General features: G+C 41.7%; 1 protein-coding gene across 2 annotated transcripts; it reads right to left on the bottom strand.

Moving 5' to 3' along the window:
• Positions 1–12,506: 12,506 nt before the first annotated feature.
• Positions 12,507–55,052, bottom strand: LOC101447702 (lysosomal acid lipase/cholesteryl ester hydrolase). 2 transcript variants are annotated; one of them, XM_058298824.2, is made up of 10 exons: positions 54,861–55,052; positions 53,142–53,253; positions 51,878–51,995; positions 27,064–27,262; positions 25,313–25,422; positions 22,975–23,111; positions 20,048–20,194; positions 19,417–19,488; positions 13,937–14,008; positions 12,507–13,086 (listed from the first exon to the last, which is right to left on the bottom strand). In XM_058298824.2, the coding sequence occupies exons 2-10, from the start codon at positions 53,250–53,252 to the stop codon at positions 12,844–12,846; spliced, it is 1,209 nt and encodes a 402-aa protein (XP_058154807.1). In that variant the 5' UTR covers position 53,253; positions 54,861–55,052; the 3' UTR covers positions 12,507–12,843. The 2 variants fall into 2 exon arrangements, with proteins under 2 accessions (XP_058154807.1, XP_071071886.1); XM_071215785.1 differs by lacking the exon at positions 53,142–53,253 and having other exon boundaries at positions 54,861–55,051.
• Positions 55,053–72,089: the final 17,037 nt, after the last annotated feature.

Raw genomic sequence — 72,089 nt, 5'->3', positions numbered from 1 at the left:
TGTGTCTCTCCTTATGCCAATACCATGCTGTTTTCACTACTGTAGCTTTGTAGTATGTTTTGAAGTCAGGTAGTGTGATTCCTCCAATTTCGATTTTCTTTTTCAGTATGTCTTTGGCTATTCGGGGTCTCTTTCCTTTCCAAATAAATTTCATAGTTAGTTTTTCTAGTTCCTTAAAAAGGCTGTGTTGATTTTTATTGGGATTGCATTGAATGTGTAGATCAGTTTTGGTAGGACAGACATCTTGATAATATTCAGTCTTCCTATCCATGAACAAGGACTATTCTTCCATTTATTTAGGTCTTCTTTAATTTCCTTGAACAGTCTTATATAGTTTTCGGTGTATAAGTTTTTTACTTCTTTAGTTAAATTTATTCCTAAGTATTTGATTTTTTTATTTTCTATTGTGAATGGTATTTGTTTCTTGATTTCCTCCTGATCTTGCTCATTATTGGTGTACAGAAATGCTACTGATTTTTGCGCATTGATCTTATAACCTGCAACTTTACTAAACTCATTTATGAGTTCTAGAAGCTTTGTTGTAGATCTCTCAGGGTTTTCTATGTATAGGATCATGTCATCTGCAAATAATGAAATTTTGACTTCTTCCTTTCCAATCTGAATGCCTTTTATATCTGGTTCTTGCCTCAGTGCTCGAGCAAGTACTTCTAAGACAATGTTAAATAGGAGCAGAGACAATGGGCATCCTTGTCTTGTTCCTGAGTTTAGAGGGAAGGATTTTAGGATTTCTCCATTGTAAACAATGTTGGCTGTAGGTTTTTCGTATATACTCTTTATCATGTTCAGAAAATTTCCTTGTATTCCAATCTTTTGGAGTGTTTTTATCAAGAAAGGGTGCTGTATTTTGTCAAATGCTTTTTCTGCATCTATAGATATAATCATGTGATTTTTTTCCATCAGTCTGTTTATATGGTGTATTACGTTGATTGATTTTCTTATATTGAACCATCCTTGCATACTTGGAATAAATCCCACTTGGTCGTGGTGTATAATTCGTTTAATGTGTTGTTGAATACGATTAGCAAGTATTTTGTTAAGTATTTTTGCATCTAGGTTCATTAGAGAAATTGGTCTGTAATTTTCCTTTTTTGTGGTGTCTTTGTTTGGCTTTGGTACTAGGGTAATGTTGGAGTCATAGAAGGAGTTTGGCAATGTTCCATCTGTTTCGATTTTTTGGAATAGTTTCAGCAGGATTGGTGTTAGTTCTTTCCGGAATGTTTTGTAGAATTCACCTGTGAAGCCGTCTGGCCCTGGGCTCTTCTTAGTTGGGAGATTTTTAATGACTGATTCTATCTCTCTGCTTGTGATTGGTTTGTTAAGATCATCAATTTCTTCTTTCATCAATATGGGCTGCTTATGTGTTTCTAGGAATTTGTCCATTTCCTCTAAATTGTCATTTTTGTTGGAATATAGTTTTTCAAAGTATCCTCTTATGATAGTCTTTATTTCTGTGGGGTCAGTGGTGATATCGCCTTTCTCATTTCTTATTTTGTGTATTTGCATCTTCTCTCTCTTTCTCTTTGTTAGTCTCACTAAAGGTTTGTCAATTTTGTTGATCTTCTCAAAAAACCAGCTCTTGGTCTTGTTTATCTTTTCAAGTACTTTCTTATTTTCTATTTCATTTAGTTCTGCTCTTATCTTTGTTATTTCCTTCCTTCTTCTTCCTGTTGGGTCACTTTGTTGTTGTTTTTCTAATTCCTTCAAATGTGCAGTTAATTCTTCAATTTTTGCTCTTTCTTCTTTTTTGATATATGAATTTATGGCTATAAATTTCCCTCTCAGTACTGCTTTTGCTGTATCCCATAAATTTTGGTATGTTGTGTTATCGTTATCATTTGTTTCAAGGTAGTCATTGATTTCTTTTGAGATTTCCTCTTTGACCCACTGTTTTTCTAAGAGTGTGCTGTTTAATTTCCAAATCGTGGTGTGAAACCTGGTCCTCTGTCCCTTGCAAATTTCCAGCTTGACTCCACTCTGGTCAGAGATATTGTTTTGTATGATTTCAATCTTTCTGAATTCATTCAGCCTTTCTTTGTGGCCTAGCATATGGTCTATCTTGGAGAATGATCCATGTGCGCTTGAGAAGAATGTATATCCTGCTGTGTTTGGGTGTAATGATCTATATATGTCTATTAGTTCCAGCTCCTCTAATATACTGTTCAAATGTTTTGTTTCTTTAGTGATTCTCTTTTGAGATGTTCTGTCCAAGGTAGATAGTGGTGTATTAAAATCCCCCACTATGATTGTAGATGCATCTATTGTTTCACTTAGTTTTTCCAGCATTTGTCTCACGTACTTAGAGGCACCCTTGTTAGGAGCATAAATATTTATGATTGTTCGATCTTCTTGACAAATTTTCCCTTTCACTAAAATGTAGTATCCTTCTCTGTTTCTCACAATTGTTTCACATTTAAAGTCTATTTTGTCTGATATTAATATAGCTACTCCTGCTTTTTTTGGTTATTGTTTGCTTGTATGATTGTTTTCCAGCCATTCACTTTCAATCTCCATGTGTCTCTGGGTCTAAGATGTGTCTCTTGTAGACAGCATACAGATGGGTCATATTTCCTTGTCCAATGTCCAGTCTGAATCTTTTGATAGGTGAGTTTAATCTGTTGACATTCATTGTTATTACTTTCAAGGAATTATTTGTGTTAGCCATATTTTTATTGGATTTGTGTTTGTCATATTTTGTTTGTATTTTTTTCCCTTCTAGTTTGTCTTTTTTTGTTGCTCTTATACTCTCCTCCAACTCTGCCTGTCCTGTTTTTTCCTTTCTTCCTGCAGAACTCCCTTTAGAACTTCTTGAAGGGGAGGTTTCTTGTTGATATACTCTTTCAGTTTCTGTTTATCTGCGAAAATTTTGAACTCTCCATCATGTTTGAATGTTAGGTTAGCTGGATATAGTATTCTTGGTTGGAAATTTTTTTCCTTTAGTACCTTGACTATATCATACCACTGCCTCCTTGCCTCCATGGTTTCAGATGAGAAATCAGCACTTAATCTTATGGAGCTTCCCTTGTATGTGATGGTTTTCTTTTCTCTTGCTGCTTTTAGGATTTTCTCTTTGTGTTGAGCATTGGATAATTTGATGAGTATATGTCTTGGGGTGGGCCTGTTGGGATTTATGACCAGTGGAGTGTGCTGTGCTTCTTGGATATGTACGTCTGTCTCTTTCAGTAGATTTGGGAAGTTTTCAGCCATTATTTCCTGCAACACTCCTTCTGACCCCTTTCCCTTCTCTTCTCCTTCTGGAATACCTATAATACGTATATTTGAGCATTTTGCATTGTCATTCAGGTCCCTAAATCCTAGCTGGATTTTTTCTATCTTTTTATCCACCCCTTCTACTATCTGTTTGATTTCTGATGTACTGTCTTCCACATCACTAATTCTCTGCTCTGCCTCTTCTAGTCTGTTGATATTTGCTGCAAGTGTATTTTTGATTTCTTGAACTGTGGTGTTCATTCCCATCATGTCTGTTATGTTTTTGCGTATGTCTGCAATTTCCCCTCCCAGTGTTGTCTTCATGTTGTTAACCTCTTTCATTACTTCATCAAATTTGTTGGTGATAAATGTTCTGAGATCTTTCATTGCTTGTGCGAAGTTCTGCTCCCCTTCCTGATTTTTAGTTTGTTGATTGGATTCAGCCATGTTTTCCTGATTACTGATTTGGTTTGTCGATTTTTGTTGCTTTCTGGTCATCCTTTTATCTTGACGGTTGTACTCAATTCCTTAGCTTCTTTGTCTAGTCTTGGAGATTAGTTAGCTGTTATTTTTGTGTAAGTGTTATATCTTCTTTTTGTCACTTTGTTCTTCTTATTCTAATTTCTTGTTGCTGGTTAAGTTCACTTTAAAGGAAAGTATTAGTGCCAGGGAAAGGCAATTTTTTAAGCAAGGAAAAAGTGTAGAATAGTATTGGTGATATATGTTAACAAAGCAAGAATATGAGATCTGGGAGGATGGAGGTTAGATTCATATAGATTGTGTAGAGTTATAGCTGTAGGTAGAGTACCTTTTATGAGGTAGATGACTGAATATGGGAGGAATATGGTATGAGCTACAAAGCTATTGTTTTCGTGAGAGAGGGAAAAAGAAAAGAAAGGTAATAGTTTCAAGAGTGGATACCAGACAGAAAACAGAACAAAGGTATTAGAAATTAAGAGTTAGACACTTTGTGGATCAAAGAATGGGAGGTGGGGGGTGGAATATAGGAGAGACAGTAGATGATAGTGGATATCAAGATGCAGGGGAAGGGGGATAGTGTAGGTAGCCTAAATCAGTTCACACAGAAATGAGGCAGTGGAGGATAGGAAAACCCAGCAAATGTGAGGTGTTCCCTGTAGCACCTATTGTATACTTGAATCAAAATAAAATAAGTGGAAAATGAGGGACAAGAGGGAGAGAGAAAACCGAAAAAGAAAAAGTAATTATAATAAAGAAAAAAAGAGAGATGAGAAGAAAGGAAGAAAGAAAAAGAGGGTGGGCAAACGGTGGGGAACAGGTAGGGGGAAGAGAAATACAGGTATACACAAACCACAATTGCAACACTATCTAAAACAACAACGAAAAAAAAAAACCCTAAATAACTGTATAAAAAAAGTACTTTGGGGGACACGCTAGGAGAAAAGACTAGGGATAATGCAATATTAGCAATCAGGGCATCAAAAAGAGTAAAAAATAAGATAAAGTGAAAATAAAAACAAAGCAATATGAACCAATAAAGATGAAACGCAAACGTTAAGGTCCAGGGCACTCAAGGACCCCAGGTAGACCCCAGGGCGTGATGGATTCAGGGGTGGAAAGTCTGAGACACTGAAGACTCAAGAGGTGTGAGTCTGGGGTGTGGACCACTGGAATCCAGAGGACCCAGACCTGGCAACCTCAAATCTGGTCAACAGGAAGCTTAGGAGCCCCGCAGTGCAACACAGCCCTCAGGGATCCCCGTAGCTGGGTGCCAGCCCCGTGGAGGAAGCCAGGTCCGCAAACTCTATATTTAATGTCTGATCCCTGCAATTCACCTACTCCTCAGGGTTTCAGCCTTTGGACAGCTCCCTCCCTGTGCTCCCACACAATGGCCACTTGAGGGCAGCTCTACACCACAGCCAGTTCAATGACCCAGATCCCAAGCCCCGCCGGGTGGGCTGGGCTTCAGCTGGAAACGCTGAAAACAGACTCCAAGACCGGAAGTCCCAAACTTCGCAAAATATTCCCCAATCGGCTTCCAGACGTGTCCCCCTCCCTCACTGCACCCTACAACAATCTCCCAATTGTGTCCCCTTATTGCCAAAAATCCAATTCCGTTGCAGATCGGCAGCCGGACCTGTCGGGATGGAGCTCCAGGCAGAAGCGCTACCCCCCTGTCCGGCGACCAAAACATCCCCCGCTTCACAACAAAACACCATCTGTCTCCCCAAATCGATCTGCAAAGGAGTCCTGTCCCATCAACCCCTGACCAGCTGGCCCAGTACCAGCGAATTCCTCAGCACCGCCGAGCCTCCAAAATAAGGGAAAAACAAAAACAAAAAAAACCCTGGCCGCTGGCTGTTGGCCGCTGCGGGTCCCCGAGCTGCAGCAGTGCCCAATACCGCGGCTCCGCCCACCCAAGGAGAGAACTTTCCGCACCCAGCTGGGACCTCCGTTTATGTATTATAGACGTATCCTCTCTGTTACCTTCCCACCAAATTGACGTCCAGACACCTTCCAACCAGCAAAAATCCCCGAAACAGCGCGGTCCCAAAGAGCCTTCAACGCTGCCCAGCCGCCCCCTGCAGAGACATTACCAGGCAAGTTCACTCAGCCACCATCTTGCCCCCTCTCTCTGGATGTGTATGTTCTATGCCTTTCTCATACTGCACCAAGCATTATGCTCTGCCCATGAGTCTTCAAAAGATATCTGTGGGGAAGAAGACTTGGCTCAGTGATTAGGGCATCTGTCTACCACATGGGAGGTCCACAGTTCAAACCCCAGGCCTCCTTGACCCGTGTGGAGCTGGCCCATGTGCAGTGCTGATGCGCGCAGGGAGTGCTGTGCCAGGCAGGGGTGTTCCCCGTGTAGGGGAGCCCCACACACAAGGAGTACACCCTGTAAGGAGAGTTGCCCAGTGCAAAAGAAAGTGCAGCCTGCCCAGGAATGGTGCTGCACACACAGAGAGCTGAAACAACAAGATGACTCAACAAAAAGAAACACAGATTCCCGGTGCCACTGACAACAACAGAAGCGGACAAAGAAGAAGATGCTGCAAATAGACACAGAGAACAGACAACTGGGGTGGGGGGAGGAAGGGAGAGAAATAAATAAATAAATAGATCTTTAAAAAAAAACATATTTGTGGACTCAATTGAAATTTTGAAAAAGATCATGTTAAAAGATGATGGCAGAAGTGAAAGTGGCTCAAGTGATTGTGCTTCCATCTACCACATGGGAGGACCCAGGTCGATCCCTGGGGCCTCCTGGTAAAAGGCGTGTCATATGGTGAGCCAGTGCCCACATGGTGAGCCAAACACTCCTACTGTGAACCACACAGCAAGATGATAATGTAACAAAAAGAGAGACGAAGGGGAGAGTCAAGGGGAGAGGCAACAGAACCAGGAACTGAGGTGGCGCAAATGACAAGGAAACTCTGTTCACATTGGGGGTCCCCAAGATTGAATCCCAGTGAACCCTAGAGGAGAAAATGAGAAGAGAAGAGAAAAAGAGAAAAAGACACAGATGGTCACACAGCAAATGGACACAGACAGCAAAAACAGCAGGGTGGTGGAGAGAGGGGGGGAAGGGAGGGGAAGGAAAGGGAAGGGGAAGGGAAAGGGGAAGGGGAAGGGGAAGGAAGGGGAAGGGGAAGGGGAAGGGGAAGGGGGCTCTAAGTCAAGTCTGAAAAATAGAACGCATTTTTTTCTGGCGCACTAATTGCTGCAGTTGGAGCTACTCACCTACAGGGAGGTTTCCCAAGGAAGAAGTGCTTACTGACTTCTGATGCTTATACGGTGTCAGTCACACTATTTCTTACATGCTCCAGTTCATCCTGACTTCTTGTACATTGTTTTTTTTTTTTTTTTTTTAATTTTTTTATTTTTTATTGACTTTGTAATAATATTACATTAAAAATATATATGTGAGGTCCCATTCAACCCCACCCCCCCACCCCCCTCTCCCCCCCCCCAACAACACTCGTTCCCATCATCATGACACATCCATTGGATTTGGTAAGTACATCTTTGGGCACCTCTGCACCTCATATACACTGTTTCACATCATGGCCCATACTCTCCTCTATTCCATCAAGTGGGCCCTGTGAGGATTTACAATGTCCGGTGATTACCTCTGAAGCACCATCCAGGGCAGCTCCATGTCCCGAAGATGCCTCCACCTCTCATCTCTTCCTGACTTTCCCCATACCCTTTGTCCATTATGTCCACTTTTCCCAATCCAATGCCACCTCTTCTATGTGGACATTGGATTGGTTTTGTCCATTGCACCTCTATGTCAAGAGGAGGCTCAGATTCCACCTGGATGCTGGATGCAATCCTCCCATTTTCAGTTGTAATCACTCTAGGCTCCATGGTGTGGTGGTTGTCCTTCTTCAACTCCATCTTAGCTGAGTGTGGCAAGTCTAATAAATCAGATTGTAGGTGCTGGAGTCTGTTGAGGCTCAGGATCTGGCTATCACATTGTCAGTCCAGAGATTCAAATCCCCTAAATATATCTTAAACCCCAACATTAACTGCACCTCCAGCACATTAGCATGAAAGTCTTATGAAGGGAGATCCCATCTGAGTCCAGATTCATCACACATAAACACCATTTCCAAAGAGGGGCCATCTGCCCTGGTAGTTAACCCCATCGGCCATGACCATAACTCCCATGGGTCTCTTTAGCCCTCAAAGGAACCAATATCTGGGGGTTGTATCTGCTTTATCTGTCTCTCTGACTCTGCTCAGTTGTGCATGAGGGCAAACCTTCTGCCAGCCTCCAGACTCTTTTTTAGAAACTCGTAGCCATATAAACTCATTTCTCCTTTCCATTTCCCCCTTACTTTAGGTCAAACAGCATTTTAAAGTCATGGTATTTTATGTAGACATGGATATTCTGCTGATCCGCATTGAACCTTCCGTATAAGGTCATTTTCCAGTTGCATCATCAGTTGGTAGTTGATAGTGGTCCCTCGTTGCCAGGGAGGCTCATCCCCGGGTGTCATGTCCCACGCTGGGGGGAAGGCATTGCATTTACATGCTGAGTTTGGCTTCGAGACTGGCCACATTTGAGTAACATGAAGGCTGACAGAAGGAAATTCCCAGGCACAAAGTTGCTCTAGGCCTTGTTCTTATTTTGGGTTTATCAGCTCACAAGCATAGTCATTAGCATCTGGGGCTCACTGTTGAACCCTCACTCCCTCCCGGTCCCCACCACTGTTGTACATTGTTTTTATCTTGGTACAGAATTTCTGACAGGATTGGAGGAAAGGAATCCTTTCTTTACTAGCTATCTACAAGGATCAAGTGACTCATGTGAAATACAGTAATTAAGACTGCATATTTAATACTATCTCAAATTTATAAAATATCAGCTCTCAAAACTTCAGAGCCACTCTTCCATTAAAAAAAAATAGCACATGTAATTGGCAAAGCCCAAACCAATGATGTGAACTCTTTTTTTTAAAATGGCCTCTGTGGTTTATTTATTTTTCTTTCTAAAAGAGGGTGAGGCCCTTTTGGCCTCTATCAAACCTAATGATGCCTGGATCAGAGAGGAATATTTATTATGATGTGTTACACTTGAGTCTCACAGACAGTGGGGTCACCACAAAGATCAAAATCAAACCCCTCCTTTTGAAGATGAAGACTTAGCTCAGGAAAGTCAAGATTACCCACCAAAGAGAGAGTAGAATCACGTCAGGTCCATGGTATCTCCACAGAAATTTGGGGTTGGAAGCTGCATTTACCTGGTACTTTACAAAGGACTTGGCAAAGTTTATTCCTATCAAAAGCAGCAGGGGATGCTGATGAAGAATACGGGGTGTTAGCTCCCCTAAGAGACTCCTTGATGCCCCAACTGCCCCTAAAGTACTGAGGTACATTTGGTTTAAACACTTTTATATTATTGACCCATCTATGCTAGGCTTCTGCTGAAATTGTTGCAACCACTTCCAACCCCTTTAAAACATTTATACCATATATAAATGAGCTTAGCACATTACAATACATACTCTGAATGAATGTCTGACAAGTTTTCTAAAAAATCAGAATAATTACTCCCTGATGCTTCCTTTCAGGAGTCATAAGAGACCATGGTTACTTTCATTTTTTTAAATCTCTCCATATATTAAAAAATACATTTCCAAAAGTTAAAAATACAGGATATTGTAAATGCTTACATTGAATAAATTAACACCTTTAATCTCCACAAACACAAAGTAACCTTATTTGGAGATCATTTCAACAATCTAAATTTTAGACCTCCTTTACTTTGAGGTCTGGGTTAATGCCTTCTTCATTCCCCACCCACCTACCCATGCCTGTGGTGCTGACCATTTGTTCACCTTCTAGGCAACATTTTGTTTCCATATGTCACATTTGGTAGAGAGCTATCCTTTGGGAATTGTTTCAGATGTTATCCATTAGACAAGAATTAGTCACGATCCTAGATGGACATGACCGCTGACCCAGCTGCCCTTGTCAGTCCTCAAACTACCAAATGGCTCCCAAAGCAGCCGAGTTCCTTCCCTGAGGAAAGCCTCCCTAAGAAATGAAGTCACAGGTGCTGGGGAAGGTGTGCAAGCCAAGCCAAGCCTGCCCTCTTGTGGCAACAGGAAAAATGACTTTCTTCCTTGTTAACTGTGGTGACATTTGGTGGCACTTCCTTTCCCGATGTCTTAGAGAAGAATTCCAAGTTGACAGAATAACTAGTCCTTTCCTTGCTTTGAGGATCTGCGGGGGAACATTGCATTTTGCTTAACAAAATATACATCAAAGCCAGTTGAAAACAGAGTCAAACCCCTACCAACCTGTCCCAGGACTTCTTTAGGCAAAAGTTCCAACCTTGTGTCACAATCTCAGTCACTAAATTAACTAGGTCAATGAAGCCAGGGTCATAAGGATACAAATGGTCTATGCAACTGTCATGGGTAAGCAGCCTCTAGAAAAGCCAAATGTGCAACTAGTAAGAACCAATGAGCAACATCCCCACCTTTAGACTGGTCCACACACTGAAGGGATCCCCAGGGAAAAGTGTGGAAAAGAGGCAAAGAGCAAAACAGGCAAGTGGACGGCAGCCCCTACACATTCTGCAGCATATGGTCTGGTGTGTGGGAGCTTTACTGACCACAAAAGATACCCACTCACTGTCTCTTCCTCCCCAGCCCTAAGAACCTGCACGTGCCTGGCCAAACCACTTTGTCTTGTTTCAAGGAAAAAGAAGAGCTCCCTGGGGACATATGGCCAGTGGGGGAGGGGGCACCCTCCTGCACACGCACACCCTTTGCTTCTAGTACATTTTTACTCCTTCCTCTGGGTCTAACAAAAATCACTCTGATACCACTTCACTCCTTACACTTTCCCATCTGTTACTTGAGCACCTAATGTTCCTTAGCTACATGAAGAAGTCCACTCATTCTTCATACATTTAGTCTACCTACATACACCTGGTGAGACTGAGACAGGTAAGGTGTAGCCTCTTTCCTCAAACCACACCCTAGTGGGAGAGATCTTACTGGGGCTCCAAGTCTATGTTCCAGGGGCCCATTCAGGAGACCGACCTCTCCTGACTTGGTTGCTGTGGCAGGTTGGTATTGTTTATGAATTCCAAAAATAGATATTGCATGGTGTTTGTAAACTGTCTGTTCCTCTGGGCATATTAGATTGTATTAGATTCAGAGGTTTCACTTTTACCTTATTAAATCAAGATTAGGGCTTCTATTTGATCACATCATTAGGGCATGTAGGGTTGAGTCCCCACCCCCTTGGTGGGGATAAAACAGACTCTTACATGGAAGGAAATACATGGAGAAGGAGAACACAGAAGCAGATATGCAGGAAGAGAGAGTGCTCCATAGACATGGCCCTGGGAAGAGAGATGAGCATGATCGCCTACAGCTGACATTGTGGAGAGACCAGAGCAGCTGAGCCTGGAAAGAAATTAGTCCCAGGGAGAGTGATGAGTCTTAGGACAACCTACAGATGAGATTGGAAGAAGCTGGGACCATGGAGCCTTAAGAGACAAGAGGAAGGCTCAACCCTATCAGATATTGTCCACCACGTTACATTTACAGATGGCAAAAGACTTTGGGGGAGAAAGTACCTCTTAATGGTACCTTGAGTCAGACTCTTCAGGGCTTGGTAACTGTAAATTTCTCCCCAAATAAATACCCTTCCTCAAAGCCAACAGATTTCTGGTATTTTGCATCAGCACCCCTTTAGCTGATTACTACAGTTGCCTCATCTCTACAATGAAGAAGATGGACAAACAGTCCTCAAATCTTTGCTCCTGCCTGCAGCCCATGGGCTACCTGCACAAGATTTGAGAGCTGCCAAGTCTCCACCCACAGCCTTACTAACGTGGTGCCCACAGGATAAGTTATGAAGCTAGTGTTTCCAAACATCTCTAACCTTCCTTACTCTTGAGACTGTGGTCTCCTCCCCAAAGGAGAGGAACAGATGTTCATGAGCAGTAGCAGCAAGATTTACAATGAGTAAGAAGGACTGGGAAAAGGTGAGAAAGAAAGATTTAAGACCAGCCAAAAGGAAAAGGGAAAAATAAAAAGGTGATTAAATCAAGGACAAACTGCATACACACAATTCTTCAGGCGTGAGGCTCACTGAGTTTTATTGAAACCTTTAAATAAGACTCTTAAATGTTACAAAGTAGTATTCTTCTTGCATATATTAACCAATACTAAATATTGTTATTGCAGCTAGAGTAACTCTATCACAAAAACATCTGTCCACCTGAGATTACTGTAAGGCAACATTGCAAGAAAAGTGTGTGAATATGGGCTTCCTGACAGACGGATGCAAATCAGGGCTGGAAATATGAACACACAACTACAAAAAGAAAACAAGTCCCTGAATCTTGGTGTAAAAACAGTCATGATCACATTTCTTTTGTGTAAAATTAAACTTTGAAAATTCTCATGGGCAGCCACAGGGTTTTTCTACACCATAATATCATTACTGAGATATAGCAGCTGGTTAAAAGATCACACTAATTTCAGAGAAAACCAGTGGTAAATTCTCTCTATTGGATTCAGTGCAATTAGGTTTCAAAGATTTCAGCAAATTATTTTGCTTGGCCTGAGCCATTTAACCATTTTAATTCACAGCTATCACAGATAAGTTTGATAAATAAAATTCATCATGGGATCTCTGTAACTGGCCCAGCTGAGATTTCACTGCATTTAACTCTGTACCTACTGAATAAGCATGAAAAAAGTATCACCTAAGTGCATATATACAAAATCCTTAGATGGGAAAGCAAGGAGATGAAAGCTAGATCCTTTCACACTGAGATTTTCTCAAGTTATTTATTAATGAACGTCACTTTAAAAAGCCAAACGTGTTGATTTGCCTTTGGTGGGAATAAAAAGGTAATACATCACATTTTAAATGGGAAGGATAAGCAAAATGATTATCTTTTCACCAAGCCTTAAAGAAACAACACTATAGTTGAGACATTAATTCCTTAATCATCTGGTGATTTTAAATTAAAGAAAAAAATAAAAATAGCTAGTGAGTTTCTAATCCTCACTGGAGAAAATTGGGCATCTTCAAAGTTTCACAATTTCTTTGGATATAAAAAGAAAAAAGACCTGGGAAAGAACTCTACATCTTTTAAGGCTGGCTTTCATATTTCCTCATTAGATGAATAATTTCATTATACAATCTCCAAGGGGCATCCAAGCCCCAGATAAAGTCGAGATGCTCCCATTCAGGAATAGTCTTGTGGTACACCAAGCAGGTGATCTGGGTCAGTAAGACATTGACATCATTGACGTCTGCAAGCACGTCATGTCCCCCATTCCAGACTGCAGTCGGCACCAGCATGTCTTTCACGTTGTAAGTGGGAGGGTAACTCTACAATTTAAAAAAAGAAACAGGGGGAATTTTTTTTTTAATTTTCAAAATCACCAAGAACTGTCTCCATTAAACATGTAGTCACTTTGATGGGAGAAGAAGAGTTTAACTTTGAAAAATCACTATCAGGTTACCTTTTCAATTACCATTACCAGAGCAACCAAAAAACCAAACTCACAGTGAAGTTGATAAAGACTGCTAGTTATTGAGATGCTACCATATGCCACATGGGGCACCATGACAGAGGCTGGGTCCCCTGTGAGAGATGCAGCTCTCCCCACCTACCAGATGGCAGGTAGAGGAACCAAGGGCTTGCGAAGGTGCTTTGGAGTTATAGCCTCCCATGTTCTCCCTCGGGGATGGAAGGCAGGCTGTAAAAATTCTCTAAATATCAGGTTCCTCATCTGTACATCAGAGATAATCACACCAATTGCACAGGAGGCAGGGGAAATGCACCATACACTCAGCACTCAAAAATGGTGATTTTAACTGTATGTGGAAAAGGAGGCCTAGGCAATGTAATGTGGCCAAGGCACCAGAGCCAGTAGGTAACAACCCTAGGATGGTCTGACTGCTAAGTCCGTATCTGGAGTATGATGAAATGACATTGTCACAGTGGAGATTCATATTTATTGCCCACAACAGGGCAAGGAGGAGAGGCCCATCCCACAACACCCACCACAGGGTTTGAGTTGTTTTGGAATCAAATGAGGAAACACTAACACATTCCTGTCTAACTCTCCCAAATACCTCCCATAGCAATGACCCCCATCAGAACCCAGTAACCCAGGCTGGCTTCCTTGATGAGGTTTCAAGGTCTATTTTATTCTGAAGACTTTGAAGACTTTACCTGGTTGTAATGGAAATAATTCTTGGCACTGCTTCCCCAATCAAAGGCTTGAAATTTTCGGGATTTAACAACCTAAAAAGAAACATTTTGGAGGAAAGTTATCTGATACAGAAGTCTGAGATAAACTCATAGGTTGCTGGACTTAGTCACAGCCTCAGAAATCAATTTTATAGAGATAACCACATTTACTCTTTATTTCCAAACTGTAAGTTAAAATTAAATAACTTTTTTTTCGCTTTCCTTTACTAAATGACTCAATTTTTCATAGTATAATTGGACAGTAGCTATAAGAGGGCACAGAACTTACCAAATGCAATGGATGTGTCATGATGATGGGAGTGAAAAGTGGCTGGGGGAGGGGAGTGGTGGGGTGGGGGTGGTGGGGTTGAATGGGACCTCATTTTTTTTTAATGTAATATTTTTACAAAATCAATTAAATAAACAAATAAATAAAAAAGAGGGCACAGAAAAGCAGCTACAAATATATGCTTTGAATTATACTGAACCAATACTTGCTTCCATTGGATGACCTTTAGATGATATTTTCTGCTTAAATTTGAATCAAGCTTTTCAGAGAATAACTCTTTTACTTGGGAATGAAAATATATATAGATACAAAACCATTATGTGTTCTATATACCCCTCCTGCTTGTCTAGTAATGCTATTTCTTTATTTGTCAATAATGTAACACTTTTTCTTTTTTGCATACCACAGCTGGTGTAATCACCATATTGTACTGCAGGTCAGGACAACTTGCACCCAGTTGGGGAGACTAAAGCCATGGGTTGATATCTTATTTATAATTTTTAAAAAATTTCTCTCTCCTTCCCCCTCAACTCCCCTCCCCCATTATCTGCTCTCCTGTGTCCATTTGCTGCACGTTCTTCTTTGTCTGCTTCTGTTGTTGTCACTGGCATGAGAATCTGTGTCTCTTTTTGTTGCATCATCTTGTTGTGTCAGCTCTCCGTGTGTGTGGCACCATTCCTGGGCAGGCTGTACTTTATTTCACACTAGGCGGCTCTCCTTACGGGGCATACTGCTTGTGCGTGGGGCTCCCCGATGTGGGGGACACCCCTGCGTGGCACGCACTCCTTGCGCATCAGCACTGCAAATGGGCCAGCTCCACACGGGTCAAAGAGTCCCAGGGTTTGAACTGCGGACCTCCCATGTGGTAGACGGACCCCCACTCCACTGGGCCAAGTCCGCTTCCCTTATTTACAATTTTAACATAAGCATATTTACAAGAGTCTGATATAAAACTATTAACAAAAATTCACTTATTTTTAAAATTTGGAATAATGCAAAATCATACTTCTCCCAGACACCCAAGTTAAAAATATGTCAAGAATTAAATCCATAACTGGCATTCCTAATGAATTGGAAACTATGTGTAAGTTTGGGCCACATGGTGGCGTAACATTAACTGGTACAAAGAGATAGCCAACCATGCTTTTGATGTATGTGAAGTTTCAATCCTTATCAATTGCATAAAATTCTGTTTGATAAAATAAAAGCTAGCGTCATCAGATACCACAGAGCATTGCTAAAGGAGAAATTTTAGCATCTACTTTTGTTATTTCAAATGACAGATATTAAATATGTGTGGCACATTTAACGATCAGAACAAAATATGGGTTTACAGCACCTCTTAGGACACATGTTCCCTGTCCACTTAGCAGTGAAAATATCTCAGTGCGAGCTGCTCTGCTGCTGTACTCAGATGTGAATTTGCCACTTGGTCAAATCTGTATTACAGCATTTATATAAAGTTGAGTATGAATATAAAGGGAAAACTTGCCTATAACTCAGACTAAAATTCTAAGCTTGAAATTTGTACTGAGAGTAACTTTAGTACTTCAAAAACTATCCACCTGAAAAGCACTTCAGAAAGAGGGAAATATGGAAAAGTTTGTTTATAGTAACAAAAACACAGAAATAAACTAAAGTCCTTTAATAGATATTTGGTTAATTGCATTATGTTATAACAATATGCCCAAACAGTATGCCATGCCTTAATAATAAATATAAATATAAGACAGAAACAGAAAACTGTTTCTAAAGAATGTTTATAAATAATATTACGTGGGAAATAGTCAGAAATTGAAACACAATAGGTACTATGGTTACATTTATGTAAAAACATGTGGCTGAAGAGCAGGAGGAAATAATTGTAATATTCGGTTACACAGTTTTAAAGTGACATTTAGAAAGTTATTTTTAAGTCTCATTGCTAATAAAAATGTAAATAGTACCTTTTTATAGTACAGTATGGATCGAAGTCCTAAATATAGTCTTGAAAATAGTCCAACAGTCTGACCACTATGTCTCCTTCTTTAAGTGTATCCCAAGAAAAACAATCTACCTGATGTATAAAGACATATCTATAATATAATATAACACAACCTATTCCCAGGATGGTTTGATATTGCAAAGAGACTATAATGAAGAGATGGTGGGGAGAAGTGAGGAGCAGGAGGGGGTGAGGAAGAGGAAGAGAAAGAGGAGGAGAAAAAAATTCATGCAATGGAAAACTTTTTCTGCATTAGGAATATTTTTTAAATTTAGTTTGACCTGGACATTCTCACCCTCAGTGTCTATTCTTGCCTTCCTGCATTCAGTACTAGAACTGCTCAGGCATTTACTGAACACCTGGCCACCCAGGTAGAAAGCACACCTCCCCCCTCTCACAACTAGGCATGGCCATCTGGCTCACTTCTGAGTTACCTCCTAAATGTCAAGCCCCTAGCCCTTCTGCACTCCCCACTTCCTGTGGGCTGGAACAGACGTGAGATGACCCAGCTTCACCCAGGCAGTGGAGGACAGCACCCAGGGGTGGCAGAGCTACAGGGTGGAGTACACTGGTCCCTGCATGACTTTGTAGTGCACACACACACCCCTCCACCACCACCCCAGACCACTGATCTCTGTATTACAAGAAATAAATTGCTATAGTGGCTGTTTTTGGGGTCTCTGATACAGCAACTCAGCCTGTATCTAACAAATACAATGCTATTTCATTCAATAAAAATGAATGTTACAGAAAGTGTGTATCCTAGGATCCTACATTAGTAATGGGAATGATTATACCAAACAACTGTAAAATTATACCAAAATACTACACTACTACCCCTGGGTGGTACACACACAGGTCGTTTTTCTTCCTTGCACTCATGTATTTTCTAAAATATTATAATGTGCACATATTATATTACTTGTCCTTTTTACAATGTTTTAAGGAATATTTCTTGGCAGGTCTTTGTATTTTTTTTTAAACATTAGGTTGCAAACAATGGAGTATGTCAGAGTCATCAGGGGGTACTCATTAAAAATGCATATCCCAGGGACACATCCCCTACGAATTCTGAGTTTCAACAGATCTTGTGGAGGGCCCAAGAATCCGCATTTTCACTAGCACCAAAGTATTTCTGACCAACAATAAAGATGTACTAGAACCAGCCTTCACACAAGAATGAGCACCTGGGCTTCGGGCAGGGCTCGCAAGAGGGTCAGAGAGAGAAACGAGAGTCTCAGCTCTGGGGCTCTTTGGAATTTGTCAGGCTCTAACAAGAATAACATTTGTAAACTAAATTTAACAGCCAAGTAAAGATTTAGGTTTTGGAAATGAATAACTGAATGTTAATTATTCAAGTAAAAAGCAAACTTCTGAGTGTACTGTGAATAAAATGGCCTTTGAGGGCACCTCCCAGCTCATACCACAAGAACCTCCAAAATCCACACCTGAGTTGGGGCTCTCAGCCACCAATACCCAGGCCCCACCCACCTTCAGCAGCCGCTCCCAGCAGGCACTGGGGCTGCCTCCTGGAGCAGCCTGACCAAGGGGTCCCTGACAGGTGGGTGGCAGCCCCTGTCCAACAGCCCAGAGGAGGCAGGATCAAGGAAAGGGTCCTGTGAAGTCACTCTGCCAAGCAGCTATTTTACTGACAAAGAGATGACACAGAAGGCACAAGGGTCAAGGGCAAGGCTGCCTTCTGCAGGGAGTCTGGGCTTTGGAAATGGTTATGAAAGAAATTCCAAAGTAAGTAGAGCCTAAAGTCACAAGGTCACAAGTGGCCCAGAGAGCTGTGCTGGGGAACTCAGCCTGCAACCCTGACTCCAGTCAGCTGCTACATAAAAGGGGCCAGAACAAGAGCAGGGCTCCTGCTAGGCTAGGGGGTGGTCATGGGTACTTTGCCAAGGACCTGAGAATCAGGCGCTTGCCAAGGCCACTGAGCCAGAGCATAGCCCAGGCTGTGCCTTCAGTCAGCTGAGTCACCCTCCATGCATCCTTAGGAGTGCACTAACTGCTGAGGCGACAGAATTTCACCCTTTCTGGCAAAAAGTCTTATAGGGAAGAGAGGGGAAAAGGCTCAGAAAAGGTGGAGGAATAAAGATAAGAAAGGAAAGAAAGGAAAAGGAAGGAAGGAAAAGAAAAGAGAAAGAAAGAAAAAGAGAAAGAGAGAAGGAAGGAAGGTAGGAAGGGAGAACAGGAGGGAGGGAGGGAGGAAGGAAGAAATGAAGAAAGGAAGAAAGGAAGAAAGGAAGAAAGTTGCAACTACAAAAACAAAATTGGTAGGGGAATTTTGGTGGTAGGTCTAGAAAGAAAACAAGTGACTGTAAACACACTTGTGACTAGGAAAAAAGATGAGCCTGAATAAATGTGTGAATATGAGGATTTTTAAGGGTCCAGTACACCTTAAAAGTGAGAGTGTGCTGTGCAGCGTGTACTGCACTACTTTCCATTGCAGGTGCCCTGGGCTATACCTTAGCAATCTGTCACTGAGTCACTGACATCTGAAATGTGGTCGACCTTCACTACAAAGAGCTGAAGCCTCACATGGCCCTTTCTGGTTCCTGAGTCCCAGGGAGACGCTAAGACCAGGACTCCCAGGGGAGGATATTTCTGAGGCCACTGAGTTCACTAAAGTGCTATCACATGACAGAGGTTCCCCAATCTAATAAAGCTGAGCAAGCTAGTGGACAGCTGTTAATTTATTTTCTTAAAATACAGATTCTCACTGCTCAGCAATCAAAGGGAGGGACAACTGATAGGTTGATAAAATAGGCATAAGTTGCCTATCTACTGATCTTCCAGGCATATTATGCTTATAGGTTAATACTAAAATGGAATCTACTATCTCCAAATCTGCTCTAAAAGCATGTTTTATGAAGCAACATGGAAATAAAATAAATCTGAGTCTCAGCGAACAGCAGAACATCGAAGAGAAGGGAAGAGAAAAGACATTAGCAAAACAATTAGTTTGGTTAACCCACGCATGGTGTAGTATGCTCCAGAGAGGACAGCAAAACCAGACTAATTCAATGAGGAATCCAGGACTCCAGGGAAGGAAATCAGCTCGTATTTGTAAACAGATTGTCCTTCTACTTGGAAAACATTTGCAGAGAGGTACTGCATGGAATGCGCAGACCTTTCTAGCAATGATGCTACACAAACCCCCAACTGTGCTCTTGGAATACCTACCTGACCCCAGTGTAACAAGTTTTGCACAGAAGTTCCAGCAGGACTGTGTGTTGTATATACATCCACTCTAGACTGCAAAATAAATACATTTAACTATGAATGAAAACAGCATTAAGGTAATATCAATAATACACATATATTATCCTTTAAAACATTAAAACTACAGAGTTGTATCCTCAAATACAAGAGAGATTATGGGCAGGAAAAATTTCTCGACTATAAATAAGTCCTATGAAATATGTACAACACACACACACAGACTATATAGGAAGGAAATGAAAAGCAACCACATGGTAACCATGCAGCCTAATGGGTTGTGATTATAGGTAGTTTTATTTTCTTCTTAATGCTTCTCTGAATTTCACAATCTTATGTACAAATGCCACATTACTTTTATCAGCAGAAAAAAAGAAAAGTGGATAACATTTTTTAAAATCTCTGCAACTTTCACTCCAGAATTTTAAAATGTGTTTTCAAAAATGCAACATTGTGAACTACAAATATATTTAGGAACACCAGTATATTGCTGGCCAAAGGATTACACATTATAAAACAAATACACATGAACATATAAACATGTGTGCATATATATGGAAAGTGATTCAAATTTAAATACAGAGTAATTACATACCATATTTAAATTTTTCTCATTAAATCCACACAGAACTAAAAGGAGATTTCCACAAAGCTCCTTCAGAATGACATGGGGGCAAATATGAGTACTAAGCCACTTCAAAAATGCACTCTGGGGAAGAAATTCTTTGACTCCAAATAAACCCTATAAAAGAGAAACAAACCCAAGGATATATTCAGTATCTCTTTCTGGTACAAAGGTTTCCATGACCCACATTAGAAGCAGAGACCAGAGGCAAGGACATCCATAGATGAACTCAGGAGTAAAATGACAACCAGTGGAAAATCAAACAATATCCTGATAACATAAGTTTACTAAGGCTAAATATGATAATCTACCCTAATGTTACAGACATGTGCCTAAATTCTCAAAATGAAGGAAAGGAGGCAGAAAATCCATTCATTTTACAGCTGCCTTCTATAGTGGGAAAGGGTCCTAATGCTCACTCATCCCAGAGCCAGCCCCAGACAGTTTTCACCTGAATGTGATGGACTGATCCTGACTTCTGAGAAAGACTTGAGGCTGTGACTGATTAGCAGTTTCTGCTGAGGGTACATCTGCCTAGTCCAGTCATGGGGCATGAGTCAAATCTGGTCCCCTGTTTTAGAAAATAAAGTTTAATTGGAACACAGACACACTTATTTATCTATGTATTGGCCCTCGCTGCTTTCACACAACAGCAGAATTGAATCATGGCAACAACATATATATGGCCCCCCGAAAATATCTACTATATTTACTCTCTGGCCTGTTACAAAATATTTGTCAACACCTGATCTACATCTTTCCTGAGCAATGGTCATTGGACTTGTGCTCAAGTAGATCCAGGGTAATTATTATGCCCACAAGGTAAACTCTCCCACACTTGTACAATAGGAAACAAATCTTCCTTATATTGAACCCAAACCCATTTAAAATTTACACTCTTGCTCATTCCTACCCTCTGGATGGTCAAGCAGGAGAAATTCAAATGTCTAAAAGTCAGCAAGTAAATATAAATTAGTAAAACTGTGAAGGGAAAATGCCACCTGCCTCAGTGTTTATGACTAGGGACTGTTGACAACTGCGGAGAACTGGAAAGCTTGTGCTCAGTCTACAGGGTACAACTGCAGCAGGCTCTGTCCTGCCTGGGGATAGGACTATGGGCCCAGTGGTGCACAGCTTCTTCCTCTCCCCCCAAAATAATCAGCTATCAAGATTTTAATGTTAAATACTCCACTTTTTAAATGGTGGAATTTAAATTTAAAACATGTTACAGACCATATTCAACCCTTCTCCAGGCAAATTTGACCCATGAACACACAAGCTTGTGATTTCTGTGAAAACTATCTTCTACAAGACATCCCATCAAGCTCTAATATTTCTTTTTTCCAGGCTTATCACTCTAGTATTAGTTGGGGAGATCAAGGAAGTAAATTTGGCATGCAGAGGTCATGTGACATGAAAAGGCATTTTTATAAATTCTTGCTTTGAGACTACATAAGGGTCACATGTGACAAAAGCATGGTTTTGAGGCTCTCTGTTAAAAACAAGTAGGAACAAAGAAAAAAAACATCAAGCAAACAAGTTAATAGGATGACTCATCAATGATCTGAATCACAATAACTCAAGATTTCCTTTTGACTGACATGAGATGTAAGGTTGACCTTATACTTCAGAACTGCTACCCGGCACTAATGTGACAAACTCCGCAAAATTACACTGAAGGGCAGAATATACTGACAAAGCAAAATTCACCTTATGTATATACAGAATTACATATATCAACTTGATTTCTTTATAATTTGTGTTTTGAGAAAGAATTAGAAGAAAAATTTAACATTCATGGATGTAATGTGCACTTATCAGAGCAGCTAATTCAAAGGTTTTATGAATATTTGACCACTCTGTCAATTTTTTGCGATACACCAAAACACAACTGTCTGGAAGTGATGATCCCAAATCCAGGCTCTTTCGCCTACATTGGAATCTACAGGGTGATTTGTGAAGGACACACATCCCAAGGCCCCACTGAAGATTTAAGAAAACACTTTCTCCAATGCAGAGAGAGAGTGAAGGGGAGAACAAGTTTGTATTTTTACACACTACTTATTCACAATCTTCAGGAACTGACGTATTCATGAATTTTTATTGTTATGATGTCCCCTCAGAATGGGGAAATGGGGTGCTCATAACCTGCTGATCGGGGATGAAACTGGTACAGCCTCTCTGAAAGGCATGTGTATTTAAGAAAAACCATTGTATTAGTCAGCCAAAGAGGTGCTGATGCAAAATACCAGAAATCTGCTGGCCTTGATAATGAACATTTATTTGGGGTAGGAGCTTACATATACTAGGCCATAAAGCGTAAGCTACTTCCTTCACAGAAGTCTTTTTTACATGTTGGAGCAGGAAGGTTGCTGACAACAGCCAGGGTTCAGGTTGCCTGGTTCCTTTCTTCCTGGGTCTTGCTTCTCTCTGGGCTCAGGGTTCTTCTCTTCCCGGGGCTTGCATCTCTTTCCTCTGTGTGCTTACTTCCTGGGGCTCCAGCTTAAGACTTAATCATCAAATTCAAACATCATAACTCCAACATCAAAAAACTTCTAGCATCAAAAAGATTCAACTCTGCCCTTCATCATGCCCCTTTTATCTGAGAGTCCCCACCCACGAAGAGGCAGGGGCTCAACACACTACTGATGTCACCCAATCAGAGCCATAATCATAATTTAGTCATGCCCAGGTACAAAACAGTTTACAAACATAATCAATATTATTTTTTTGGAATTCATAACTACTTCAAACTGTGACAACCGTGAAGAGAAAAAACCCTTCTGTTTTATTGAAAAACAAATTGAAGAGGAGGAAGACCTACATTTCCCATCACTGGCAAATTCTTCAAATCTGAAAAGGAAATTTCTGGGCAGGGGGAGGGGCGATCAAGGTACCTTGAGGAGAAGATCTGGAAGTTTTAGCAATACGACTAAAGGACTAGTGCTGAATTCTGCTAAAGTCACAGGAGCCAGGGCAAAAAACATTTTAATCCTTTTGGCCAGACAAGGGATCCGTGAAAATGCTATAAAACCTATGCAAACAAAAGGAAGAAAATAGGAAATCCATGTTGAGAATCTGTTGTTAAAGGCAAGGGCTGCCCTTTTGTGTCATGCTCTAGAGAAAGCCTGAGAACCATGCCAGTAGTGCTGCAATCAGGGAGCAAAACATTTGAAATGGGGCCCTTGAATTTTTATGTGCAAAAACTCTAAAACTAAATATGTAAAACAAATATTTTTGAAGTGCTTCTTCCAAATCTCAACCTAGATAAGCACCGAAAGAAATCCAGATTGCCTGAAGCAGAAGATGTTCCCTGTTCCTTGAGCAATTTGAACCTTGCCATGTAAAGTCTCTCCCCAACAGCTCCACCTGACCATCTTCCTCCCCCACTCCCCCTTCCTTCCATCCCTAAGGACTAGCAGGCTCTCCAGTTACATAGCCACTTAAAAAGGAACTATGCACATTTAGAATCTGTAGCTTCAAAATACTTTTGCTTCCTTTCAGGCTACTTTCTGCCATAAACTAGATCCTAGAATGTCACCTGACAAAGAAGTAGGATGAAGGACACAAGTAGATAGGTCAAAGAAGAGAGCCTAACCCCATTCCTAAAATATGCAAATATATTCAAGTTGCTTTTTTGGTCTTAGCCTCCCAAATTAGCAAAGAGTGTTTGGTGGTGGTGAGAGTGAGGCAATTTAACTGTACATACCAAGACACTGAAAAGCATTTGTACTAGCAGTATAGTAATTCTTCTAGAACGTATTCTAAGGAGATCATGCAACATGACCACAAAGGTGTTACACACAATAAACATTCAAATATGCAACAGAATTAAACAAATTATGGGGCAGTTCCTTAACCTCTTAACAAAGTTAAAAATTTTGGATTCTGCTGCTTTCATATTAGAATTTGTTGATAGAATTATGGGTAATTTTTATTTTCTTTAAATCAACACATTGAGTTATAATCACCACAAATAAAAATGCATATAAATTTTAAAAACCGGAAGCGACTGTGGCTCCATCATTTGGGCTCCCATCTACTACATGGGAGGTGCTGGGTTTGCATTGTGGGCCTCCTTGTGAAGGCAAGCTAGCCCACACCCAGCAGAGAGCTGACGGCCTGTGTGCCATGGACAGTTGGCAAGCAACATGACACAACAAAGAGAGACAAGGAGATACAGAAAAAACATGCAGCAAATGAACACAGAGAAGAGACAGCAAAAGAAAGGAACAAGCCATAAGTAGGGGGGAATAAATAAATAAATCTTTTTAAAAAAAGTCTAACTACCCTGAGAACATCATGCTAAAAAGAAAAATTAGTTGGAAAAAAATTTTTTTAACATTTTTAAATAATGTCAGTGTAACCTAGCAATCTTGCAGCTAGTTTTGTTCCATTTGACTTTAAAAGTCAATGTATTATCTTGTATATATTTTTTAAGTCTCTCAGCTTATAAAACTTCTTGTTCTCCATCTTCTAACATTCCCATATATTGCTTAACTAGTAAATTATATAATATATAATAGGCTCCTGCAATTTGAACAGAGGAATACACCATGTTTATCCATTTTTATTAAAATCTGAATTTCTAGAGAAAACCAAATATTACCAAAACCCTTTGCCCTATTTGTTATTTCTGCTTGGCATAAAAATAAATAAAAAATTAAAAACTTGCATGTGAAATAACTATTTCTTTATAGTTCACTTTTTTTTTTAAATATGTATTTCACTATTAAGAACAAATGCAGGAAAGCAGATGTGGTTCAAATAATAGATCATCTGCCTACCACGTAGGAGGTGCAGGGTTCAGACCCAGGGCCCCCTGGCCTGTGGGGTGAGCTGCCCCACACACAGTGCTGCCACATGCAAGGAGCACCATGCCACCCATGGAGGCCCCCGCATAGGGGTGTCCCACGCACAACAAGTGCACACCACAAGGAGAGCTGCCACACGTGAAAAAAGTGCAGCCTGCCCAAGAGTTGAGCCACACACACAGAGAGCTGATGCAGCAAGATGACACAACTAAAAGAGAGTCACAGATTCCCAGAGCCACTGAGAATGCAATCAGATACAGAACACATAGAGAATGGACACAAGAGAGCAGACAGATGGGGGTGGGGTAGGGGGAAAGGGAGAGAACTAGATAAAAATAAAACTTTTTTTAAAAAAAAGAACAAAAGCAAACTCTGTCAAAAAAAAAAGACATTCTATAAACGTTCCACTTTTATTACATACCTATTGTGGTGCCTTGAGAATGAGCCACGTAATATAATTGTTCTTGGCCAGTTTTATTCAGAATGTAGTTAACTGAAGCTGGTAAGTCATAATTTGCCATCTCATCATAACTATAATCCAAAAAGGAACTGATTCACTGAAATATTACATACAAAGAATACCAGCATATACATAAAGAATAATCACAAGCTGAACACATCTGGGTAAACCAGCACTGAGCGGAGGAAGCAGAACATTACCAGAAGCCCAGAAGTTCCCTTGAGCCCCCTTCCTGTCATGCTTCCCAAAGGTAACTATTATCCTAATTTTTCACACCAAATATAGTTTTATCATTCTTGGAAATTTTATGTGAATGGAATTACACAGGATGTATTCTTCTGTATCTGACTTAAACTATGTCATAGAGTTATGGGTTGTTAGTTCTCGTTCCAGTGTGAGAATATACCACATTTTAATTTTCCAGTCCATTGTTGATGGGCATTTGGGTAGTTTCCAGTTTTTCACTATTGTGAGTAGTGCTACAAGAAACATATTCATGTTGCATTTTTAGGTAAAGGCTCTCATACTTGCATTTCAAGTCCACAGCAAGCAAGGTCTGGCAGATGGGAAGCAAGCCTGGAGGAGGTCATAGAGCTTCCTTCTCTAATGCCGGGTCCTGGGCACAGGACTCTGAAGCCCTGCATGTGAGTAGTGCACACCCGAGTGAGTGTCAACCACGAAGGAAAAGCTGGCTGTTCATGAGCACTTACGATGGGCCAGACTCTGGACCAGATGCTTCTCATGTACCTTCTTTAACCTCCCAATTACCTTGTTGAGAAATAAAAAGCATAACCTTGCAGAAAAGATATCTAATGATATCTTCTGTAAATCAGCCAGGTTCTGTAAATCAGCTTCTGTAAATCAGCCCGTGAGAACATGGTCTTGCAGGAGAATATCACAGAATGACTTCTGCCCCCCACTTCTGTAATCTAACAAACACTCCAGCCCCCCCCACTTCTGTAAATCAGCTGGTGACCTTGTACCTGCATTCTGCTTCTGTAACCCCACTTGCAAAATATCACCTAGCAACACATTACCAATGAGCAAAAGTCATGCTGATCCCACATAAAATCCTATATAAACCTGTGAAAACTGAAAAACGGGTTTAAAAATTTGAGACTGACTCTCCTCTGAGCCCGCACATAATAAATCTGTTCCTCACATCTCCGAGTATCATTCTGGGTTTCTCTGTGGCTCAGAACTCCTGGCTTTGCTCCAAAAACCTTATGAGATAGGGGTGTATTATCCCCATTTTACAGATAAGGAAACTGAAGCACAGAGGACCTAGGATAAATTGTCAAATGTCATACTGCTATTAATTGCTAGAGCCAGAAGTAAGAGAAAGAAGAGAATTTCAGAGGTGAGAATTTCTGGAAAGAAGAAAAATGAATATTTCAAATACATGTTTATGGCGGAAGGGGAAGGGATAAAATTTGCCCAGCAGCACCCTAACCAGTAAGAATGCTAAAATAACTTAAGAATTCCTAATTCCTAGTCAAATCTAATGCCTATGATGTAATTATTTATCTATGATGCCCTCTACTGGTATTTATTCAATTAAGGAGGTGTAAAATCTTTCATAAGACATCAGTTTCTCCTCTCCTAAGAGTTCAGAGTCACACACTCTATCTGCCTTCACTGCTGAAATCCCCACATGTCTGAACTAAGGGCACTAAGGAAAGAGGCCCATGTGGTAATCAACTCAAATATACCTGAAAGCCCAAAATTCATCCTGAGAAACTGAAAGAGTCCTGTGTTTCCGAGACCAGGTGTTTCCCAGGCTGTTCCCCATCCACACGTCAAAACCAGCATCCGCGAGAATGAAGCCCAGGCTGCTGTTGGCGAGGTTAGAGACCCAGACGCTGGAATCTGCAAGGAGGCCATGCTGCAGAAACACAACTGGCTTGGGACCTGAAAGACACTCACATTTAAGAGTTAGCAGTCCTGAATGATATTGCAGGGACAGATGATAGACATTATACAAGCTGTCATAACCCAACCCAGTGAATGCACTGGGGGAGAGTGTGTGGGAAGCTGCCTCTGGCACAGGTGTTGTATTGGGCATCTTGTTGCTAAGTGCTATTTTTAGATACTAACCCGGTTAAGTTTCCTTTCCCCACCCTTACTGAAGCAATTAAGTTTCTATTCTTACGCCACTCCCCCGGGCTCCAATTGGGCATTCCCTAAAGAGCAAGAAAGTCTTCCCGAGGACATTGCCAAATAACCATCTGCACGTGCGTGTGGCACGAGAATCAAAATCTAGTTAACCAATCATTTACTGACACATGTGTTGTCGTCAGTATGTACGACCTCATTCATCCCTGGCTATAAATACCCCTGATTGACCCTCAATAAACGAGACTTGATCAGGATCCTGTCTTGTCTCCATTCTTTGTGTCTCTTGTCCCTTTTCATTCCCACTCCCTCCCTCAGGTCTTGGTTCAACTGATCTGCAGGTCGGGTCAAGAGTGAAATTACAATGTAAACTATAATCCATGTGGAGCAGCAGTGCTCCAAAATGTATTCACCAAATGCAATGAATGTGCCACAATGATGAAAGAGGTTGTTGATGTGGGAGGAGTGGGGAGTGGAGAGTGAGAACCTCTTATATTTTTTAATGTAACATTTTTTGTGATCTATGTATCTTCAAATACATACAATAAAAAATTAATAAAAGCTAAAAAAAAGAGAAGCACCAAGCTTCAAAGCAAACATATATCGGTAAATGGATCGTTCATAAAAGATTCCACAAATAATGAAATAGAAACAAATTAAATTTTGAGAGAGCAATGTACTTCTATATAACATTAGTAAGAATGTTTTTAAACAGTGCTGGAAGGGTGGCAGTGAAACTAGACTCTTTTCACATCCCTAGAAAAAAGACACTGGTTTGTTAATTTTTTAATATATTTTTAGGAACTTATACATGATGTCTATAATTTGATCCAGTAATTGTATTTCTCACAATGTATCTCAGCAGAATAAACCAAAAGAAAGAAAGCACAAGTTCATAAATATTAATTCATTTGAATATTCATATACATATATGTATATGGGAATTTATTTTCTTCTCACTTGTACCTGGGACCCTGTGACATAGTGGAAGTAACAGACTTGGGAGCCGAGAGATCCTGTTTCATTTTGAGCATAAGAGCCCTTGGCATGAGGGAGATGCAGTCGAAATAACCCACTGCACTTCTGAAGCGGTATTTCTATTGTTTTTTTAAAGATTTATTTTGTATCTATTTCTCTCCCCCCCCCCCATTTGCAGTTGTCTTGCTCTCTGTGTTCGTTCACTGTGTGTTCTTCTGTGACCCCCTCTGTCCTTATCAGCAGCACAGGGAACCTATCCATTGGGCCAAGTCTGCTTCCTATGGTATTTCTATTAAGCATCATGGGTCATCCACAAAGAAAATATTAAATCCCAGGGTAGAAAATCAGTGAAAAGTAGGCACTAATTGCTTGATTGCATGAAGGCAAGAAAGTGGTGAAGAGAGCAGCGCACTGGAAACAGCCCTCCGTCCTGCCTGCCAGTTCTCTCTCTGCTCCGAGTAGGGACAGAAGGAAGGTAAAATACAGCTCTTGCACAAACCAAAATCCATCAAAGACTTGAGGATTTGCTGGCAAAAGAAGCTTCTCTGTGGGTGGGTTAAGCCCACTCCATTCACACCTTCTACTGCCGGATTCTTAAATGTTTTGTTCCACAGACCCCTTTGCCAGTCAGGTGAAATGGACACTGCTGTAATTTATTCACTGCATACATTCATAAGTGAAGGAAATGCTAAATTTCAGTTAGGGGCCAGAAAAATAAAAGCAATAAGTCTACTGATTTTTTTCAATTCAAGCATGGACCCCTGGCTAAGAACCCCTGTTCAGGTGAATTGTTTTAATTGAATTTTTTCTCACCTTGCTAGAGAGAAGCTGATTGAAATGAAAATTAGGTATTATTGAGTGCTTATATGCTGTAGTGGGGCTGAAAATGCTGTGAGGCTTGTCCTATTCCCATTGAAAGTAATGGGTAATTGTGGCTAAGAGATGTCAAACAACTTGCCTAAGGAAGAATTAGAGCTAGTAAGAGGGGAGCTGGGATTTGAAACCAAGTATGTCCTATGTCAGGGTCTGTGCTTTTAACCACTTTGCTATAGGAAAGAAGGTTTAACAAGAGAGAAGTCAACCTAGAACATACAGAAGGACCCCAGGGAATGATGGGCCAACAGAGTAAAGCTATTTTAGAGGGCTATGCATCAAGTCTTGGAAGAAAATAATCTCTTGTAGGTGGAGGAGATAGGAATGGAGGCAGGGGCACCAACCTCAACACTGCCTGCCCGACCCTGCCCACCCGGGTAGTTCCTCTGAGGACCAGCCTACTGCATGCACCTCAGCCCCGCAAGGCCTGGCTTTGTCTGACCAACAAACCAACAAGACAAGGGCTGCTCCCATCAGATGTGCTCTAGGAAGACTGGTAGCCAACAGCAAGGCCTAGAAGGATCATTTCTTGGTCCAGAGATGGCAAGGTACGTTATCCAGGTCAAGTAAGTCATTAGCACAGAGGTGACAAAGAGAAGCAGCATGATGGTGACCACCTGATTAGGCCCAAATGTGGGTGGAGGTGAAGAGGGCATTATGCAAGCTCCAAAACTGAATCTGCTGTGGCCACAAGCCACAGGAGGAAGTTGATCAGGTGAGTGGGGAAGTTCCTCCTGCCTCCCAAGCTCCTGCCCTTCTCCACTGCAACACTTGTTTCAATAAGCCTCCACCATGCTCTGAAAAGGTTGCAAACACCACATTGTTCTCCAGGGAAGAACCAGAAGGAAAAGTAAGCAGTAGGTCAAGAATAGGGGTAAAAATACAGCTGTAAGCCTGAGCCAGGCCTTGGCTTTTACTAGCTGTGAAACTTTGTAGGAGTTATTCAATCTCTCTGAAATACAGGTGTTCTTTCCTAAAGGGGGATGATAGAGTGCCTGATACCTATCAAAGATTTAAAACAAAAATGGCTGCTGAAGATCACAGTAAATATATAATATAAAATAAAATAGTATTAGCACTATAAAGATAAAATGAAGTGACATTCTTTAATTCAGAAAATCGGAGTAACAGTAAGACCATACCAAGTGTTGACTATGTGTTAGGCTCCCTGTAAGGACTTCCATGCATTATCTCAAACAAGCCACATGACAAGCTGCAGAGTTGGCACGTTCTGCTGAATCCTGGACCCCCAAAGACATCCACTTCCAAATCACAGGAGTTACTTACATGGGAAAAGGGATTTTGCAGATATGATTGACTTAAGGATCCTGATGAGAGAGCATCCTGGGATGTCCAGAAGGACTCATTGAAATCACAAGGGTCCTTATGAGATAGAGGCAAGAGGATCAAAGTCAGAAAAATAAGCTCTGACAATGGAACCAGGGCTTGGAATGATGATCTACAAGCCAAGGAATGTGTGCAGTCCCTACTAGCAGGAAAAGACCAGGGAACAGCTTCTCTTCTAGAATCTCCAAAAGGAACACAGCCCTGCTGTCACCTTGATTTATGACTTGTGACCTCCAAAATTGTAAGATGAGAAATCTGTGTTTAAGGCCACTAAGTTTGCAGTAATTTTCCCAGCAGAGCTAGGAAAACTAATATACCTGGAGACCAGTTTTTCTCCCTACCGTGCAGAAAAGGACTCTGAGGAACAAGGGGATAAATAAGCTGTCCACAGACATGAAGCCAGCAAAGGTGGAACCAAGATTCCAATGCAGGTGGCATGACTCTTGGACCTGGCTTTAACTAGGCAATGCATGGCCTCTCCAAACAAGAGAGAGGATGGGGAGCGTCTTCAAGGAGATGTCAGATATCCACAAGTCCCTCTCAGCCTCCTTGCCTTGATCTACCCTCATGGTTCTTAAATTCTGACATCCCATGTGTGGGCGTGAGGAGACACAGCCCTTTAGGAAACTGCATGCCACATTTTGGGTGTACAAGCATTTTTTCAGAGTCTACCAAGTAGCTCCTACCCTGGCTGCTCAGCAGACACACCTGAGCAGCTTGTTAAGTACTCAGTTTCCTGAGCCCTTGTCCAGAGGCTCATAGATGAGGTCCAAGAATCTATATTTTCAAAATAGTTCCCCAGAGGACACTGATGCAGCCGAGGTCTTTATCTTACCAGGAACCACAGCTCCCTTCCCAGCCTGACAGCCCAGGCTCACATGCCCTCAGAATAGCAGAGGAAAAGGTCTGCACCTTGCTAATTTAGAAGAAGCCTTATAACCCAGAGCCTTCTAGAATAGCTGTAAGTTGCTTAAGGATCCCCTGTCCCCTGCAACAGCAGGGTCTAAACAAAAGGGCAACAAGGACGTTGCTTATGGTTCACACATTCCTATTACTTTGTATTGAGAAATGCAATGATGCCCCACAACACACCTCTGCAATGGTCTGTGAGTCTGAACAGGTCAGGAAGACTTCATATCTACCAAAGCAGACACTCAGCTGTGTAGTAACCCGAAGTTCAAGAGCTGGTTCAACCATCCCTAAGACAGGCTAAGAACGAGGCTACTGAATTCATTTTTACAGCCTAATTCTAATTTTGAAATGCTGGCCGCAAAAAACAGCTAAAAACACTAAACAAGTAACTGTGGTGAGAAGCCTCAGATATAAGCTCTGGGACCGAAGGGGGTTCCTGAGCCTGCCCCACCTACTCAAGATGAAATTCTGATAACTGGTGAATTGTCCTTATTACTAGTATTTACCCTAAATGTTACCAATTTTGTGCAAGCACTGTATTATATATGAATTACGTTAGAAGGAAGATGGTATAATCAACTGGCTTTGAGGATGAGGCAACTGACGCCTGGAGACAGTAAGTAGCCTGCCCTGGAGCCCTGTGCTGGGAGTGAGCCAGAGTTGAAACGCCAGCCTCCTCTTTTCAAACCCCTTGCTTTAACCACTGGTCTTTTAACCACTAGGGTAAATGAGAAGGAAAACTTATCTCTAATTCTCTTCTGGCTAGAAACTTCAACAATAGAAGCCTGTCCACCAGACTACCCTGTGGCTCTACCAGGGCAAAGAGCAAGAAAATTTTGAGAGGCTGGGAACTTAGTCCAGAGCCCGTGTGAATCCTGTATTCATTATCAAACAAGTTAGACTAGTTATTTAGCCCCTGGAAAGCTGGGTTTTCTCATCTATAAAATAAGGATAGTAAGACACTTATGTCAAGCTGTCTGAGCACTCATTTAACAATCTCCACTGACCCCAGAGTCCAGCACTTTGCACTTACACAAGCAGCTTTCAGAAGTCTGCACCCTCTGCTGCTTCTTGCAGCCTCATCTTACACAGTTGTCCAGCTGCAAAGGGACAACCCACTGCAGGAGTGAACACAATGGCACCTGCACCACAGAGCAGGGAAGGAAACCACCCTCCTTGGAATGCTTTTCTCTCCACCACCAGCCAGAGTCAGCATGATCATTAAGCTCCATGGAGGCAGTGATTTGGTCTGTCTTCTTTACTGCTGTGCCCATAGCATTTAACTCAAAGTATGGCATATGGTGTGAAAGAAGGAAGGAATAAAGGATGATAGAAAAAAAATTACATTACTTAATGTCCATTGCTTTCATTAGGTTTCTGAAGAGTGCCCTGATCAGACTCGTGGTTAGGCTTGCCATGCTCAGGGGCTGCTAGTTGCTAGGAGGGCTACAAAAATCTCCCAGTCTCTACCTTCAAAACTGCTGTAGGGAGAAGTTTAGGGTAAGGAGAAGTACACAAACAAGTCAACCCTGAAGCAGAAAAAGAGAAGCATCTCAAGAGGCATTTGTTTCATCAGAGGAAGGGGTTTCCTCTTCACTTGAGCAATCAGGGAGAGCTGGAAGGATGGAAAGAATTATTATTTTAAAAAAGACGGAGTCTTTCTGCCACCTTTCCAATCCACCATAATGGTGCGCATGAACATCCTGGGTGATGTGAGAGAACTGCCAGATTATTATCATGCTGTGCTTGCAAATCATCAGCTGGTTTCTAACTGTGATGATGAAGCAAGACTACCCTGGCAAATTTGAAATCCTTTATGATCAGAAGGCTGGGAAAATTGTTGTGAAACTCACAGGCAGGTTGTTGTGAAACTCACAGGCAAGTGAAGAGTGATTAGCCCCAGATTTGATGTGCAACTCAAAGATCTGGAAAAACGGCAGAATAATCTGCTCCCATCTGTCAGTTTGGTTTCTTTGTACTGACGATATCAACTGGTACCATGGACCAAAAAGGAAGCAAGGTGAAAACACACAGGAAAGAAAATATTGGGATTTTTTTTCCCCAGGATGTAATACATACACACAAATGAAATGTCTCAGGTGGGGAAAAAATACAGGACCGAGGACAGTAGGCATCGTTCCAGTGGTGTGTGACCAGCTGCAGTCCAGGGGGAGTTTAGCAAAGAAGAAATAATATATTTGGATTTGAGAGATCCAGGGAGTCTTTTTTTGACATTTATTAATATAACAGACCTAACTTCAATTATACTATTTATAATTTTGCTCTGGAACCAATTAAAACCTATACAACTAATAAATAATATTTATTGGATAATGAGTACACATGATTGACAATCAATGGTTCTCAAGCATTCCTCAAAAAACCTTGAGAGAGAGAGATTCTTACCCCTACAGAGTAGGTCACAATAGACATTACAGCCTATCGTGGCAATCACTTGGCCACGGACCAGCCCTCTGCTCATGAGAAGTCTCTAATGATCTCCTAGTCAGGTTACAGATAATCAGAGAGGCCCACTGAGGCAGGACTGAAAGACCATCACTACAGCTGTCACATCAAGTTCCATGCTGAAAGAGGTACAGGTAAATGAATAATGCTTTAATACAAATTCTAATTCTCTTGTAAATTGTACAGATATAGGGCATTATATTTGTGAGTGTTAAAAGCATTGCTTTTCTAAATTACAAGCAGACTGAATTTCTATACTCCTGTTTGGAAATTTCTTTGTATTTCTTAATGTATGGGGAGCCTCACAAATGGAAATGGTTCAAGTCTCTTGTTCCTGAACTTCTTTCTGGTGCTCTGTGAACAAAAGCCTAGCTTGGGTGCTGGGCAGGGAAAGCAAAGGGTGGGGTGAACTGAAGCATATAACACAGGCAGCCTAGAGAGGAACTTGACAGCTACTTAAAGATGGAAGTCAAGAAATATTCTGTAGTTTCCAGTCCAGGTCATTAGAGGGACAGCAGTGCTATTAATACGCAGGCAAGTCAGGAGAGGCCTGGATGAGGAGATGAGTCCCATGAGTCCCACGAGTTCCAGATGCCACTCTAGGACTGAAGGACTTTCGGGATCCTTTTTGTCTCTTTGGTCTTAAAAGAGCCAAAGTAACACCACCACTCCCAAACAGGAGGGAAGGACAATTCAGATGGGAGCTGAAGGACAATTAAAACCCTCAATCTCGTGTGCTCCATGGAGTCAGGGAATTGCAAACCCTCAGAGAAGCACCTATTCAGGTCTAAGGAAAATCGCTCATTCCCTTAGATTACTCAACCCTTTCTCACAGATTCCCTTTAAAACTTCCCTCTGAATTGAGCTCACAGCAGGAGTTATATACATGTCACTGATCACCCAACTAGAGAGGCCTCTTTTGCACAGATTAGGCATTTGGGGGCACTAATATATGAACAGATTTAGCTCAGGCTACTCTCGGTTTATGCTCCCCATTCTGGAGACCAATGTATCAACCTCCCTCCCCCCAAAACACACACACATATACACCCAGAAAGAAAGAGAGAGGGGCAGGTAGAGGAAGGAAGGGAAGGGGAGGAAGGGAGGAATGCAGGAAGGAAGGAGACAGGAGAAAACCCAAGACACCTGAGAGTGAAGATGACTAAAGGGGAACATGGAGATTGTCCTGACCAAGTAACTGTTTTTACATTTGAAGAATCTGAGGTTCACAGAGGTGGAAGCATATAAACAGTTGGGTGCAGACCAATATCTAGAACTGAGGTCTCCTAACTTTTCTTCCCACCATCTGGGAGCAAATCAAGAATTTTCTTTCTTAGTATTCCATGGTGAGGCACCTGCACATGTGGCAGGAGCAATAAACACATCTGTAGGGCAGGTAGCACCATATGCTTTAATTAATGGATGGAGAGAAAAGCCTGGAGGAGGATAGGAAAAGAGGAGCCGCATTTCCTTAGCATGTTTTACTGAGGTCCTGGCCTCTCTTAACAATAACAGACATTACTGATTAGAATCATCAATTAATGACTATAATAAAATATCATTAAAATTATCAACATATATTTTTCTATATGTGTGATTGGAAATCAGTGTACACCATGTACTTGGGTTTAAAAAAAAAGGGAAGGAAGGAAACAAAGATAATATGCTCACTCTGGCATAAAATATATGCTTGTGTGTGGGATTAGTTCTATCACTCACCAAGGGCATGGTAAATGATTTATTAAAGCTCATCTCTTTTTGCTTCAGAGCAAATAGAGCTCTGTCCTTGCTTATCTCTGCACAAGCTATCTCTTTGCACTTGAAATTTGAAAACAGCCACCTCTTGCCCTTTCTGCTACTAGATAGGATGTGAGTCTAGAGACAAGGTTTCTTGTTCCAAGACAAAACATTCTTGGGAAATTTATCTTTAACCACAGTCCTTGGCTGAATCCAAAAAGTCATGATATACAAGCAAGAGAAATAAACCAGATGGAGACCTCCCTGCACATGAGTTTTGGTGTGTGAGTCTTTCATTCCCAAAGCAACTGGCACCCAATGTGGGGCAGTTGATTTTCCCACAGCTGAGGGGAATGTTTTGGGACAGCCCCTGGGAACAGCCCAGGGGAACTACAGTCCCGACATTCATCACTGCCAGTTATCACAGCCGCCCTTGAGGTAAGCTGCTCCCTGGGTTCAGTCACAACAACATCTCTGCATAGTAAGATTGGTCCAAACCATGCATCCTGCACAGACAGGACATCAGCTGCCCTGAGAGAGGTAAGCTGATTGCAGACACTAGTATAACATGGGAAATACATTATCAAAGCAACCAGGAGATCTATCTCCACACTTCACAACAACTATTGAAAGCAGCTAATTGTAGAGTGAAAGAACAACAAATTACTACATTGCTTCAAACAGTACAGACCTTTTGTTCGTACTTCCCTGACAAGGGAACCTTAGGTTTCGAATTATAGGAACTCTAAATCTAGAATTATGAGTCAAATTGTAAACTTTATGTTTCTGTTAGTGTGTTATCATTGCTTTTGTATTTGACTCTTTGTTCAATGTCAGAATATTTTAATACCTCCGGATGGTAAAATAAATAAATAAAAATTCCTAAAAGAGTTCTATTCAAATGGCCTAAAAATAAATAAAAGCTTATATTAATAGATAAGTATAAATGCTAATAAGAGCTCTACAATGATAAAAATTGTAAGTCCTGATTAATGAAATTCCTACAAGTGTCTTCATAAGAAATAGTTCTTGCCTCAATTGAAATGAATAGTTTATTTTTCTTCACAGGATAAAGTGAAGGATGTAAAACTTAAATGAATACTAAAAAAAGTAAAAATGTGAATGCTAACTGAAATTTCATGTTTGTTCAAAAAGGTATGTTTTGTCCTAAAATAAAATGGCTAGTTTTCATACAATCAAAATGGAAATATGAAGGACAAAACATGAATGCATATGGCAAGCTGTAAAAAGTATTGTGGTAGCATTCAGTGAAAAAATGTGTTCTGTGAAGGTAAAATTTGTCTTAAGATAAAGTAATTATAGTCCATGTGGTTATGAATAATTATAAAAAGTTTGTGGAAGCATTGTTAAAGTGTTTAAATAGCTAATTCCAAAAATCCATTATTAAACAGAAACTGAATTGATAATAATAAAAGTAACTTCATAAGAAGAGAAGTTATCGGCAGCCAACCTCCCCTGCCAACTCGCCTCTAAAAAACTATTTCTAATATTGCGTGCTTCTAGGAATTTGAAATAAAGTTATATTTCCCTATAACCAAATTGAATCATTATTTTAACATGTTTAGTGTTGATGGTAACTGTATATTGTATGAACTTTGCTTAGAGACAGTTTCGAACATCATTTTGGTAACTTACGTATGTAGGGTGTACAGAACATGTTTTTATTATTAAGGAAACAGAAAATAATTTTGTCCTAAGATAAATTGACTAGTTATTAAAAAAGAGTAAAATTTAGGACAAAACCTGAATGAATACAAGAAGTGGAGAAGGTGTGTGGAAAAAGGAATTTTTGTAGATGAAGTTAAGATTTGATGGGTCTATCAAGTGTTAAAAGCTTTAGTATCAAATAGTCTACTAATACAAAGCTAAATTTTCTTCTTTCTCAAAGTTTCTTAAGACATTAATCTGTTTTAGCAAAAGTTTACAAAGAGTTTTTCTCTTGATTAATCAGTGTACAAAAGTCTCTTTTATCAAAATAGCTCCTTGTACTTTAACCATATCATGTCTTTGGCTGTTTAAAAAAAAAAACAAGTCTTATCATGTTTAACAGAACATAATGTTCAAACATGCTTTCTCAAAGTCAGATCCTGAAAAATATCTTTTATTTCAGGTTTTTGCAGAGGATTTGTTCTTTTATCTTTAAAAAAATAAAGTAATAACATAGTTAAGTTCATTTAATATGATATAAGTTAAATGAACAATATTTAAAAGTATTATAAAATTAAAAGGATTCTTTAACCCTCTGTTAAAGTTGTATGTGTAAAAAGTTCATATGAATACTTAAAGAGTATATAAAATTCCTGTAAATTTAATAATGTTCCAACATAATATTAAAAATATACAATGCTGTTAATCATAATTTTAATTATTAAAAATTATATATATCATAAAAACCTCTCTTTCTACTTAAAAATCAAAACGTGAACGCTTTAACTCATACTCATCTGATTTACACTAAAAGCTGCCATAAGGCAGATACTTTAACTCATACTTGTCCAATTCACATTAAAAACTGCCACAGGGTGATACATAACAGTAAACTCTCATAAATTAAAGTAACACCACTGCTATGTGCAGCAACCCTAAATACTCTTAATTTATTACAAAAATTAATAGCCAATTATGTCACTATCTCTTTATTTTAAAATTTCTTGAAGCTTTCTCTGATATCTCCTTAGGCAAGTCAAGCCAGCTGCATTCGTATGTGAACAAGCCAACAGTAAATTTTACAGCACTTTCCCAAAGCTGTGTGCATAACCCAATCATCTATCCTAGACTAAAAACAAAAACCTAACTGTATAAAAAACCTGTAGTTTTAATCCTATTTCATTATATTAATAATATTATGTTAACAAATAATTTTTTTTTACAAAATCATCTCACTCCACCTTAAAATTATTCTTATAAAACAAAAAAAGGGGGGATAGGTGTTAGGTCTAACCAGTCCAAAGGATGTCATACAAATAGCCCTATATACTTTTTTAAATTGCAGTGAGGATGGTTATACAGCAGCAGAACATTTTCAATAACAATTATAAAAATTTATCCTAAAGTGTTATACAAACTCCTGGATGGACAAGAGGCTAATATTGGCATGCTCCAGTAAATTTATTCAACATGAGGAGAATGGTATGCATGTGTTCTCTCCCTAGGAAAGCACATATAACCAAAGCACGTAAAACCATACCATGGCCTGATGGAATCTGCAGCACAAGCCAATACCAAGCCTGGAAGTGCTCAACCTGCAATCGACCACTATCCCCCCAAGGAAATGAACTGGATACATGGGGAGTCTTAAATAATTGGGCAACCAAGCATAAGCTCTTATGTCATGAGTTGGGTGTCCTAAGATGCCTAAAAATAGTTTTGTATCTTATTTCACAGAAGTCTGCTACTTCAGCTAAGGTGGGAACAGGGAAAATGTACATATTGCTCATGCTTATGTCTTTTAACCCCTGCAGTGCTAATCACAGCTTTTGGGCCCATATAACAGGTCCGGTATTTGCCCTCACCTCCTGGTGGGATCCTGAGGCCCCATTATCCTCAAAGGATTCCACAGGAATAGGAGGATACTGGGTCCTCCAGGAGGGCCACTAATAAATGAAATTGACTGGAGGCATTCTAACATTGGTGTCACTCCTTTAAAATGGAATGGCACCCAACATAATTGGAACCAAATATAAAAACACCTTCAAAGTGCCTTGTCCATTCATATATTGGATGAAGTGGAAGCTTTCCATCTCCAATTAAGTCAGCAATTTTGAAACTTAAAAAGTCAAACTCAACGAATCACATTAAAAATCTTAGCTGAACAGTTGCAGTGGCAGAACCGTTTAACATGGTTTTCCAATGTAGATTTTAAACAGTGGGCAACAATAGGAAGATTAATTGTCTCTGTCTTGTTATCGTTATAGGATACCAATGCTTCTTCCAACTATGGCAACATACCACACAACAATATGAGTACGTGGCCACCGTATATACAGCTAATCAAGTAGAACAACCTGCTCAAAAAGAAAGGGGGGAGATGTGGGGATTAGTTCCAACATCTCGGCAAGGGCATGGTTAAATGATTTATTAAAGCTCATCTGTTCTTGCTTCAGAGAAAAATAGCTCTGTCCTTGCTTATCTCTGCACAAGCTCTTTACGCTTGAAGTTTGAAAATGACTTCCTCTTGCCCTTTCTGCCACTAGATAGGATGTGAGTCTAGAGACAAGGTTTCTTGTTCTAAGACAAAACATCCTTGGGCAATTTAATTTTAAACACAGCCCTTGGCCGAATCTAAAAATACATGATTCATAAGCAAGAGAAATAAACTAGACAGGGCCCTTCCTGCATATGAATTTTGGTGTGCAAATCTTTCATTCCTGTGGCACTTGTGTGTTTTAGTGAGAAGAAAAACTACAAGTCCTCAGTCCAACTCACCACTCATTTGGTTAACATGTCTGTAAGAAGGAATCTTAGAACACGTACGTATAAAAGAGTTAGAAATTAAATTTTAAGAAGCCCATTGGGTGCCTTGTGAACTTAAGAATTATCAAAGCCCTATTATAGCTAGGATTTATTGGGACGGAAGTAGGAAAAGGGTAAATCAGATAAAGAAAAAAAGTAGAGAATAATACAAAGCTCACATTAACACAGAAGGCTTTTAAATTTGCTTTGAATAATAATTTGAAAAGGAATTGAGGCAAAATAAGGCCCTTAGGTGGCCCTTCTGATCATATCGAATTTTATTTTTATTTTTTTTTTTTTAATTTTTTTATTTTTTATTGACTTTGTAATAATATTACATTAAAAATATATATGTGAGGTCCCATTCAACCCCACCCCCCCACCCCCCCTCTCCCCCCCCCCCCAACAACACTCGTTCCCATCATCATGACACATCCATTGGATTTGGTAAGTACATCTTTGGGCACCTCTGCACCTCATATACATTGGTTCACATCATGGCCCATACTCTCCTCTATTCCATCATGTAGGCCCTGTGAGGATTTACAATGTCCGGTGATTACCTCTGAAGCACCATCCAGGGCAGCTCCATGTCCCGAAGACGCCTCCACCTCTCATCTCTTCCTGCCTTTCCCCATACCCTTTGTCCATTATGTCCACTTTTCCCAATCCAATGCCACCTCTTCTATGTGGACACTGGATTGGTTGTGTCCATTGCACCTTTATGTCAAGAGGAGGCTCAGATTCCACCTGGATGCTGGATGCAATCCTCCCATTTTCAGTTGTAATCACTCTAGGCTCCATGGTGTGGTGGTTGTCCTTCTTCAACTCCATCTTAGCTGAGTGTGGCAAGTCTAATAAATCAGATTGTAGGTGCTGGAGTCTGTTGAGGCTCAGGATCTGGCTATCACATTGTCAGTCCAGAGATTCAAATCCCCTAAATATATCTTAAACCCCAACATTAACTGCACCTCCAGCACATTAGCATGAAAGTCTTATGAAGGGAGATCCCATCTGAGTCCAGATTCATCACACATAAACACCATTTCCAAAGAGGGGCCATCTGCCCTGGTAGTTAACCCCATCGGCCATGACCATAACTCCCATGGGTCTCTTTAGCCCTCAAAGGAACCAATATCTGGGGGTTGTATCTGCTTTATCTGTCTCTCTGACTCTGCTCAGTTGTGCATGAGGGCAAACCTTCTGCCAGCCTCCAGACTCTTTTTTAGAAACTCGTAGCCATATAAACTCATTTCTCCTTTCCATTTCCCCCTTACTTTAGGTCAAACAGCATTTTAAAGTCATGGTATTTTATGTAGACATGGATATTCTGCTGCTCCGCATTGAACCTTCCGTATAAGGTCATTTTCCAGTTGCATCATCAGTTGGTAGTTGATAGTGGTCCCTCGTTGCCAGGGAGGCTCATCCCCGGGTGTCATGTCCCACGCTGGGGGGAAGGCATTGCATTTACATGCTGAGTTTGGCTTCGAGACTGGCCACATTTGAGTAACATGAAGGCTGACAGAAGGAAATTCCCAGGCACAAAGTTGCTCTAGGCCTTGTTATTATTTTGGGTTTATCAGCTCACAAGCATAGTCATTAGTATCAGGGGCTCACTGTTGAACCCTCACTCCCTCCCGGTCCCCACCACTGTACCTGGGAGACTGTCGCTGCTCCCCTAGGGACCACGACAGAGCACCACTGGCCGGGAACCCAGTACCCCCCCTACTGTGGTTTTTAATTGTTGCCACTATGAGTATATCCAAACATTACCATGCACCCTGGACATATGTTCTGTACAGCTCCCTGTCAGTCATATATCATCTGTCATTGGTATCCCATACCAGTATCCCTCCATTGCCATTGTTGAAACACTCTGTGATCCAGAACTCCCCGAAATTTGAAGCCCAATATAATGTCATGGTCCCTTACTAGGGAATGGCATATAGCGATGAGTTTAAAGGATAGATAAAGAACTTGGATAAAGTTAGATAAAGAACTTAGATAAAGAATGTTGACTTGAAAAAATTCCACATCCTATTTTTTTCCCCCCCCCCCCCCCTAATTATTCAGCTTTTCTTCACAGGAGTCCTAGACCACAGCAATGTATATATATAATATACAGCACTCCCACACATCCACCAGAAAACCTTTTCCCTTCCACAGTGATACTCTTACGCCCTATTCATATCATATTTACTTAAAGTGATGTACAGAGTCTGAGACATTAGCTTTCTAACAAGGTGACCTCTGTATTTACATTATGGTGCATACTTTAGGATACACAGTTCTTTACATTTTTAGTTATCCTATGTTTTACATTATGGTTTACATTATCAGTCTGTCATCTCCTATATGTTATGGTGTAATATTACATGTTTTATATCCATCCTTGTGTACTCTCAAGAAACTCCTCTCTTACCCCCCATTTACTTTGGTTCCACACATTTAACGTCCATTTTCCCTTCCACCTTAGTGCCCTCAGTGATAGCCAACCTCCGTTTCCTGAGGAGCCACTTCCAGAGATAGATGGAATAGTGTTCAGGGCCTAACTTGCTCAACTGCCCCAATGCCCTGTGAGCCACCCTTTCTCTCGAGGGATACAGTTCCCTCTATTGGATGGCATTAGTCCTCCCCAGGATGTGGGTCCACCCCCACTCTCACTACTTGGGTTTCTACCCCATGGTGTCACCCACTCTGGCAGAATGAGCATTTAGACATTCCCCAGGAGCCCGTCCTGCATCAGACCCTCCCCTCCGAGCATTCTAAACAGGTAACCCTCTTTATTATATTTTGATATGATTTTCTCGGCATTTTACTCTCCACCAACACCTGACCCTCTCCTGGTTCGTATGCTACCCCTCCCTCCCCCCACTTTTGGGCAACGTTACCCACCCGTCCCTCCCCAGCCACCCTCAAACCCGCAAAGCCCCAAGCAAAGGCAACCCCTTGCCCCCCTTTTATCTCTTCTTTGTGTTCATACTTACCACCATCTCGTCTTAAGTTCCACCCCTGCAGACATCGGCTCATATCCTTCCTCCACCCTCCGATTTCCTGCAAGCCTATCGTTCAGTCTCTTGCTATCTAGGGCAGCTTGTTTATTTCATATCATTGAGGTCATGTAGTATTTGTCCTTCAATGTCTGGGTTGCTTCACTCAACATAAGGTTCTCAAGATTCATCCATGTTATCACATGTGTTTGTAGTGTGTTTGTTCTTACAGCCGAGTAGTATTCCATTGTGTGTATATACCACATTTTATTGATCCACTCGTCTGTTGATGGGCATTTGGGTTGATTCCAACTTTTGGCAATAGTGAAAAATGCTGCTATGAACATTGGTGTACATATATTGGTTTGTGTTCTTGTTTTCAGTTCTGCTGGGTATATTCCCAGCAGTGGTATTGCTGGGTCATATGGCAAATCTATGGCTAGTTTTTTGAGAAACCGCCATACTGTTCTCCAGAATGGTTGGATCCTTCTGCATTCCCACCAGCAGTGGATGAGTGTTCCCCTTCCTTCACATCCTCTCCAGCACTTGTATTCTTCTGTTTTTTTCATAGCTGCCAATCTTATGGGTGTAAGATGGTATCTCATTGTGGTTTTGATTTGCATTTCCCTGATAGCTAGAGATTTGGAACATTTTTTCATGTGCTTTCTTGCCATTTGTATTTCTTCTTCGGAGAAGTGTCTGTTTAAGTCTTTTTCCCATTTTTTAAATGGATTGTTTATCTTTTTATTTTCAAGATGTAGGAGTTCTTTATATATGCAAGTTATAAGTTTCTTATCAGATATATGATTGCCAAATATTTTCTCCCACTGTGTGGGCTCCCTTTTTACTTTCTTGACAAACTCCTTTGAGGTGCAGAAGGCTTTAATTTTGAGGAAGTCCCATTTATCTATTAGTTCTTTTGCTGCTCGTGCTTTTGGTGAGATATTCATAAATCCATTACCTATTACAAGGTCCTGTAGATGTTTCCCTACACTGCTTTCTAAGGTTTTTATGGTCTTGGCTTTTATATTTAGGTCTTTGATCCATCTTGAGTTGATCTTTGTATAAGGTGTGATATGGTAATCCTCTTTCATTCTTCTACATATGGCTATCCAGTTCTCCAGACACCATTTGTTGAATAGGCCACTCTCTCCCAGTTGAGAGGGTTTGGTGGCTTTATCGAATATTATGTGGTTGTATATGTGAGGTTCTATATCAGAGCTTTCAATTCGATTCCATTGGTCTATATGTCTCTCCTTATGCCAATACCATGCTGTTTTCACCACCATAGCTTTATAGTATGTTTTGAAGTCAGGTAGTGTGATTCCTCCAATTTCGTTTTTCTTTTTCAGTATGTCTTTGGCTATTCGGGGTCTCTTTCCTTTCCAAATAAATTTCATAGTTAGTTTTTCTAATTCCTTAAAGAAGGCTGCATTGATTTTTATTGGGATTGCATTGAATGTGTAGATCAATTTTGGTAGGATAGACATCTTAATAATGTTCAGTCTTCCTATCCATGAACAAGGAATAGTCTTCCATTTATTTAGGTCTTCTTTGATTTCCTTGAACAATCTTGTATAGTTCTCAGTGTATAAGTTCTTTACCTCTTTAGTTAAATTTATTCCTAAGTATTTGATTTTTTTATTTACTATTGTGAATGGTATTTGTTTCTTGATTTCCTCCTGATCTTGCTCATTATTGGTGTACAGAAATGCTACTGATTTTTGCGCATTGATCTTATAACCTGCGACTTTACTAAACTCATTTATGAGTTCTAGAATCTTCGTTGTAGATCTCTCAGGGTTTTCTATGTATAGGATCATGTCATCTGCAAATAATGAAATTTTGACTTCTTCCTTTCCAATTTGAATGCCTTTTATTTCTGGTTCTTGCCTCAGTGCTCGAGCAAGTACTTCTAAGACAATGTTAAATAGGAGCGGCGACAGTGGGCATCCTTGTCTTGTTCCTGAGTTTAGAGGGAAGGAGTCTAGGATTTCTCCATTGTAAACAATATTGGCTTTAGGTTTTTCATATATACTCTTTATCATGTTCAAAAAATTTCCTTGTATTCCAATCATTTGGAGTGTTTTTATCAAGAAAGGGTGCTGTATTTTGTCAAATGCTTTTTCTGCATCAATAGATATAATCATGTGATTTTTTTCCTTCAATCTGTTTATATGGTGTATTACGTTGATTGATTTTCTTATGTTGAACCATCCTTGCATACCTGGGATGAATCCCACTTGGTCGTGGTGTATAATTCGTTTAATGTGTTGTTGAATACGATTAGCAAGTATTTTGTTAAGTATTTTTGCGTCTAGGTTCATTAGAGAAATTGGTCTGTAATTTTCCTTTCTTGTGATGTCTTTGTTTGGCTTTGGTACTAGGGTAATGTTGGCATCATAGAAGGAGTTGGGTAATGTTCTTTCTGTTTCGATGGTTTGGAATAGTTTCAGCAGGATTGGTGTCAGTTCTTTCCGGAATGTTTTATAGAATTCACCTGTGAAGCCATCTGGCCCTGGGCTCTTCTTAGTTGGGAGATTTTTAATAACTGATTCTATCTCTCTGCTTGTGATTGGTTTGTTAAGATCATCAATTTCTTCTTTTGTCAATATGGGCTGTTTATGTGTTTCTAGGAATTTGTCCATTTCCTCTAGATTGTCATTTTTGTTGGAATATAGTTTTTCAAAATATCCTCTTATGATAGTCTTTATTTCTGTGGGGTCAGTGGTGATATCGCCTTTCTCATTTCTTATTTTGTGTATTTGCATCTTCTCTCTTTTTTTCTTTGTTAGTGTTGCTAAAGGTTTGTCAATTTTGTTAATCTTCTCAAAAAACCAGCTCTTGGTCTTGTTTATCTGTTCAAGTGCTTTCTTATTTTCTATTTCATTTAGTTCTGCTCTTATCTTTGTTATTTCCTTCCTTCTTCTTCCTGTTGGGTTACTTTGTTGTTGTTTTTCTAATTCCTTCAAATGTGCAGTTAGTTCTTCAATTTTTGCTCTTTCTTCTTTTTTGATATATGAATTTATGGCTATAAACTTCCCTCTCAGTACTGCTTTTGCTGCATCCCATAAATTTTGGTATGTTGTGTTATCATTATCATTTGTTTCAAGGTAGTCATTGATTTCTTTTGAGATTTCCTCTTTGACCCACTGTTTTTCTAAGAGTGTGTTGTTTAATTTCCAAATCGTGGTGTGAAATCTGGGCTTCTTTCCCTTGCAAATCTCCAGCTTGACTCCACTGTGGTCAGAGATAATGTTTTGTATGATTTCAATCTTTCTGAATTCGTTCAGCCTTTCTTTGTGGCCTAGCATATGATCTATCTTGGAGAATGATCCATGTGCACTTGAGAAAAATGTATATCCTGCTGTGTTTGGGTGTAGCGATCTATATATGTCTATTAGATCGAGCTCCTCTAATATACTATTCAGATGTTTTGTGTCTTTGGTGATTCTCTTTTGAGATGTTCTGTCCAGAATTGATAGTGGTGTATTAAAATCCCCCACTATAATTGTAGATGTATCTATTCTTTCACTTAGTTTTTCCAGCGTTTGCCTGACGTATTTAGAGGCACCCTTGTTAGGGGCATAGATATTTATGATTGTTCGATCTTCTTGACAGATTTTCCCTTTGACTAAAATGTAGTATCCTTCTTTGTCTCTCACAATTGTTTCACATTTAAAGTCTATTTTGTCTGATATTAATATAGCTACTCCTGCCTTTTTTTGGTTATTGTTAGCTTGTATGATTGTTTTCCAGCCTTTCACTTTCAATCTCCATGCGTCTCTGGGTCTAAGATGTGTCTCTTGTAGACAGCATATGGATGGGTCATATTTCCTTATCCAGTGTCCCAGTCTGAATCTTTTGATAGGTGAGTTTAATCCATTGACATTCAGTGTTATTACTATCAAGGAATTATTTGTGTTAGCCATATTTTGATTGGATTTGTGTTTGTCATATTTTGTTTGTATATTTTTTTTTGTCTTTTTTGTTGTTGTTGTTGGTCTTATACTCTCCTCCAACTTTGCCTTTCCTGTTTTTTCCTTTCTTCCTGCAGAACTCCCTTTAGAATTTCTTGAAGGGGAGGTTTCTTGTTGGTATACTCTTTCAGTTTCTGTTTGTCTGCGAATATTTTGAACTCTCCATCATGTTTGAATGCTAGTTTAGCTGGGTAGAGTATTCTTGGTTGGAAATTTTTTTCCTTTAGTACCTTGACTATATCATACCACTGTCTTCTTGCCTCCATGGTTTCAGAAGAGAAATCAGCACTTAATCTAATTGAGCTTCCCTTGTATGTGATGGTTTTCTTTTCTCTTGCTGCTTTTAGGATCTTCTCTTTGTCTTGAGCATTGGATAATTTGACAAGTATATGTCTTGGGGTGGGCCTGTTGGGGTTTATGACTTGTGGAGTGCGCTGTGCTTCTTGGATATGTACATCTGTCTCTTTCAGTAGATTTGGGAAGTTTTCAGTCATTATTTCCTGCAACACTCTTTCTGACCCCTTTCCCTTCTCTTCACCTTCTGGAATGCCTATAATACGTATGTTTGAGCGTTTTGCATTGTCATTCAGGTCCCTAAATCCTAATTGGATTTTTTCTATCTTCTTATTGACCCCTTCTACTATCTGTTTGATTTCTGATGTACTGTCTTCCACATCACTAATTCTCTGCTCTGTCTCTTCTAGTCTGCTGATATTTGCTGCAAGTGTATTTTTGATTTCTTGAACTGTGGTGTTCATTCCCATCATATCTGTTATGTTTTTGCGTATGTCTGCAATTTCCCCTCCAAGTGATGTCTTCATGTTGTTAACCTCTTTCATTACTGCATCAAATTTGTCAGTGATAAATGTTCTGAGATCTTTCATTGCTTGTGCCAAGTTTTGCTCCCCTTCGTGATTATTGGTTTGTTGATTGGATTCAGCCATGTTTTCCTGATTATTGGTTTGGTTCGTAGATTTTTGTTGCTTTCTGGTCATCTCTTTATTTTGACGAATTTAATCAGTTCCTTAGCTTCTTTGTCTGCTCTTGGAGGTTAATTAGTTGTTATTTTTGCACAGGTGTTATATCTTCTCTTTGTCACTTTTTTCTTCTTATTCTAGTTACTTGTTGTTGGTTAAGTTCACTTTAGAGGAAAGTATTAGTGTTGGGGAAAGGCAGTTGTGTAAGCAAGGGAAAAGTGTAAAGTTGTATTGGTGATGTATGTTAATAAAGCAGGAATATGAGATCTGGAAGGATGGAGGTTAGATTCATGTAGATTGTATAGAGGTATAGCTGTAGGTAGAGTACCTTTTATGAAGTTGATGACTGAATTTGGGAGGAATATGGTATGAACTACACAGCTATTGTTTTCATGAGAGAGGGAAAAAGAAAAGAAAGGTAATAGTTTCAAGAGTGGATAATAGACAGAAAACAGAACAAAGGTATTAGGAATTAAGAGTTAGACACTTTGTGGATCAAAGAACGGGAGGTGGGGGGTGGAATATAGGAGAGACAGTAGATGATAGTGGATATCAAGATGCAGGGGAAGGGGGATAGTGTAGGTAACCTAAATCAGTTCACACAGAAATGAGGCAGTGGAGGATGGGAAAACCCAGCAAATGTGAGGTGTTCCCTGTAGCACCTATTGTATACTTGAATTAAAGTAAAAATAAGTGGAAGATGAGGGACAAGAGGGAAAGAGAAAACCGAAAAAAAAACAAAAACAAAAAAAAACAAACTAATTATAATAGAGAAAAAAGAAAGGCAAGAAGAAAGGAAGAAAAAAAAAGAGGATGGGCAAACGGTGGGGAACGGATAGGGAGAAGAGAGATACAGGTACACACGTGTCACAATTGCAACACTATCTAAAACAACAACTTCCCCCCGCTTTGCCCTAAAACCCCCCCGTCTGTCTGCCCAAATGGGTCTGCAAGCACCTCCCTTCCCACAAACCCCCAATAGGCCGCCCAGGGCCCACGAACTCCCCAGTACTGCAGATGCTCAAAAAAAAAAAAAAAAAAAAAAAAAAAAAAAAAAAAATTTAAGTAAAATTAAAAAAAAAAAAACAAAAAACAAACAAACAAACAAACAAACAAAAAAAACAAAAAAAAAACAGAAACCCCTCCGCAGGCCCGGCTCCGCCCGCCGCGGAGGCTTGGACCGGCTCTGCCCGGCTCCTCACGCCGCCTTGGCCTGGCCTGGCTCCGCCCAGCTCCGCTCGCTGCAGCGGCCCAGCCGGCTCCGGCATCCACCTCCCGCCACCGCGGCCTGGACCGGCCCTGCCCGGCTCCGTACCCGCCGCGGCCTGACCCGGGCCCGCCCGGCTCCAAACGCTACCGCGGCCCGCAGCCGGGGCCTGAACCGGCCCCGCCCGGCTCCAAGCGCTACCGCGGCCCGCAGCCGGGGCCTGCACCTGCCCCGCCCGGCTCCAAGCGCTACCGCGGCCCGCAGCCGGGGCCTGCACCTGCCCCGCCCGGCTCCAAGCGCTACCGCGGCCCGCAGCCGGGGCCTGCACCGGCCCCGCCCGGCTCCAAGCGCTACCGCGGCCCGCAGCCGGGGCCTGCACCGGCCCCGCCCGGCTCCAAGCGCTACCGCGGCCCGCAGCCGGGGCCTGCACCGGCCCCGCCCGGCTCCAAGCGCTACCGCGGCCCGCAGCCGGGGCCTGCACCGGCCCCGCCCGGCTCCAAGCGCTACCGCGGCCCGCAGCCGGGGCCTGCACCGGCCCCGCCCGGCTCCAAGCGCTACCGCGGCCCGCAGCCGGGGCCTGCACCGGCCCCGCCCGGCTCCAAGCGCTACCGCGGCCCGCAGCCGGGGCCTGCACCGGCCCCGCCCGGCTCCAAGCGCTACCGCGGCCCGCAGCCGGGGCCTGCACCGGCCCCGCCCGGCTCCAAGCGCTACCGCGGCCCGCAGCGGGGGCCTGCACCGGCCCCGCCCGGCTCCAAGCGCTACCGCGGCCCGCAGCCGGGGCCTGCACCGGCCCCGCCCGGCTCCAAGCGCTACCGCGGCCCGCAGCCGGGGCCTGCACCGGCCCCGCCCGGCTCCAAGCGCTACCTCGGCCCGCAGCGGGGGCCTGCACCGGCCCCGCCCGGCTCCAAGCGCTACCGCGGCCCGCAGCGGGGGCCTGCACCGGCCCCGCCCGGCTCCAAGCGCTACCGCGGCCCGCAGCGGGGGCCTGCACCGGCCCCGCCCGGCTCCAAGCGCTACCGCGGCCCGCAGCGGGGGCCTGCACCGGCCCCGCCCGGCTCCAAGCGCTACCGCGGCCCGCAGCCGGGGCCTGCACCGGCCCCGCCCGGCTCCAAACGCTACCGCGGCCCGGCCCGGCCTGGCTCAGCCCCACCGAGCGGGGCTAGATGCCTCGTCTCCGCCTACCCAAGAAGGGAATCCTCTGCAGGTAGCTGGGATCTCCGTGTATATTTCACAGACGAATCCTCTGTTACCTTCCCTCCAAATCGATGTCCAGACACCTCCGGACCAGCAAAAATCCCGAAACAATCCGGTCCCAAAGAGTCTCCAACGCCGCCCAGCCGATTCCCTGCAGAAGACTCTAACAGGGATGTTCACTCAGCCGCCATCTTGCCCCCTCCTCTCGAATTTTAAATAAGAGATACTTACCTTATTCTCAACCTCAATTTCCCAGGGAAAGTTTGTAGAAACAGAAAGTGTTAAAGAATAAGCTACTTCTGGGAAGATGAATAAATAAGGATCAGATCCCAACAGTTTCAAGTAAACTGACTAAAATTCCTGAATCTGCATTGGAAATGGCTGTTTTGCTTGAGTTATAAAATGAGAAACACACACACACAGACACACAAGAACTTTCATACATTACTAGGAGAATAAATATCAGGACAACTTCATATGGAAATAATTTAACAATAACTATCAAAACTACTAATGTTTATAACCTCTATCTCCAAAAAATGCCTATTTCTGGAAGTGCATACTATAATCTTGCACACATACAAGGTTATTTACTGCAGTAATATTTGTTAGCAGAAAACTGGAAATAGCCCAAATGTCCATTAAGTGGACACTTGCTAAATAAATCTTGATATGGGTGCCCAGCAGAATACCATGTATCTGTAGAAATGAATGATGAAGCATTCTACATAGTGTAGAGAAAGATCTCAAAGATATATCAAGGAATAAATCAGTGTGTGTTACATGACACCTTTCATATAAATGAAGGTAGGGAAAATGAGAATCTCTGTTTGTATTCATTTTTACATACAAGAAGAGATTTTGAAAGAATCCACAAGAAATGGGGGAGATGGGGAATGTGATGGGAAGGAGTTCTCCTTGATTTCTGAACTCTGCAAATGTATTACCTAAGCTATTTAATGCTCAAAAGATTTCACTCAAGAAGATGCTTCCTGCTTCCCTATAACAAAGGAAAGATTCTTGTCAAGGTTCAAACAAATTCGATTGGAAGCCTCAAGCAAATTATGAAACTAGATGACTCTTGTCCTTCTTTAAAAGATGAAGTATTTTGTATGCCTTGCATGAATATAACAGAAAGATACCACTTTTAGTACATTGGTCTAAAAATAATCTCATTTCAAGTCATTTCAAGTTAGTTCCTGCCATAAAAAACAGCAAATTTCAGCAGCATGATTGCTTTTAAGAACTTTTCTTTCTCTCCCAGAAAAACTCCTTACCTCTGTCAGAGGGGTTCTTCCTCCCATGAGGAATTCGGTGAAGGCAAAGAATATATCCATCTTCTGTCTCAACTAGATGTTCCTCACTAGGGAATCCCCAGTAAGAGATCATTTCACTCTGTGAAGAAAAAGAACAATGGTAATGCTATGGACAGAATCGGATAAGGTCTCCCATAATAAAAGGCAAAGGAGAAGACAAAAGCCAATGATATTCTCCAGATTTTATTTTTAAAAATCAATTGTTTTTGAATTTTTGCTCTGCTGAAACTGTAGCCAACATCCTATCCCAATGAGCAACCCCCTTAATGTCCTCCAACTACTTTCCCACTAGCTCCCTCAGCCCTTAAAAACCCTGCTGTCCTTCCGATGACATTAGGTTCTAGGATCCCATTCCTACAGTCATCTTTGAATAAAGTCGTCCTTGTCTACTCAACAAGATCAGGCACAAATTTTTCTTTTACATTCATCAGGATCTCAGTGGAATAGGGAAAACTCAATAATGCAGAAAACTTCATCTTAATGAGTAACTGACCATAAACAATTGCAAGGTTTTAATTTTATCATTCTTACAAGGAGGAATAATAAAAGGGAGGTAGGGTGGAATGATTTATGAAATATTTCGATGCAAAAAAGACTTAACTTTAAGATCCTGATGTCCAAACTCTCTTCATTCAATATGAATTGCTCTCAAAGTCGCTAATCATGTTTTCAAGTTGTTTTCTTTAATAACATTGTTTCCCATATTTTACACCAAAATGAGGCATGCATACATCTTATTGTTTACTTAAAATTACTAACTTTGAGATGTTTTAAATAATCGTGGCATTATTTTTGCATTTTGTTCTAATAAAATTTTTTTCGGATACCTAAGATTTTGAATCTGAACTGTGTTCCCTGGACATCCTTAATCACAACCCTGTTCAATGTATTCTAAAACTAGCATTCAATAGTAACATTCTTGCAAACTTTTGACATTTTTAGTTGTTTTTTAAAACCAGTGTAGTGTAACTTGAAAAGGAAATGAATTAATGAAAATGATTTTTCCTTATGAAGATGTATCTAGTCTTAACAATAAAATGAGGTTTGTAAACACATTACCTGGTTAAAAAAAAATTAGCAAACTGAATCTAAGATTGAGAGGTAGTAAAAAGCATATCAGATAGATGGAGATTAGAGTTGGTGGCAAAACTTAGGCAGCACAAATGGATTTAAGGAAAAAACGCTTGTCACAAAGGCGTTATAAAGCAGGTGACTTTGAACTTACCATATTCATATATGCTTCAGTATTCACAGTTGTCAGCTTCCCTCTGGTCTGATGGCCAAGCACAGTCGTGAGGATCAACGAGACCATCCACTCAAAGAACCACATTTTCATTCTGTATAAAACAGTCAGTCCATTATTAATTGCCAAAACTTTACTGCATGATATTACATGGGCAGATTTGCGCTCCTGTAACAAGTTCTGAAAAGGCACCCACAGGTACCCTAGGCAAATATGAAACAGATTTCTATGGCCATACAGTGAAGTCAAAAATACATACACATTGTACTAGGAACAACTCCACCTTTACTTCCACCATCCCCCCCTCTACCCCCTTGCACCCATTAATATGTGACCACAATATCAAACTCATTCCTGAAAAAATAACAGACAGGAGGGCTCAGAAGTAGACAGAGTGAGAAAAGGGGAGATCTGCAAAATTCCAGTCTATTTACCTCCCACCTCTTCCCTTCCACTTAAGTTGGGACAATACTAGCTCTTGCCTCCACTATCTTGCCAGAGCGATGGGACAGGATTCAATTGTGTCAACTCCAGAAAAGTGAAATGAAAGAAGAGAGAGCCTGCAAGAGAAGCAGAGGGGGAAGGACAGGCCTGTCTCCTCCTGAGTCCCTCCAACCACCAACAAAAACATCTAGTCGCTGGCTATGACTCAAAACCACAGTGTAGCAAAGACCTTGTGGGTGTTAAAGGCGAAGTAAAGACTCTCCCAAGCATGCTCAGGCGGTTGGTGAGTAAGTTTTAAAAAAACTTACTCACTTAAAAGATGCATTAATGTAAGTCTAAGGACTTGTATAAAAATGTTCATAGCAGCTTTTTTTATGTTATAGCCAATACCTGGTAAAATCCAAATGCCAACCAATAGTGAATGGAACGCAAATTGTGGTATATTAATATATTGAAATACTATTTATCGATAAAAAAGACAAGGATGAATATCAATATAATTATGGTGAGTGAAATAAGTGAGGCAAAAAAGAAAACATACTGTATAATTTCACTTTGATAGAAAGTAAGTCGATGGTTACCTCATGAGAGGACGGTTAGCAGGGGAGGAAAACCAATGAGCATGAGAAATTTGAGGGGGTGAAGGATAGATGTTCATCATCTTGATTGTACTGCTGATTTCACAAGTTCATGTGTATGTCAAAATTATTAAAATTTTACACTTCCATTATGCATTATGTTCTGCTTTACATATCAATTAAGCTTCAGTAGAGCTGTTCAAAATTAATATGGCTTTCATTTAAATTCCTGCTATGCAGAACAACCACCGCAGGCAGCGCTCCCAACGCATTATATCAATTATTCCTTCAACCTATGCAGCAAACTGAGGTTTATCCACTTAAGAGCTGGGAGTAAAGTGCCACCTGATGACACAGCAGTGTCGCCAGGATGGTAACCAGGACTGAGGCTAAAATCTGCTCTGAATCACGCCTTGGCTAACAAGTGGAGAGGTCAGCAGCGTATCTGCGGGACCTAAGAAGAAGGGCGGGCAACTGCAGAGCCTCGCCTTCTGGGTGCTCGGGACGCCAGGCAGGACGCTCGGGGTCCTACAGCGGAGGGCCCCGCGGCCAGCGGAGGCTCAGGTGCGCGGAGGGTGAGCACCCTGGGACCACGCGCGCCCCCAGCAGGTCCCCCGGCGGAGGGGCGCGGCCTCCCACGCCGCCTCCGCGCCTGCAGGCGAGGCCGGGGCGCACTCACCTCGGAGCCGTCCTACCCGGCCGCTGTCCGAAGCTGCAGTGACCGCTGGGGGCCCGAGAGCGGGGACGAGCCTTGGAGGGGGTGACGAGCCCCCCATGCCTTTAGGGCAGACGCCTGGACCCGCCCAGGCTACTGCAGCCGCCAATCAGAGCAGCGGGCGGCAGGGAAGTGTCAGGGGACTCCGCGCCCGCCGAGCGCGGCTGTTTCAGCGCTTCCAGCGGCCTGGATGGAGCATGCGCCCTGAGCTCCGCCTCAGGCTCCCTCCTGGACGGGAGCAGAACTTTAGCGCCCCCAGGCGGGGCGGGCAGGGAGCACAGTCGCGGGAGAGGGGCGAGCCTGGCTGCACCACGCCACACCAGCCTGGTCACATAGGGGGCTGCCCCCGCTCTGCCCCATGTTCTCCTGTACTTCTGGCGCCCTCTGTGCCTAGCACAGAGGGTTCGGGCTCTAGAAATGAATATAAATTGTTTACTCCATCTAAATCGCTTAGAGTTTTGCCTGACACAATGCATGGGTGTAATACATAGTATTATTTACCTTATTATTAATGTTTTGATGAAAATAGAAAGGAAGAAATAGAATAGTTTTAGTATATACATGTAATTTATTGAACATTTCATTCAACAAAAACTACACTGAGCATTACTAAGTACCGGTAATTATTAAGACACTGGGGGTATAGCAGCCAACCAAACAAGCCACTTTTCCTCTGCCTCTTACATTCTAATGGGAAGAGACACACTATCAACAAATAACTATATAACATAGGAGATGGCTAAGAATTAGGGTGTAAACTCTCTGAGGGGCGAATTGCGGCACATTAGTAAAGGGAAAGAGGGAAAACAGCTGGGACCCAGCAGAGAACAAGTCTGTGAGACGCTGCCTGCAAATCCCCTGCTACTGAAAACAAACCCAGGAAAACCGGGAAGACACCCTGACCACAAGGTCCCATTTGGAACTCTTTCCAGCATGAATTCCTCCAAACAGCAGGCCTCCCCATTGCCCCCCTGAGTGCTAAAGGGGGACAACCAATCAGAACAGCAAACAGCCAGGGGCCCTCCCCAACATTAGGAAAGGGGAGAAGGAAAGGCTCAAAAAAGGCCTAACATGGGGCTGGTAGCATGTGCAAAGCCATGTTTCAGGTTGTGTCCATATTTCCAGTTTTCTTGTTTCTTAATGAACTCTTTACTTCCTTGGCTACCCAAGGGCATGTCCTTAAATTCTTTTATGCAACACAGCCAAGAGCCTAGAAGCCCAGAACACAGAGCATTCCACCACCAGGAAGTGCTATGAAGAACAATAAAACAGAGTAAGAGGATAAGTGAAGGAGACTGCCATGGTGTATATACTGTGCTCAGAGAAGGACTTCTGGTTTAGTGACATCCATTCACAGGAAAGAGGTGATTGAGAGCCAAGTTGATATTGGGGAGAGACTATTCTGGGGTGAGAGTTTAGCAAGTGCTAAGGTCCTGAGGCAGAAATATTCCTGGTAGGTTTTAGCAAGATCAATGACACCATTGTGGCTGGAACAGAACACATAAGATAGAGATTGATAGAAGATCAGGTCCTGGCAGTAGTTTGTTGTTTTGGGGGCCAAATGTAGGTCATGATAAACATTTTGCCTTTTCCTCCAACCAAGATGAGAAGTCAATGTTTCAGTAGAAGGGCAATATGATCTGACTTACAGTTTAAAGGATCACTGGGGTCACTGGGGTCAAATATGGAAGCAGGGAGAATAGACAGAAGGTTACTGCAATTATCCAAGCAAGAATTAATGATGATTGGATCAGGGTGGTGATGGCAGTGGAAGCAGAGCCAGTAGTAAACTACGTAGTATGTTCAAAAAGTTAAGCTGACAGGACTTGCTGGTGGATTGGAGACATTGTCAAGATACCACCCTGGGCCAAGAGAGGGAAGCTAGAAATACCATGGCTTTCCCTGCCTTCTGCTCTCCAACTTCCCACCAGTCTCTCCCATGAGTCAACCTCAGCCAGAAGCCAGCTGACACAGGAGCCTATGAAATGCACTCTGCACGGACCACACCTCCATCTCCAGCCTCTGTAGTACAGAGTAGAATAGGAGAAGGACAGGAAATGGATCTGGAGACAAAGGCAAACATCAGCAAAACATTCTTGTGAAGAAGTTGAGTATATAGATACAGATGTAGATACAGATACTGGTACAGATATTTCAAAGTCAGGTCCAGACTAGAAATACAATTTGGAAACAATACGTTTAGTGACAGTATTTAAAGCATGAAGCTGGATAAGATTGAAGAATGTTATGTTCCAAAGACTTCTCAGTGAGAAGACAGTGAGGTCAGAGGAGAACTAACAGTTTTGAAATTAAGCCCAGTGAAGAAATATTTCAAGAAAGAGGAAATGATCAGTCAGGACAAATGCCAAAGATACCTTGAGGGAGGTGAGCACTCACTGAGAAATGAGCATCAGAATTAGCAGAAGTTCTGTGTGGCAGACACTGTGCTAAGCCTTTACGTACAGTGTTTCATTCAAACCTCACAACTACCTCCATATCGCCATTTTACAGGTGAGGAAACTGACGCTGAAAAAATTAATTACTTGAAGTCATTGTATTGGTCAGCCTAAGGGGTGCTGATGCAAAATACCAGAAATTGGTTGGTGTTTATAAAGGGTATTTATTTGGGGTAGGAGCTTACAGATACCAGGACATAAAGCATAAGTTACTTCCCTCACCAACATCTATTTCCAAGTGTTGGAGCAAGATGGATGCCGATGGCTGGGAAGATTCAGGCTTCCTGAGTTCCTCCATTCCTCAGGTTTCTTTTTCTTGGGCTCAGGGTTCCTCTCTTTTCTGGTGCTTGCTTCTGTTTCCTGTGAGAGCTTACTTCCCGGGGCTCCAGGTTAAGGCTTCAGCATCAAACTACAATATCAAAATTCCAACATCAAAAACCTTCAACTCTGTCCTTTGCCATACCTTTTATCTGTGAGTCCTCACCCACAAAAGGGTGTGCCCTAATGGCACAAGAGGTTTACATAATTACTTAATCAAGTAAACCTATGAATCCAATATAATCTAATATGCCCACAGTAGAAGATCAGTTTAAAAACATAATCCAATATTTCTTTTTGAAATTAATCAATAATCAGACTGCTACAGTCATAAAGCAAAGTAGCCCAAAATGCAACCCAGGGAAATTAGCTCCAGGTTGTCATCTAAGAATGATGAAAGGAAGGGAGGAAGGGAATACAACCAAGAAGGTTCTTCATCCAGGTAAGGGAGAATTTCCACCACTCCCCCTCTTGTTTTAGCCCATTGTAACCCACATGACTGATGAATGACCTATACCCTTACTATAAAAAAGCGAGTTTACAGAAGACCTGAGGTGACAGGTATTGTGTGCATGTGTGTATGTATGTGATGGGCACAAGCCAGCCTAGTGGATCAAAGACTGGAGCTATATCCCCATCTGCATGTCAACATGTGGTATGAAAGAACCCTCTTAATTTGGGGCAAGTGTGGCTCGAGCCTCAGAAGCACCATACGCTCTGCCTGCCGCCACGGACAGGGTTGAGGCCGTGACTAGAATCAGATTCACCGTGACGTGAAGAGCTTCCCCACATAAATCCCCAATAAATGCTCTTTTGCTGCCCTCCCAAAAAAGATGAACATTAACACTAACAGTAATTCTGCCTCATGCCAAGATTCTGGAGCAATCATGACTTGATTTACTCTCCTACCTTAAACAAACAGAAAGTAAAAGGTGTGAAGCAATGTTTTCAGACATTGGATAACAGAACAACAGTGCAGGATAGTGCTTGCTCCCTGAGAGAAGGAAAACACATGAATGAGCCTCTGCAATTGCCCAGATTAATGCCTGGAGAGAATTCCAGTGCAGGAAGCAGGGAGCCCAGGCCAAGACCAGCGGCCTCTGAATGGAGGAGAGATGAGGATTCAGGGAGGTTGAGGCAGAACGCTGCCATAGAGAGAGCTGTAATGTACAGGGCAATAGGCAGAGGATTCTTTCGAGTATTGCCACAGGACTGGGGCAAAATTAGCCCTAGACTAAAGCTGCTTAAAAATGAGGTCGATTTTTCACCTAAGTGTCAAGAAAATTCAGTGGGGAAAGAATAATCTTCTCAACAAGTGGTGCTGGTACAATTGGAGAGCTATAGGTAAAACAATGAAACTCAACCCTTACCTCACTGAATCTTACACAAAAATTAACACCAAGTGGATCAGAGTTATAAATTTGAGAGCTATAGTTATATAAATTTCAGGGAAAATATTTGAGTACATTTTAGGGAACCTGAATTTGTGAAAGCTTTCTTAAATATAACACAAAAACACAGTTATTAAAAAATCAATAAATTGGACTTCTTCAAAATTAAAAGAAAAATTTGATCCTCAGAAGACCTTTTTATAACCACAGTGAGATACTGCCTCATACTCACTAGAATGGCTACAATCAAAAAGACAGATATAGTAGTTTGATATTATAGATGAATTCCAAAAAGAAATATTGGGATAAGTTTGTAAACTCATCATTTTCTCTGGGCATATTAGATTATATTGAATTCATAGGGTTACTTGATTAAGTACTTATGTAAATCTCTTGTGCCACTTTATTGAGTGGGGACTCAATAAAAGGCATGGTAAAGGACAGAGTTGAAGGTTTTTGATGTTGGAATTTTGATGATGGAGATTGATGGGGAAGCCTTAAGCTGGATCCCAGGGAAGTAAGTTCACAGAGGAAAGAGAGGCCAGCCCCAGGAAGAAAGAGTCCTTGAACCCAGAGAAAAGGAAGCCCCAGGAATATCGGAACCCAGGAAGCCTGAACCCTCACAGATGTCAGCAGCCATCTTGCTCCAAATAGACTTTGGTGAGAGAAGTAAGTTATGCTTTATGGCCTGGTCTATAAGATACTATCCCAAATAAATTCCCTTTATAAACATCCACCAATTTCTGGTATTTTGCATAAGGACCCCTTATACTGACTAATAGAATAGATAATAACAAGTGTTGGTGGAGTGGAGATTTTGGAATCCTTCATGCACTGCTGGTGGGAATGTGAAATAGTGCAGTCACCTTGCAAAACAGTCTGACAGTTCCTCAAAAGGCCCAACATGGAGTAGTTCTATGACCCAGCAATTCTTGGGTATATACCCAAGAGAAATGAAAATGTTTATTCACACACACAAAAAAACTCATACATGAATATTCACAGAATAATTATTCACAATAGCCAAAAAGGGGAAACAACCCAAATGTTCATCAACTAATGAATGGATAAATTAAATGTGATACATGCATACAATGGAATATTTTTCAGCAGGAAAAGGAATGAGGAAATGATCCATTCTACAACATGGATGAACATTGAAAGTGTTATGCTAAGTAAAAACCAGATATAAAAGATCATTCCATTTCTGTGAAATTTGAACAATAAGCAAATCTATAGAAACAGAAAGCAAAATAGTGGCTGCCTAGGGGTAGGGTTGTGGCAGACTGTGGGGTTATATCTAAATGGTACAGATTTCTTTTGTGGGGTTATGAAAATGGTTTAAAATTAATTATCGTTACACAGCACTTGGAAAACACTAAAAGATATGGAATTGTACATTTTAAATGGGTGAAATTCCTGGTATGTGAATTATATCTCAAAAAAGGTATATTTAAGACTTTATAAAAATAACAGGGCATGCTCTTTACAACTTAAAAACCAGTAATGGCTTGGATTATGTCCCCCAACATATGCTCAAGTTCTAACCCAGTATCTGTGAATCTGACCTTATTTGGAAATTGGGTCTTTGCATTTATGATTAAGATGCAATTAAAATGAGATCATCCCGGATTAGAGTGGGCCCTGAATCCTATCGCTGGATCCTGGATTAGTCAGGGCGCTCTAGGGAAACAGAATCAGCAAGAGATAACTGTCAATAGTATGCAATTCTATAAGTCTCTCACACAACTGTGGGAATGCACAAGTCCAGGTTTCGCAAGCAGGCTGCAACCAGGGCTTGCAATGAAAGACCAATGAAGGTTTTTGACGAGTTCTGGGAGATGCTGGCTGTCCAAAGACGAGCTCGGAAATACTCTCTCAATGCTGGAATCACTTCCCCTTTTAAGACATTCAATTGATTGGGTTAAGTGTCACTCATTGCTGATGGCAATCTCCCTGACTGATGTAATTAGAACCAGCTATCTATGATTTACCATTGCAGTAAGTCAGTGTTGACCAAAGTCCATAAATGCCCTTGTATTACAGTTAGCCCAGTGCTTCCTTGACCAAACAGCTGGGCAAAATTACCTGACTGAGTTGACACAATAGCCTAACAATCACAGTCCACCCCTTGTCAACTGGGTAATCATACACAGTATCTTAAACCATACTTAGTCTCTAAGTAAAAACAGTAACACACTTGCATATATATATTTCCACTGAACAATCTTCAACTCTCCTGCATACAACCAGAAACACATTAATTCCATACAGAATATAGTCAAGTTCTTGGGTAATATTAACTCTCAAACTTGACATCTTCAAATATTATAACATGAAACAGATACAACTTGTTATATGGTAAGGGAAAAGTTTGGAGAAGAAGACAAAGAAATTAGTTTTGTGTACATACACAATAATCATCATAATAAAACAAGGAAGAAAGATTCATGACCATTATAGTCCTCATTTCACTAACTGGTCCCGTGGTTGAAGTTCATATTTATCAACTTCTTTCTTCTACTGCACATTCCATGTTTCCATTACTCTCAGCAAGCATTTCAGCTGGCCATGGTTCTTTGCCTGATGGGGTGACTCAAATTTTCATTCCTGAAGACTCTGGGCCATCATTAGTCCTGCTTGGATTGGGGTGTTGCAATTTTCCATTGACTTTAATCACAGGACATGGCAGTACTAGGAGATACCGTAGAGGATCTCCTGTATTCCAGGCAAACTCTTCTTTACCCCCATTATGTAGATGTAGTTCTATATCCCCTTGATAGTCAGGAACAATCACCCCAAACAGTACAGTAATTCCCTTCTTTGTTGATTCAGAGGTAAGAGGAGCCCAAAGTGGCCAGGTGGCAGTTTTAACTTCCAGTTTAATGGACTCATTGTTGTGTTCCCTGCTGACAGCACTCCTCCTTTTGGGGCTAAAACCTATAGACCAGCAGAGTTTGAGGTTGCAGGGACAGGAAGCAAAATTTTTCCTAGTGGGTCACTAGGGATAATAGTGAGTGATGCCAGTCTCATTTCCATCCCTTGATTCCTGGACCCATGGATCCTGGTTATAGGAGAAACAGCACCATAGAGTGGATGCTGATTTAGAGCATACCCAACCTCCTGGAAAACATTGCCCCCACCCAGTAAGGTATTGTCTCCTAGTTGGCACTGTAATTGAGTCTTCAAAAGGCCATTCCACTGTTCTATCAATCCAGCTGCTTCAGGGTGATGGTGAACATGGTAAGACCAGTGAATTCCATGGGCATGTGCCCATTCCTGCACACCATTTTCTGTGAAATGCGTTCCTTGATCGGAAGCAATGCTGTGTGGAATACCATGGCAGTATATAAGACATTCGGTAAGTCCACGGATGGTAGTTATGGAAGAAGCATTGCATGCAGGAAATGCAAACCCATATCCAGAGTATGTGTCTATTCCAGTTAAAACAAATCACTGCCCCTTTCAGGGTGGAAGTGGTCCAATGACCACCAGGTAGCAGGCTAGTCACCTTGAGGAATAGTATCATATTGGGAGCTGAATGTGGGTCTCTGCTGCTGGCAGATTAGGCATTCAGCAGTGGCTGTGGCCAAGTCAACCTTGGTAAGGGGAAGTCCATTTGCTGAGCCCATGCATAACCTCCATTCCTACCTCCATGGCCACTTTGTTCATGAACCCACTGGGCAATGACAGGAATGGCTGAGGAAAGAGACTGAGCATTAGCCAAAGAGGAGGTCATCTTATCCACTTGATTATTAAAATCTTCCTCTGCTGTAGTTACCCTCTGGTGAGCATTCACATAGGACACAAGAATTTTCATATTTTTCCCACTCAAAATTGTCAACCCACATACCTCTTCCCAAGACCTTTGTCACCAATTTTTCAATCATGTTCCTTCCAAGTCCCTGACCATCCAGCCAAACCATTGGCAACAGCCCAAGAATCAATGTACTAACGCACCTCTGGCCATTTCTTCTGCCAAGCAAAATGAACAATCAGGTGAACCGCTCGAAGTCCTGCCCACTGGGAGGATGTACCCTCACCACTGTCCTTCAGGGATGCCCCAGAAAGGGACTGCAGTGCTGCAGCTGTCCACTTTTGAATGGTACCTGCATATATTGCAGAACCATCTGTAAATCAGGCCTGAGTTTTCTCTTCCTCAGTCAACTGATTGTAAGGGACTCCCCAAGATTTCAAAGCTGTGGACTTGGAAAGAGAAGGTGACCATGGGCATTTGGGCTACCTCCTCATGTAACTTACTCATGCCTTCAGGACCCACTTGAGCCCTATCTCATATAGACCACTTCCACTTTATTATGGAGTGCTGCTGTGCATGCCCAGCTTTATGGTGACACACCACTGGGACGATACCTACCATCCTCAACCCTATTATTTTTCCCCTAGCTATGGCATTTTATTCATATGTATTATTACATCCTGGGGAGGGGGGGATCCCAGGATTGTCCTTCCTGTGCGTTTTCATTTTGGTTCCTTTTTGGTCCATGATATCAGTTGATGTCATCAGTACAATGAAACCAAACTGACAGATGGGAGCAGATTATTCTGCCATTTTTCCAGATCTTTGAGTTGCACATCAAATCTGGGGCTAATCATTCTGCACTTATTTAACCTGCCTGTGAGTTTCACAACAATTTTCCCAACCTTCTGATCATAAATGATCTTAAATTTGCCTGTGTAGCCATGCTTCATCATCACAGTTAGAAACCAGCTGATGGATTTGGAACCACCACATGATAATAATATGGCAGTTCTCTCTCACATCACCCAGGATGTTCATGTGCACCATTGTGGTGGATTGGAAAGGTGGCAGAAAGACTCTATCTTTAAAAATAATAATTCTTTCCATCCTTCCAGACTCCAGTTGAATTCCAGCTCTCCCTGATTGCTCAAGTGAAGAGGAAACCCCTTCCTCTGATGAAACGAATGCCTCTTGAGATGCTTCTCTTTTTCTGCTTCAGGGTTGACTTGTTTGTGTACTTCTTCTTCCCCAAAACTTCTCCCTACAGCAATTTTGAAGGCAGAGACTGGGAGATTTTTGTAGCCCTCGTAGCAACAAACAGCCCCTGTGCATGGCAAGCCTAACCACGAGTCTTATCAGGGCACTCTTTGGAAACCTAATGAAAGCAATGGACACTAAGTAATGTAATTTTTTTCTGTCATCATTTATTCCTTCCTTCTTTCATGCCATGTAAAATACTCTGAGTTAAATGCTAAGGGCACAACAGGAAAGAAGACAAACCAAATCACTACCTCCATGGAACTTAATGATCACACTGACTCTGGCTGGTGGTGGGGAAAAAAGCACTCCCAAGAGGGATGGTTTCCTTCGTTGCTCTGTGGTGCAGGTGCCATTGTGTTCACTCCTGCAGAGGGTCGTCCCTTTGCAGCAGGATGACTGTGTAAGATGAGCGTGCAAGAAGCAGCAGAGGGTGCAGACTCCTGAAAGCTGCTTGTGTAAGTGCAAAGTGCTGGACTCTGGTGTCAGTGGATGTTAAATGAGTTCTTAGACAACTCAACATAAGTATCTTACTATCCTTATTTTATAGATGAGAAAACCAAGCTTTCCAGGGGCTAAATAACTTGTCTAACTTGGTTGGTAGTGAAGACGGGATTTGTATGGGTGCTGGACTAAGTTCCCAGCCTCTAGAACTTTTCTTGCTCTTTGTCCTGGTAGAGCCCCACCATAGCCTGGTGAACAGGCTTCTATTGTTTAAGTTTCTAGTTATAAGAAATTTAGAGATAAGCTTTTCCTTCTCATTTACTCCAGTGGTTAAAAGACCAGTGGTTAAAGCAAGGGCTTTGAAAAGAGGAGGCTCAAGGTTCAGCTCTGGCTCACTCCTAGCCCAGGGCTCCAGGGCAGGTTACTTTCTCTCTCCAGGCCTGAGTATCCTCATCCTCAAAGCCAGCTGCTTAAACCATCTTCCTTCTAAAGTAAACCATACAGTGCCTGCACATGCTTGTCAAGTTAGGCTAAACACTAGTAATAAGGACAATTCACCAGTTGTCAGAATTTCATCTTGAGTAGGTGGGGCAGGCTCAGGAATCCCCTTAGGTCCCAGAGCTCATGTCAGAGGCGTCTCACCTCAGTTACTCATTTATAGTGTTTTTAGCTGGTTTTGGGGGCCACCTCTTCAAAATTAGAATTAGGCTGTAAAAGTGAATTCACTAACCTCCTTCTTGGCTTGTCATAAGGATGGTTGAACCAGCCCTTGAACTTCGGGTTTGTACACAGCTGAATGTTTACTTTGATAGATAGCAGGTCTTCCTGACCTCTTCAGACTCACAGACCATTGCAAAGAGATGTGTTTTGGGGAAAATCATTGCATTTCTCAATACAAAATAATAGGAATGTGTATGAACCATAAGTGATGTCCTTGTTGCCCTTTTGTTTAGACCCTGCCATTGCAGGGGTTAAGGGGCTCCTTAAGCAACTTACAGCTATTCTAGAAGGCTCTGGGTTATAAAGCTTCTTCTAAATTAGCAAAGTGCAGGCCTTTTCCTCTGCAAACTGAGAGCAGTTGAACCTGGGCTGTCAGGCTAGGGAGGGAGCTGTGGTTCCAGGTAAGATAAAGACCTCAGGTGCATTAGTGTCCTCTGGGGAACTATTTTGTAATATAGATTCTTGGATCTTATGTATGAGCCTCTGGACAAGGGCTCAGGAAGCTGAGTACTTAAGAAGCTGCCCAGGTGTGTCTGGTGAGCAGCCAGGATAAGAGCTACTGGATAGACTCTGAAAAAATGATTGTACACCCAAGATATAGCACACAGTTTCATAAAGGGCTTTGTCCCCTCATGCCCACACAGGGGATGTCAGGATTTAAGAACCCTGAGGGTAGATCAAGGCAAGGAGGTTGAAAGGGACTTCTGGGGATCTGACACCCCCTTAAAGACACTCCCCTGCTTCTCTCTTGTTTGGAGAGGCCATGCAGTGCGTAGTTAAAGCCAGGTCCAAGAGTCATGCTGCCTGCATCGGAATCTAGGTTCCACCATTGCTGGCTTCTTGACCATGGACAGCTTATTTATCCTCTCTGTTCCTCAGAGTCCTTATCTGCAAATTAGGGGTAAAAACTGGTCTCGAGTTGTATCAGTTTTTCTAGCGCTGCTGGGAAAAATACCAGAAACTTAGTGGCTTTAAACACATATTTATCATCTAACATTTGGAGGTCACAAGTCATAAATCAAGGTGACAGCAGGGCTATGTTACTTTTGGAGGTTATAGAGGAGACGCTGTTCCCTGGTCTTTTCCTGCTAGTAGAGACTGTACACATTCCTTGGCTTGTAGATCATCATTCCAAGCCCTGGTTCCATTGTCACAGCTCATTTTTCTGACTTTGATCCTCTTGCCTCTATCTCATAAGGACCCTTGTGATTACAATGAGTCCTTCTGGACATCCCAGGATGCTCTCTCATCAGGATCCTTAAATGCATGATATCCACAAAGTCCCTCTACCATGTAACTAATTTCTGGGATTTGGAAGTGGGCATCTTTAGGGGTCCAGGATTCAGCATACCATGCCAACTCAGAAGCTTGTCATATGGCTTATTGAGATAATGCATGGAAGTCCTTACAGGGAGCCTAACACATAGTCAACACTTGGGGTGATCTTACTGTTACTCTGATTTTCTGAGCTAAAGAGTGTCACTTCATTATATCTTTCTTTATAGTGCTAATACTATTTTATTTTATATTATATATTTATTATGATCATCAGTGACTATTTTTTGATTTAAATCTTTGATAGGTATCAGGCACTCTATCATCCCCCTTTAGGAAAGAACACCTGTATTTCAGAGAGGTTGAATAACTCCTACAAAGTTTCACAGCTAGTAAAAGCCAAGGCCTGGCTCATGCCAACAGCAATCTTTTTGCCCCTATTCTTGACCTACTGCTTACTTGTCCATTTGGTTCTTCCCTGGAGCACATTGGGTGTTTGCAACCTTTTCAGAGTGAGGTGGAGGCTTGTTGAGACAAGTGTTATGGTGGAGAAGGGCAGGAGCTTGGGAGGCAGGAGGAACTTCCCCACTCACCTGTTAAACTTCCTCCTGTGGCTTGTGGCTGCAGCAGATTCAGTTTTGGAGCCTGAGTAATGGCCTCTTCACATCTACCCACATTTGGGCTGAGCCAGGTGGTCATCATCGTGCTGCTTCTCTTTGCCAGCTCTGTGCTAATGACTTACTTGACCTGGATAAGTTACCTTGCCAACTCTGGACCATGAAGTAATCCTTCTAGGCCTTGCCATCAGCTCCCAGTCTTCCTAGAGCACATCTGAGGGGGGCAGCCTTTATCCTGTCAGTTTGTTGCTCAGACAAAGCTAGGCCTTGTGGAACTAGGGTGCATGCAGTAGGCTGGTCCTCAGAGGAACTGCCCGGGTGGGCAGGCTTGGGCAGGCAGGGTCAAGGTTGGTGTCCCTGCCTCCATTCTCTATCTCCTCCACCTACAAGAGATTATTTTCTCCCAAGCACTTGATGCGCATTCCTCTAAAATAGCTTTCCTCTGTTGGCCCATCATTCCCTGGGGTCCTTCTGTATGTTCTAGGTTGACTTCTCTCTTGTTAAACTTTCCTTCCTATAGCAAAGTGGGTAAAAGCACAGAACCTGGCATAGGTAATACTTTGTTCAAATCCCAACTCCCCTCTTACTAGCTGTAATTCTACCTTAGGCATGTTGCTTGACATCTCTCAGCCACAGTTCCCCATTCTGTTAATTGAGAATAGGACCAACATCACAGCATTTTCAGCCCCACTACCTACCGCACATAAGCACTCCATAGTAACTGATTATCATTTCAATCAGCTTGTCTTAGCAAGGTGAGAAAAAAATTCATTTCAAACAATTCACCAGAACATGGGTTCTTAACCAGGGTTCCAAGAATTTGAACTGAAAAAATACTCAACTTCTTCAATTTATTTTTCGAGCATCTAAATGAAATCTAGCATTTCCTTCACTTATGAATGTGTGCAGTGAATAAATTACAGCAGTGTTCATTGCACCTGACTGACCAAGGGGTCCGTGGAACAAAAATTGTTAAGAACCCAGGACTAGAAGATGTGAATGCAGAGGCCATAACCTGCCCACAGAGATCTTCTTTTGCCAGCAAATCCTTAAATCCTTGATGGGTTTTAGGATGTGCAAGAGCTATGCTTTGCCTTCCTTCAGTGCCTGCTGGGAGCAGTGAGAGAACTGGCAGGCAGAAGCGAGGCCTGTTTCCCATGCCCTCGTCTCTTCTGTATGTTCTTGCCTTCATGCAATCAAGCAATTAGTGCCCAGTTTTCACTGCTTTTCTACCCTGGGATTTAATATTTTCTTTGTGGATGGCACATGATGCTTAGTAGAATTAGCACTTCTAAAGTGCAGTGGGTTATATCCACTGAATCTCCCTCCTGCCAAGGGCCCTTTTCCTCTGGATGAAACAAGGTCTCTCAGCTCCCAAGACTGTGTTATTTCCACTATGTCACAGTTTCTCAGGGACAGGTGAGAAGAAAATAAATTCACATATACATGTATGTATATAAATATTCAAGTGAATTAATATTTATGAACTTGTGCTTTCTTTCTTTTGGTTTATTCTCCAGTATACATTGTGAGAAATGCAACTACTAGATCAAATTATAGACATCATTTATTTATAAGTTCTTAAAAATATATTACAAAGTTAATAAGGCAGTGTGTCTTTTTTCTAGGCATGTAAAAATAGTCTAGTTTTCCTGCCACCCTGCCAGCACTGTTTAAAACATGCTAACTGATGTTATGTAGATGTACATTGCTATCTCAACAATTTAATTTGTTGCTCTTTCATTATTTGTGCAATCTTTTACAAATGATCCATTTCGAGGTATATCACATTTGCTTTGTAACTTGGTGCTGCTAACTGTTAAGTGTGAGTGTCTTTCAGGTCCCAAGCCAGTTGTGTTTCTGCAGCATGGCCTCCTTGCAGATTCCAGCGTCTGGGTCTCTAACCTCACTAACAGCAGCCTGGGCTTCATTCTAGCGGATGCTGGTTTTGACGTGTGGATGGGAAACAGCCCGGGAAACACCTGGTCTCGGAAACACAAGACTCTTTCAGTTATTCACGGTGAATTTTGGGTTTTCAGGTATATTTGAGTTGATTACGACATGGGGCCTCTTTTCTTAGTGCCCTTAGTGTAAATGTGTGGGGATTTCAGTGGTGAAGGCAGATAGAGTGGGCCTCTGAGGTCATGGGAGAGGGGAAACTGATGTCTTTTTATTTTATTTTATTTTATTCATTTTGTAAAAATATTACATTAAAAAAATATGAGGTCCCATTCAACCCTACCACCCCCACCCCACCACTCCCCACCCCCCCCCCCCAGCAACACTCACTCCCTTCATCATGACACACCCATTGCATTTGGTAAGTACATCTCTGGGCATCTCTGCACCTCATGGTCAATGGTCCACATCATAGCCCATACTCTCCCACGTTCCATCCAGTGGGCCCTGGGAGGATTTACATTGTCCAGTGATTGCCCCTGAAGCACCATCCAGGGCAACTCCAAGTCCCAAAAACGCCTCCACATCTCATCTCTTCCTGCCATTCCCCATACCCATCAGCCACCATGGCCACTTTTCCCATTCCAATGCCACCTTTTCTCTGTGGACCTTGGATTGGTTGTGTCTGTTGTACCTCCATGTCAAGAGGACGCTCAGATTTCACATGGATACTGGATGCAATCCTCCTGCTTTCAGTTGTAGGCACTCTAGGCTCCATGGTGTGGTGGTTTTCCTTCTTCAACTCCATCTTAGCTGAGTGGGGTGAGCCCAATAAATCAGAGTGTAGGAGCTGAAGTCTGTTGAGGCTCAGGGCCTGGCTATCATATTGTCAGTCCAGAGATTCAAATCCCCTAAATATATCTTAAACCCCAACACCAACTACAATTCCAATAAAGTAGCATGAAAGTCTTGTGAAAAGAGATCCCATCTGAGTCCAGTTTCATCATGCAGAAACACCAGCTCCAAAGAAGGGCCATCTGACATGGCAGTGAACCCCATCTGCCATGACCATAGAACCCGTGGGTCTCTTTTGTCTTCAAAGGAACCAATACCTGGGGTTGTATCTACTTTATCTGTCTTTTAGACTCTGCTCAGTTGTGCATAAGGGCAATCCTTCTGACAACCTCCAGACTCTTTTTTAGAGACTTGTAGGCATATAAACTCATTTCTCCTTTCCATTTCCCCCTTACATTAGGTCAAACAGCATTTTAAAGTCATGTTATTATATGTAAACAGAGATATTCTGCTGATCCGCATTGAAACTTTAATTTAAGGTCATTTTCTAGTTGCATCATCAGTTGGTACTTGGTAGTGATCCCTTGGTGCCAGGGAGGCTCATCCCCGGGTGTCATGATCCACACTGGGGGGAAGGCATTGCATTACATGCTAAGTTTGGCTTCGAGACTGGCCACATTTGAGTAACATGAAGGCTGTCAGGAGGAAATTCCTAGACACAGTGCTGCTCTAGGCCTTGTTCTTATTTCAGGCATATAGGCTCACAAACATAGTCATTAGTACCATGGTCTCACTGTTGGACCCTCATTCCTTCCTGGTCCTTACCGTTGCCCCTGGGGGACTGCCGCTGCTCCCCTAGAGACCACAACAGAGCACCCCCAGCCCGGAACCCAGTACCCCCCCAGCTGTAGTTTTTAATTGTTGCCACTATGAGTGTATCCAAACATTACCATGCACCCTGGACATATGCACTGTTTAGCTCCCTGTCAGCCATATATCACCTGTCAATAGTATCCTATACCAGTATTCCTCCACTGCCATTGTTGAACGACTCTGTGATCCAAAACTTCCTGAAAAGAGAAGCCCAATATAATGTCAGGATCCCTTAGTAGTAAAATGGAATATAGCCATGGGTTTAAAGGTTAGATATAGAATACGTGTTGATTTGGAAAAATTCTACATCCTATCTTTTTCTTTTCTTTTTTCCTAATTATTGAACTTCTCTTCACAAGAGCCCTAGACCACAGTAATTCATATATACAATATACAGTACTCCCACACATCTACCATAAAACCTTTTCCCTTCCACAGCGATATTCTTATAACTTATTCATATCATGTTTACTTAAACTGATGTACAGACTCTGAGACAATAGCTTTCAAACAAGGTGACATCTGTGCTCACATTGTGGTCCATACTTTAGGATATACAGTTTTCTAAATTTTTAGTTATCCTGTGTTTTACATTATGGTTTACATTATTAGTCTGTCATCCCCTATATGTTTATGGTGTAATATTACATGTTTTATATCCATCCTTGTGTACTCTCGCAAAACTCCTCTCTTACCCCACATTTACCTTGGTTCTACACATTTAACATCCATTTTCCCCTCCCCTTGGGGCCCACAGTGACAGCCAACCTCCATTTCCCAAGGAGCCACGTCCAGTTCAGGGCCTAACTTGCTCAAGTGCCCTAATGCCCTGGGAGCCACCCTTTCTCTCGAGAGATACAGTTCCCTCTATTTGATGGCATTAGTCCTCCCCAGGATGGGCATCCTTGTCTTGTTCCTGAGTTTAGAGGGAAGGATTTCAGGATTTCTCCATTGTAAACAATTGGCTGTAGGTTTTTCATATATACTCTTTATCATGTTCAAAAAGTTTCCTTGTATTCCGATCTTTTGGAGTGTTTTACCAAGAAGAGTTGCTGTATTTTGTCAAATGCTTTTTCTGCATCTATAGATATAATCATGTGATTCTTTTCCTTCAATTTGTTTATATGGTGTATTACATTGATTGATTTTCTTATGTTGAACCATCCTTGCATACCTGGAATAAATCCCACTTGGTCATGGTGTATAATTCATTTAATGTGTTGTTGAATACGATTAGCAAGTATTTTGTTAAGTATTTTTGTGTCTAGGTTCATTAGAGAAATGTTGCACCATAACCTGAAATCTGCCCACTTCCCTAGTAACAGCTAACGGCACAAGACCACAAGACTGCCCACAAGCTTCTGCCGATCCCCAGCCGCCCCGTAGCC

This window comes from Dasypus novemcinctus, chromosome 6, assembly GCF_030445035.2.
Source record: "Dasypus novemcinctus isolate mDasNov1 chromosome 6, mDasNov1.1.hap2, whole genome shotgun sequence".
Classification (NCBI taxonomy): domain Eukaryota; kingdom Metazoa; phylum Chordata; class Mammalia; order Cingulata; family Dasypodidae; genus Dasypus; species Dasypus novemcinctus.
The sequence above is the reverse complement of the archived record's forward strand: the minus strand, read 5'-3'. Positions and strand labels throughout refer to the sequence as shown.

Bases quoted from the DNA above. Each gene is read 5' to 3' on its own strand.
- LOC101447702 (XM_058298824.2), bottom strand. From the start codon at position 53,252: ATGAAAATGTGGTTCTTTGAGTGGATGGTCTCGTTGATCCTCACGACT. The intron at 51,996-53,141 runs GTAAGTTCAAAG...TTTTCTTCACAG, and splicing joins CTGAAGCATATATGAATATG to AGTGAAATGATCTCTTACTG. The intron at 20,195-22,974 runs GTACCTTGATCG...TCTCTTTTATAG, and splicing joins TTCCAGATCTTCTCCTCAAG to GGTTTATTTGGAGTCAAAGA.